Source organism: Rhinichthys klamathensis, unplaced genomic scaffold (assembly GCF_029890125.1).
Source record: "Rhinichthys klamathensis goyatoka isolate OS25496 unplaced genomic scaffold, OSU_Roscu_1.1 h1tg000054l_1, whole genome shotgun sequence".
Lineage (NCBI taxonomy): Eukaryota > Metazoa > Chordata > Actinopteri > Cypriniformes > Leuciscidae > Rhinichthys > Rhinichthys klamathensis.
In genome coordinates, this window is record NW_026606599.1 from 1,551,616 (window position 1) to 1,623,704 (window position 72,089).

At 39.9% G+C, this 72,089-nt stretch overlaps 1 protein-coding gene and 1 gene segment (V, D, J or C); one reads left to right on the plus strand and one right to left on the minus strand.

Annotated features, from left to right (window-relative positions):
* Positions 1–23,999: 23,999 nt before the first annotated feature.
* On the plus strand, positions 24,000–24,528 carry LOC130083299 (probable non-functional immunoglobulin kappa variable 6D-41). The segment is given in 2 exon segments: positions 24,000–24,086; positions 24,203–24,528. Coding segments are annotated over 2 exon segments (372 nt in total).
* A 27,746-nt stretch (positions 24,529–52,274) lies between these two features.
* On the minus strand, positions 52,275–54,034 carry tmed6 (transmembrane p24 trafficking protein 6). Its single transcript, XM_056248318.1, has 4 exons — positions 53,727–54,034; positions 53,521–53,647; positions 53,050–53,225; positions 52,275–52,815 (listed from the first exon to the last, which is right to left on the minus strand). Exons 1-4 carry the CDS (start codon positions 53,937–53,939, stop codon positions 52,585–52,587), a joined length of 747 nt encoding a protein of 248 aa, XP_056104293.1. The 5' UTR covers positions 53,940–54,034; the 3' UTR covers positions 52,275–52,584.
* Positions 54,035–72,089: the final 18,055 nt, after the last annotated feature.

Consider the following 72,089-nt stretch of genomic DNA (forward strand, 5'->3'; position numbering starts at 1 on the left):
TCTTAGTACTGTGATAAAGTTTAGAGAAATTGTCACAAATGAAAATGAAAACTGGTGATGCAGAATTTAAAATAAAAAACTATTGATATGTAAAATATTCAACTGTATCTTGTAGAATACACTCTAATAAATAATTTTTGTAATTAAAATGTGTGCTTGTGTGTGTGTAGTTTTAAATATTGTGTTTCATAATGTTGATTATACAGTATGACCATGATTGACTAGGCATAGGGCTCCTCTTAGGGCTCCACAAGACAAGAGCAAGAGCATGAGTGAACTGCAGCCTTACACTGATTGGTAAACTGCACTGTGTTTTATTAGTTCACTTTCAAAAAAAAAAAAAAAAAAATAATTCTGATAATTTACTCACCCTGATGTCATCAAAGATATCCATGTCTTTCTTTCTTCAGTCGAAAATAAATTAAGGTTTTTGAGGAAACCATTCCAGGATTTTTCTTCACAGAATGGACTTCAATGGTAACCAAATATTCAAATGTTCAAAGAAGGTTCAAATGTCCGTCTCAATGTAGCTTCAAAGTCTCGACACGATCCCAGTCGAAAAATAAGGGTCTTTCTAGTGAAACGATCGGTCATTTTCTAAAAAATAAATAAATATATATATACATTTGAAACTTTTGAAACTTCTTTGAACATTTGAATAGTTGGTTGCCATTGAAGTCCATTCTGTGTAAAAAAAAATGTAAGAAAGAGAGACATGGATATCTTGGATGACATCAGGGTGAGTTTGAAAGTGAGCTAATACTTTAATACTTTAAGATATATGCTGGACATGAATATTAAATTAGCATTATTTTCCTACGTTTTTACATCAAGAAAATCTATATGGCTTTTGTACGTAGGACATACAGTATATGACATATATGATTAAAAATACATTAATATTATGCAATTTATATATGTGGATTTTGCAGCATATATGTCCCTTACAATATTCTGTTGGAACATATAAGAATCACAGGTGTTTTTAGCAAACCTTTTCCATATGGGCTACCTTCCGTCAACACAACGGAACTATTTTCAGACTGTTTTTTATATATATATAATAGACACACATAGAACACAGTGTACTGTATGTGATCCTGCACTTCTATAACAACCCTGCCTAACCTCCCTACAACACAGTTTTCCTGGACCCCCTTACGAAAAATAAGTTTATTCAAGTGTTCTATTAGTATACTTCTTTTCAACTAAAAATAAGAAAGCATACTTTCAGTCTACATTTTATATACTTCTCAAAAATATACGTTATGTACTTCTCAGAAAAATACTTCAAATTACACTTGACTTATTCTGAGAGAAAAGTCCAAGTATATTTGGCCTGTACTTATACTCAATCTTTTGATCGAGATATACTTAAAAGTATAATTAAGTATTCAAAGTATACTTGGCTTGCAGTGGGTTTACTCTTTTGATCGAGTAGCCTAAATATACTTCTTTTTTTTACATAGTTTTTCATATACAGTGTTATGAAACTTATCTGTTTTATATCAATATTTTCAAACATTATATGTTTTTAATTCTGTATCTCTTAATTTTTGTGTAGGCTAGTCCACTGGTAGTGTACATTGGAATTTACTTTAATTCTACTTTACTCTGGAATTTTCCAGCTATCCATGTTTTCACTGTTGTACGGTAGGGGGCGCAGACACATCTTCTAGTACAGAATCTCCGGATCAAAACACAGGAGAAGAAGAAGCTGAAACAAGTGATAGAAGATTGCTCACTAATTGTGATGCATTATTGTAAAATAATGTGATTATTAAACATTAAACTGCGTGTAAATCAAAACTGCTCAATGTTTCCAAATGAAATGAAGCGTAACTCATGAAGAGAAAACGACTGTGAAGCTTTGGGGGTGTTGGACTCGATCTACTCCATCTGTGTTTTGATCATCGTTCTGAATCTGATCAAGGTGTAGTCTTCAACACAAATGTGATTTTCTCAACTTTTTTGTTTAAAATGTTGCCTTTCTTTATGAAACATTCAAGTGTTGATAAAAAAGGATGCATGCAGCTAATTAAATGTTTTTTAAAATTAAAGTAAAAGGTATTTTTTTCCCAAGTTTAAAAAAATAACATTTGAACATATAGTATAGGCCTCCTGCAAGTGCAAAAATATGTATATTATATTATAAGTATAATGTTAAGTTCACTTAAAGAAAACTTGGAGTATACAACTACTAAACTAGTAGTTTACTGAGAGTATACTTCAAAGTGTACTTTCTTAAACTAAAGATTTGCTACAAGTATTAAAATAGTAAACTACTAGTATACCCATAGGTTCACTTGCAGTACAAATGAGAAACGTAATTATGAACTAGTTGTGCACTTAAAGTTTACTACTGTTACACTTATAGTACACTTAAACATATACTTTTATATACTACAAGTGGGCCAATTTAGTCCCAAGCGGTATTAAGATAGTACACTTACAAGTTTACTACTAGTACATATTGACATTAGTATACTTACTACTTAAAGTATACTTAAAAATATACTTGAACATTACTTAAGTATACTTCATAAAATTAACTTGAAGTATACTTCTTTTTCGTAAGGGCCATATTCTTGCAGAAACCACAGGAACACCTGAAGGACAGGTATTAAAACTGTCATTCAACAATATTGCGAACACATAAGAATTGTAAATGTTGTGGTGATTGTAAAGTCGATGAATGCCTGTTATTGTTCATTATCGTGACAGTTGTTACGGCAGGTCAACAACATTTAGAAAATTAGTTTTACCATTCGGACACGTCGAGATGCTCTTGAGGGTGAACTTGACCATTAGCCGCCTCGTCTTGCTCCCTCTCTCGGTTCGCAGGAAGCAGTGGTTCGGATAAATATGTTCTGATTCCGTCAGTAATATTTAGCTGCAGCTGATTGTCCTCGTTCTCGTCGTTGTGTTCGGGCTCCTCAATAAAAAAAATCCTACATGATGATAGGGTGCCTGCTCAGGACCCTGCTGTAATCCTCCACAACTGAGTGCAAACTGGCATTCAGATCTGCCCCCATTTTGTTAGCAACGCCTAACTTCCATCCAAATAATTAACGATGGACAATATCAAGCCCCACCCTACATTTTTTTTTTTCATTTCAGAAGCCGTTTCACTCGTATATACGTCACAATAGGGAATAAAGGACAATCGCAATTTCCCTTTCACTGCGACTTTTAGCAAAACTTTCTTCAAAGGTTAAACAAAACTTTTATTTTGACGGGTTGCCGTGTAGACCTTTGAGTCTCTCTGTGTTTTTATTATATGACGGTAGTTTTTCTCAAATTAAGCTAAAATGCTGCTTTTTAAAAGTTCATGCATTCACGTCCTAGACTGAAAACAAAACATTCTGAGCGTCGTGTGTGTGTGTTAAATGAAACCGTGCGTCTGCGCCATTCATTCACAGAGACACACAGAACATGCATGAGTGTTGGAGAACGTATCTGTGGGGCAAACAATTCAAATTAAGATCAGATCACCAAGCCCTGACTACCCTGTTGACTACTAAGGGCATTGGACGCGCTCGACTGAGAGTAGCTCGATGGTCTGCAAGACTGCTCTGCTTCAATTATCACATGGAATACACACGTGTAGCTGACAACCAGGTAGCAGATTGTCTATCACGTATGCTATTGCCAAATGAAATACACACTGACTTTGATTCCGAACCAGAAACTGCCGTCACCACCCTGCTGTCAGCTGTCCCTGTCCCTGCGTTTGCTGCTGAAAGCTCCTCCTGCCCTGAGCTCACCAAACTTCATCAATATATTGGGAACGGCTGGCCTGCAACATCTAAAACCCTGTCTGATGATGTGCTTCCTTACTTCCCAGTAAGACATGAACTATCTATCCATGACTCTTATGTGCTAAGAGGAACCCACAGACTTATTGTGCCACTTAGCATGCGTTCACGTTTGGTCACTATAGCACATGAAGGCCATCAAGGAATTGTGAGGACCAAACAACGACTTAGAGACTTACATTGGTGGCCTAAGATGGATTTGCATGTACAGTCCACAACTGCAACCTGTCACTGTCCAACTTAACGATAAGATAGCTAGAAGCATGTACCACTGATCCCAGTTCAGTATCCAGCCGGTCCGTGACAGAAACTGGGCATTGATGTGGTAGGTTATTTTAAAATATGCTCTCCTAAAATTATGTCCCTCAATATTTTCTTGCCCTTGCAGTGCAGAGACTCCACACCCGATCATGATTATGCTGAACTGCCCCCGCCACTGGAGGAGCAACTTAAGGAAGCCCACAAGATCATCAACGATCAAGCAGAATTACTGCACGTCTTCAAACCAAGCAGTTTCTCCTTTCAAGATTCCAAGGCGATGATAAGAACATCATGTTTTTCACAGGCTTTCCTGATTACAACACACTGGAAGCAGTGTTTATGGCCCTACAGCCTACTGCAGAAAACATGGTAGGGTGGAGTCAGGCACAGCGAATAATAGCTGTTTTTCTGTTGCTTGTGTTGATTTAACCCCAAATTGAAAATGAAAGTAAAAGTAAACATATCAGTGATCTTTCAAAGCGTGAATAACATCAATAATGAAAAGGGTAAGGTTAGGATTAGTGTAGAGTGTCATGATTCTGCCCTCTTGTCATTTCTTTTCTCTAGTCTTGAGGCAGGATCATGACAGACCCATGTTTTGTGTGCAAGCACATGGTCTTGTGTTTTGAGCCATGTGCTTGTGTTGTCTCGTTATGTTACCCCGCCCCCTTGTTATCCTCGTCTCGTCATTATTGTCTAGTCAGTTTCACCTGTCCTTGTCTAGTCAGCTTCACCTGTCTTTGTCATTAGTGTCTCCCTTTTTAATCCCCTTGTGTTTGCTGTCCTGTGTCGGTACATTGTCAAACATTGTGAGATATTCTCTGTGAGTATTTTGTCTGAAACCTGTTTATTGAGAATTGTGAGTTTGTTTCCTGTCAAGTCAGAGTCTTCGTTTGTCATCGTGTCTTAGTCTACCTCCAGTCCTGTTTTGCCCCATCGTGGGTTTTGTTTTCTGTTTTGTCATCATTAAACCCCTTTTGAGTTATTTGCTGTCTGCGCATGGGTTCGTTCCTCCATCCACATGACAGAATGTACCGACCAAAGAAGAACCCAGCAGACCGTTTGTCCTTCTCTGCCAAGCATCGTCCGGACCCCCTTGAAGAAGTCTGGTTGTCTTCCCCCCTCAACAAGAGAATGTCAGGACGTTCGTTTGAGGGAACCCGTCTGGTCAGGTTTCGTGGGACCCGTGGAGGCCGCAGTAGAGGCGGTGGTCGTGAGGAGTCATCGTCTTCACCTTCTGCTCGACTGCCGGTTATCCCTGAGGGTCTCCGGATAGGGGTCGCGATGTTTGGAAGCCCGGTTGACTCTTCCATGACTCCTAGAGCTCCGTCCACCCCTTTTGATCTTCGTGGAAAACGAGGAAGACGGCTGTCGTGGGAGTCGGCGTCAGAGTCCTCCTCCGCAGAGCCTGCTGTACCTGCGGTGGTTTCCGCTGAACTTCCCCAACCCGTCTCAGCTTCTCGACCTAGGAGAAAGAGGAGGAAGAGGGGAGCCTCCCGTTCTTCGCCCGCTGCAGTCACAGAGCCCGCTGCAGTCACAGAGCCCGCTGCAGTCACAGAGCCCGCTGCAGTCACAGAGCCCGCTGCAGTCACAGAGCCCGCTGCAGTCACAGAGCCCGCTGCAGTCACAGAGCCCGCTGCAGTCACAGAGCCCGCTGCAGTCACAGAGCCCGCTGCAGTCACAGAGCCCGCTGCAGTCACAGAGCCCGCTGCAGACACAGAGCCCGCTGCAGTCACAGAGCTCGCTGCAGACAGCGCTTCTTCCGAGTCAGATTTGAGCGCTTCATCCGAGTCTGTGTTCATGTGTACCGAGTCTGATTCAGTGAGTTCAGTTCCCGCTCCACAGCCGTCTGCTACGTCCCCTGTTCTGTGTCCTGTTCCTTTTCCCGCTGTTTCCCCAGTCAGAAGTCTTGTCTCGCCACCCTCAGCTTCCCCTGTCGTGATTCCCTCTCCGTCGTCCACTGTTCCTCCTGTCCCTAATCAACCCCGGACTGTTTCCTCCAAGACTCCTCATGTGTCCCGATCCAAACCTGCCCGGAATCCTCGTCCCAAGCCCTCATCCCGTGGACCTAAGACCCCCAGCACACCCATCCACCCTGGACCACCCCCCATGAACTCTGTGTTTCCCCCGCCCCCCCTCCCTTGTTTGTTATTTTTATTGATGCATCCCAACCCCATTATTGTATATTCTTGTATGCCGTTGCTTTTATTTGTCATGTTTTGTTGGTTTGTGTCTGTTTCCCAGTCTGTCATGTCTCGTGTTTGATGTCCTCTTTTGGAGCGTCTGGTAGCCGCTCCTTAAGGTGGGGGTTCTGTCATGATTCTGCCCTCTTGTCATTTCTTTTCTCTAGTCTTGAGGCAGGATCATGACAGACCCATGTTTTGTGTGCAAGCACATGGTCTTGTGTTTTGAGCCATGTGCTTGTGTTGTCTCGTTATGTTACCCCGCCCCCTTGTTATCCTCGTCTCGTCATTATTGTCTAGTCAGTTTCACCTGTCCTTGTCTAGTCAGCTTCACCTGTCTTTGTCATTAGTGTCTCCCTTTTTAATCCCCTTGTGTTTGCTGTCCTGTGTCGGTACATTGTCAAACATTGTGAGTTATTCTCTGTGAGTATTTTGTCTGAAACCTGTTTATTGAGAATTGTGAGTTTGTTTCCTGTCAAGTCAGAGTCTTCGTTTGTCATCGTGTCTTAGTCTACCTCCAGTCCTGTTTTTGCCCCATCGTGGGTTTTGTTTTCTGTTTTGTCATCATTAAACCCCTTTTGAGTTATTTGCTGTCTGCGCATGGGTTCGTTCCTCCATCCACATGACAGTAGAGTGAAAAACCTAGTTGTTATTTCGTCTTTAATTTGCGTTTTATGGATGAAAAATAGTTTTTTTTTCTGTGATTTGGGTTGATTTAACCCCATATTTCAGTGATCTTTCATCAGTGATCTTTCAAAGGGTGATTAACATTAAAAATGTTTTTTTGTTGGATGTGTACACATTTTGGATGTGTAATAGTGTAGTCTAACAACAATTGTTGTTAATTCATGTTTAATTTGTCCTTTAGCGACGAAAATTACCCTTTTGATGTGGCCTCAAGGGAAAATACTAAAGGATTGATGTCATCCTATTTTCGATTCAGAACAATGGAGCAGTTTTTAAGGGATGAATCAGTCTATGTTCCCCTTTTTGCCACTGTAGTGGATGATGCTGCAGAGTCTCTCCAATACAGTTATGATTTTGACAGGATTGTGGTCCATCTTGCTGATGTTAGTTGCATAACCGCAGGTATCCATTACTTGTTCGCCGGGAAAGTGGATGGATCGAAAGTCTGTAACCACTGGCACATTTTAAAGAAACACCTGGACCTGAAGAAGTACAGTGCTGACGGGGTCAGTTCTCTGCGGGAAAGTGTGGGGGTTGTTCTGGGCTACGTTGATGGGGGGTACTTTCTAAACCTAACTTGTGTTCCAGCAAATCCAAACAGCGCTCACCCCATGTACAAAAGTGAGATGGTAGTGAAGGCCCATGCCATTGGCCTCATTAATGCCGTTTTCAACAACTTTTCATTGAGACTGAGAAGTGTTTCGCCAGAAGATTTGGAGCGGCTGACTCTTCAGAAGACCAATCTTTCTACCCTGGGCAGGATTAACATCTTGAATGCGGACCAGCAATTCATGCTCCAGCACTTGCAACAATCTGTCCTCGCTGTAAATCAAGATATTGACATGGCAATACTCTTGACAATAAGCAAGTTTGGTCAAAAGGATGATAGGAGATTTGACCTGAGCAAGCTGGTTAGCGAAGATGGTATTTTGAATGTCTCTTACCATGTTGCTTGCAACATTCGTGCACAGGACACATCGGTTGACCTCTTGTGGTCTAGGTCTGGTCTACAGGAGGTGGTAGGACAACGGGGCACTCTCTTCCCCATTTATTCCATGGCTGAAAGTGCAAATTTTCAGTCGAACATCGACCCGGTGCCCCTTGATGTCCGGGATGATCTCGACCAGGTGTTGCGGCACGATAATTGCAAAGTTAATTTTTTGCAACTATATGCAGTGACTCCACACTGCCACCAGGCCACCCCAGCTAAGCGCCCTGTGAGCAGGGTGATCACCACGTGCGATCTACATATTGAGAAGCATCGTCGGATGCTTCTTAAGGACGCCAAAGAATACGTACAACTGGATTTGGCCTGGATTTCCAGAGGTCCTGGATGCCATGTCTTTTTTCGACCAGATGATGCTGGACAATTTGGTCGAGACAGTGCCAATGCTCCTTCCCTTCAAGGACAATGAAGATGGCCTTGGCTTAAAGGAGTAGTTCACTTTTGAAAAAACTTTTGCTGATAATTTACTCACCCCCATGTCATCCAAGATGCCTATGTCTTTCTTTCCTCAGTCGAAAAGAAATTACGGTTTTTGATGAAAACATTCCAGGATTTTTCTCCATATAATGGACTTAAATGGGAACCATACGGTCCAAGGTCCAAAATACAGTTAATAACAGTTTCAGATGCAGCTTAAAATGTCTTTAAACGACACCAGACGGTGAATAAGGGTCTTATCATGCGAAACGATCGCTCATTTAAAAAATAAATAACAACGTTTAAGTTTTATAAGCTCACATGCTCGCCTTTCTCTGTTCTGTGTAACTCTCCTGTTCGAACTCGTTCATCAAAATGAACAAATCTTTTTCCGAGTCAATTCGTTCATTTCGGTCGTTAAATGAATCAAATGACTCGAAAAAAGATTTGTTCATTTTGATGTAATTCTGCTGATGGAACAGCGCGTTCTTGAAAGCCCCACTCAGCTCGCTCTGCTACTCCGGTTATCTCTGTATGTACATTTTAGGCAATAATAAAACGAAATATGTTATAAAACACCACTCTGCTTCTTTTCGATTTAATTTAAATACATTTTAAACATTATAAGCACACAAATGTGGTTCAGGCAACGCATAGCCTATTGATTATATTCACTGCATGTATGTAACGTTATATTTATAACAAAACTAAATATAAAATACAACCCTGCCTCTTTTCGTTTAAATTGAAAAATATTAAACATATTCCAGGCAATATGTGCATTGGTACAAATGTTGCAATAAACAACATTACAGATGGTCTTGTAATAAAATAAAAAATGACAAAACTATCTATTTTTGTTGAATTTCAGTTTTATCAATAATAGCCTTTATAAAAGTATAAGTAAAAGGTACAAAAAGATATACAGTAAAGCTTTAATAACATAAAGCAAACAAATTCAGTCAAATATACAAATTCAGCGCTCAAATATATGAAACTTCACTTAGCCTTCTGCCAAAACTATTGGCCAGGGAACGAATTATGGATTCACGAGACCAAAGATCGCCAGTTAGGTCTATCCAAGACGAATTATATCTCATGTTTAACCACTACAGAGACGTCAGAGTCAGTGGCAAACATCAGAACGACTAGCCGAGGAAAGGCTGTTCCAGGCGGGGTACTTGAGCGCCGAGCACCCGGTGATTGCTTGGAAAGGATCTCAGTCAAATTATCATAAATCTATAAATAAAACACAGATTTGAGCTTTAAAAAATACATTCTCACCTGAAAAACTCTTAAAACTACATTTCGGGACACAATAACAGTAGTATTATATTTCAACTATATACTTCTAATGCCCTTGTAGCAGGCGCAAGTGACGATACTCTGTCAACCAATCAACGTTCTGCAGTGAGTCTAGCTCCACCTTTTAGTACCGTACCGCTGTGCTAGGTACCCCAACGGAAGGGTACCCAAAAAGTGGTACGGTACGGTTTGGCTTTTTGGTACCATTCACAACTTTTGACAGTGGAAACGCAAATAATTGCGTACCGAACCGAACTGTACCGTACCGTACCACTCAGTGGAAACGAGCCATTACAGTCACCTGACGTAGATGAAGCGGTGTGTTCGGACAGAAGACGAGACCGAGTTCTCTATTAAATACATAAAAGACAAAAGAATTACAGGAATATTGGATTCTAAACCTCAAAGAAACGCCACAGTCAAGAGCTGGAAGCAGATCAGAGGGAGAAACACCCAGAAACTCCTCATATGAGCCGCTCACAGTATAAGAGTCTTTCCTTACCATTAATGCTTGGATAACACACACACACACACATATTTCCTAATAATAATGGCCAGTGCAGAGGCCATTTATATACATAAAACTACCAACATCCATCGCCATGATATTTGGAATGATTATCGGGAGAGGAAAAATTACGTTTTAGACGCATTACATCAGTTAATGGAAACGCAGTCATTTCGCAATCGTTTTTTTTTTTTTTTGACATTTAGAAAAAATCGCAAAAGTTTTGCGCAAATCTGTAATGGAAACGCGCCTATTGTTAACATGCTTTTAAAGGTGTAGCACGTGACTGTACGCATAAAGAGAAATTGTTGCGTTTGACAAATATGTGTAAAATGATCTATATTCATGATTCTCCTGACAAACCCTAGTGTCTTATCAGCCTGACAAACATAAGCACAAATATTTCACAATTAATAAATATGTACAATTAATCACTAAATGTTTGAATAACATTATTCTGAGTAAAATCTTCTATGTAGAGAGTTTATGAGTTTGTTCTCAGCACAAGCTGTTGTAAATCCTGCCCACTTCTTTGCATTGTCAGCACATGCTTCAGTGCTCTGAGAGTGTTTATAGTGCTGTGAGTTTAACACTTCATGACTGAGAGCAGAACACAACACACTCTTCATCATCACACAAGACTAAACTACAACTATGAACAACAACATCATCATCTTCATCTGGACCATTGCACTATTTGTTCAAGGTAAAAAATTTAAAGAAATGTTTACATTAAATTATTATAATATTAATAGCAATGAGTTTTACAAATACATTTTTTTAACATAAATTTTTCTAACAGGTTTCAGTGGACAAGTGACTGTGACTCAGACTCCTTCTGTAAAAACGGTTAAAATTGGTGAATCAGTCACGATAAACTGCAAAACAAACACAGTAGTGAGCAATGGCTGTTATGGTTCATATACTTGTATGCACTGGTACTCACAGAAACCTGGAGAAGCTTCTAAACTCCTGATTCATTCTGCAAGCCAAAGATTTTCAAACACTCACTCTAGATTCAGTGGCAGTGGATCCAGAACTGATTTTACTCTGACCATCAGTGGAGTCCAGACTGAAGATACAGGAGATTATTACTGTCAAAGTTATCATGATAGTTATGTGTTCACACAGTGATAAAGAGTCGTACAAAAACCTCTGTCAGTCAGACGTCACAGTGACTGCACTGATACAGCTGAGAGAAACTGCAGCTGCTGATGGAGGATCACAAACTACACAATATCGATGTTTATACTACAGTTCAAAGTTTATAAAGACTTTAAAAGTCTACATTTATCAGTAGTAACTCATTTTAATTTCTCAATTTACATAGTCATTAACTGTTGCATTAGTAGTAACAAAATCATTATATTTATTTATTAGTATTTTTATTTTTGTACACGTGTGTCCGCTACTTTGCCTTGCAGACTCGGCTCCGCCACACAAGCTCTGCAACAAGTGATCAGAAATCAAGAATCAAAAACTGCTCTAATAACTCTGGTTAAAATGACATCATTATGACAACAAATATATGTTTTTTTAATAATTATTTTCTATAGTATACTTACTCAAAACCTTTGATTGCAGCATCTAAGGCTGTGTTATTTATGTGATCAAAAGGCTATAAATCATAGACAAATACAATCTAAAAATTAACTTCAGTTATGTAAATCTTTATGTAAATTAGTAAAATAAGCAATTATGTGTGTAATGTAAAGTGTTGACAAAAGCTTAGGCCAAATGGATTACATTATAGCACACACACAACACACACACGGCTATCTGGTGTGTTTTCATCTGGAAGATGTATTTTTAAGAGTTTCATCTGCCATACTGTACGTCTGTAAAATATTAAAATAAATATTAAACACACATTTAGGAAACGTCTATGTTGCATTTGGTTTCGAGTGAATCCGCACTTTTTTTAAACAAACGTTTATCAGATGTTTGTACACAGTTAAAGCAATACTTTCAAGAAAACGATGTTTAACAAATCTTGAGAAGTATGTGTGTTTAATGAAGCATGACTAGCTATATGAAAATGAAACGTTTTACAGCAACTTAATACATTTATATTTACATTTAGTCATTTAGCTTTTATCCAAAGCGACTTACAACTGAGGACTAAAGCAAGCGAGTCACCATGAAGAGGCAAAAACAACACAAGAATTGCTCAAAATACAAAGTTCAGGCTCTGCTCAGAGTAGCAGCCAGACAAGGGAGGATTAAAGGAAAAAGAAAGAATTATTATTATTTTATTTTTTTATCAGGTTAAGTGCTCACGGAAGAGATGAGTGTTCAGCTGTGTTTTGAATGCTGTCAGGGATTCTGCTTTCCGGATGAGGGTGGGAGATCATTCCACCAGCAGGGAACCGTGAATGAGAATGTTCTGGAGAGTGATTTTGAGGCTCTCTGTGATGGGACCACGAGCCGTCGCTCATTGACCGATCGTAGGCTTCTGGTAGGGACGTAGACTCGTAGGAGTGAGTGGAAGTAGGACGGAGCTGAGCCTGTGGTCGATCTGTAAGCAAGCGTCAATGCCTTGAACTTGATGCGAGCAGCGAGTGGTAGCCAGTGCAGAGAGATGAGCAGAGGAGTGACGTGGGCCCTTTTGGGCTCGTTGAAGACCAGACGAGCTGCAGCGTTCTGGATCATTTGTAGAGGTTTAGTTGCACATGATGGAAGTCCAGCCAGAGGAGCATTGCAGTAATCAAGCCTAGAGATAACCAGGGCCTGGACGAGAAGTTGTGTTGCATGCTCAGTAAGGAAAGGCCTGATCTTCCTGATGTTGTGCAGTGCAAACCTGCATGATCGAGCTGTCTTTGTAATGTGGTCTGTGAAGGTCAGCTGGTCATCAAAGATTACTCCAAGATTTCTGACTGACCTTGATGGGGTGATTGAGGAAGACTCTGGCTGGATAGTGAAGTCGTGCTGTAGAGACGGATTGGCAGGGAGGACGAGAAGCTCAGTCTTTGCCAGGTTGAGCTGCAGGTGATGTTCCTTCATCCATGCCAAGATGTCCGCCAGACAGCTTGAGATCCGTGCAGCTACTGTGGGATCATCTGGTTGTAATGAGAGGTCGAGATGGGTGATATCAGCATAGCAATGGTAAGAGAAACCATGTGCCTGTATGATGGGTCCCAGTGATGTGGTGTAAATGGAGAAGAGGAGCGGTCCAAGCACTGAACCCTGGGGAACCCCTGTGGTCAGTTGATGTGCTTTGGATACCTCACCTCTCCATGCGACCCTGAAGGACCTACCTGTGAGATAGGACTCAAACCAGTGGAGAGGAGTACCTGTGATGCCCAGTGATGAGAGGGTGGACAGAAGGATCTGATGGTTCACAGTGTCGAAGGCAGCAGAAAGATCCAGGAGAATGAGAACTGATGATTTGTAAGCAGCTTTTGCGATCCGCAGGGCTTCTGTGACCGACAGTAATGCAGACTTGGTTGAATGCCCTTTCTTGAAGCCAGATTGGTTTACATCCAGCTGGTTGGGCAGAGACAGGGTGTCCTGGCCTTGTCCTAAGTCTCCTCTAGTTTATATCTGTTTTACAGTTGCTGTCTCGGCCCAGCAATTAGCACAGCAAAAGCAAATAAAAAGAATAGCTGTTTGGAGAGCGCTACACTTAAGTGCTTTAAAATTTAAACTGCAATACTTTTAGTAGGATGAGTCTTTAGGATAATGATTTAAATATTGAGAGTCACTTTGCATTGTCAGCACATGCTTCAGTGCTCTGAGAGTGTTTATAGTGCTGTGAGTTTAACACTTCATGACTGAGAGCAGAACACAACACACTCTTCATCATCACACAAGACTAAACTACAACTGTGAACAACATCATCATCTTCATCTGGACCATTGCACTGTTTATTCAAGGTTTTACAATAATTATTACTTCTCGTAATATGTGAAATGTATATATTTATCATATACTGTATATTATCATATATATCATTTTAATTTTTGTTTGTGTTTTCTTTCAGAGTGTAGAGGACAGATCACTGTAACTCAGAGTCCATCAATATCAGCAGTTCAACCAGGAGAAGAAGTCAGAATAAACTGTAAAACCAGCAGTGATGTGTATGTGTGGAGTGGTCATCATCGTTTAGCCTGGTACTCACAGAAACCTGGAGAAGCTCCTAAACTCCTCATATATAGATATATCTGTGTGTTTCATTTATTAGGTTATCTACTGTCAATAATAGAAAACAAGAATGAACGAATTAATTAAAACAAATTGAATTAATAAATAAATAATATTGACGCACATGCTTTTCTGTCTCATTATTGGAACACCTCTCTCTCCCCCTCTCTCCCCCTCTCTCTATCTCTCACGAGGCCAGTGGAGTGATTACTGATGAACGACTCCTGTGAGACGCAGCGGTCTCGTATCTCTCACGGAGGAGCGGAGGCATAAAAGGAGGAGTGATGACAGTGGAGATCGAGAGAGGAACAGGCCTGAACCTGTGTGTTGTTTTGTTTGTGTTTTATTGTGTTCCAGCAGTCGTCCGTGAGGGGCTGCTGGCTTTTACTTTCATTTTGTATTTGTTTTATTTTTATTAAAAGTGTTGATTGTTCGCCGGTTCCCGCCTCCTTCTTCCCATAACATCTGAACCTTGTTACAACAACATAATAAACAAACGCAAAATACCCATATCTAAAAGACATTACAATTCCTAATCGACTAATTAAAACATATACACCGTTCTATAAAAAACAGACTTTAAGATGTTTTTAATGTGTTTTCTCTCACTCCAGGATTGGAGCCAGACTGAGAAAAACATTTCAGGAAACATTCAGGATCTTTTCAACTTTAAACTCATTGCATTTTTGTAACCCATTCATACGCTGTATGGATATCTATGCGATAGGAGCTACTTCTTCAACTCGCTGAAAATGTAAGCTGATTTTTTTTTTATCTAAAATAATTGGATCAGTAAATTTAGTATGATATTTATTTTATATTATATATTATAAGCATTTCATTTATATACTTTTAAAGAACAATGTTTTTCAACTCTAGTTAGTGTTAAATATTATATTTTGTAAATTATTAAATGTACATTTTATAAGCATTTCATTTATATACTTTTAAAGAACAGAATGTTTTTCAACTTTAGTGTGAAACGTGTCATTATTAGTGTCATACAATGTGCATATGTAAATGTGCTTTATACCTTTAAGGACATTCTGCTACGTCCCTACGCACGTACGGGGGGCGTGCCCCTAAGGGAGGACGCAAGCTGTGGTGGAGAGTTTTAGTTTGTACATGCCTGTATGTTACCTGCACGTGTGTTTAGTAATACAAAGTATTCATTGAAGTCTAAGACTCGTGTGGACATTTGAATTATTTTCAATTAGAAAAACTCTTTTTCTCACTTTCACTGTCCCCACAGCAATCCCCTGCTCTCTGGAATGAAGGGAGATCCGGTGAAGCTGCGTGCCAAAGTTCAAACATAAAACCTTCACAACTTACATTATATCAATGAAGCCCTTATACCCACGAGGGCAGAGACATATTTTTCCTATTATTCAATTACACACTAGGTCAAAGGCGACAAGGTCAGCGAAAGGACAAGGTCACCACTAGGGCACGGGGAGGGGATAGGTCAAAGGTCACCATCCATCATTTTGACACAATGTGAGTCATAATACTACTTCTGTGTACACAAACAATGTTCTCAATGCTCGAGTTCATGTGTAGAGGCCCTGGTGATACTTCAAGCAAATTTTCATGTTGTGTCGAGCCGTCTTAGTGTTTTAAAAATAGCGATTTTGATGCTATCATAGTAGTGCCCCTAGCACTCCCATTCAAAAGGCAATTTGACAGAAAACGAAAATATGGTCAATCTTAAAAGTGGCGTTTCCATCCTAATTATGCTTTTAAACTAAAGTTTGACTCGGGTAGATTCACAAAAAAGACCCTAGGCTGCATTTTGGCGAGAGTTACGCTTTAAGTCGTTTGTCATGGTTGTAAAAAAACAATGGCTATCTGAACATATTTGCCAAACGCAAACCAGTACAGAAGTAATCAATAAATTATCGGGGAGGGTCATGCCTTTTTTCACAATCATTTTGGAGGGTCATAGAAAAATGTAATGCTGGTGAAGGAAGGGTCAAGACTATAGATCTCAAAACTCCTCCGGTGGCCTCTTAAATAAAAAACTAACAGTCCTTAACCACCGACTACTTCCCATCTCGACCGAACAATTATCTACTACTTTAATAACTTTAAAAACTATCACCGTAGCCTTTACGCTAGTGCTAGCATGCTATGTAAACAAATAGAACGGGCGAAGAATAAGGTGAATATGCGCACTGATTCTGCTCAATGCTGGCATCAGTTTTCTCACAGATTTGAGTCATGACCAGCCGCTCAAAGCACTTCATCATTATCGGGGTGAGCGCTACCGGGCAATAGTCATTCCAGCATGACACTAGTAGTCTTAGGCACAGGAATGATGCTAGCAGATTTGAAGCATGATGGTACGACTGGTTTAGAGAGTGAGATACAGAGGCGGACAGAGTACAGAGCTTTGTTACTTGAGTAAAAGTACAGATACCCCTTGCTAAATTTTACTCAAGTACAAGTAAAAGTACTACAGTCAAATGTCTACTTAAGTAAAAGTACTAAAGTACTTGTTTTTAAAAGTACTTGAGTATCAAGAGTACAAGAGTAGATTTTCTAAATATTGCATTAGTAATCTACTGCCACAGTGCTTACATTTATGCACAGAAACGTCCTACATGGAGTTATGAAAAATGTTAATGTTAATACCTTGGAGAATGTAAAAGGAATTGAAAGTAAAATCAAGTCATTTTCATCTTTTTACCATATTGCTTTATTTAATTTAATAAAATATTTGGGGGGTCCCATCTTTAAATGCGGGGACAACACACACACACACACACACACACACACACACACACACACCACATGTAAGGGTGGCGCTGCCAATAAAACACCTAAAAGCTGTCACAAAGAACCTGCAAAAGGAATGATTATGAATATGTAAAATATAGCAAGGAGATATTTTAATTGTTTATTAATAAACACTTGTTAATAAACAAGTGTTTTCTTTGTCGGCTAAGATGAAGTTGACGATGCTGACTCGCGATATTCAGTAGTGAACGCGCCAGAGAGAAATGCACATTTCATACGGATTACATAAGCAGAGAGCAGTCTGTAGTCTGTTTTCTTTCGTTTTGAATTTTTCTGTTTAAAAGTAGACATATCTGTGAGAGGCAAGTAGGCTACCTTATACACTGAGTTTCGGTTCATTTATGAGACGAGATCCAGTTCACGTGCCGGCGCCTCCGTTTCTTATCTATCGTCTGCTATTTACTTCTTATTTATTAAACCCAGGCAATTGGTTGATGAAACATTGATTAAAATTAAGATTCAATTAATGCAAAACGAAATTCAGGTTAAAGAAAGGTTTTGTGTTTTCTGTTTGATGTCTCTGTGAAAGTTTTAAAGCATTTTTATGCCGCTTTCAGAGCGCTCATGTCCGTAATGGAGAACACGTCCATAACATTAATATTTTATGTACTGTGGAGACTGAGCGCCAACCCTTCTTCATTCGCTGGGTAGTAGCCTACTTTGGTTTGTGCAGTGTAATTCACATAATCAGTAAAAATATATTTTGCCTCCTAAAGTTTTTTTTTTAAGAAATCAGAAATCCCTCGTGGCTACGCCACTGCCACATTTGAACCTGACTGTGTTAAACACACCACATACTCAAGAACATCAAACCAAATGCTTGGTTTACATTCATGTGTAATATAAAATCTGACCATGGAGTTGACTTTGGCGGAAAGCTGAAAGTGATTGCTGATAGGCTGTCCCAATCAGTGGCGCCTGCACAATCCAATCACGTTTGAGAGGGAAACAACAAATTGAGGGTTTCCGAGATTTTTCTTTTTTTTTTTTAACTTTTTCTTTTTTTTACTCGGGTACTCACGGTTATGGGTAGAAATGTATTGGAGTAAAGAGTACAATATTTGCCTCTCAAATGTACTTGAGTAAAGTCATGAGTACTCCCCAAAAATGATACTCGAGTAAAGTACAGATCCCTCAAAATTGTACTTAAGTACTGTACTCAAGTAAATGTACTCCGTTACTGTCCGGCTCTGGTGAGATATTAAACATGTCAGTCAGTTCCTCTGAGAGCTGATGTGCAGTCTTTCAGGACCCTGCCTGGGATGTTATCTGGGCCTGCAGCTTTCCGTGGCTTGACTCTCTGTAGGACCTCCTCACGTCTTCTGTGGTCACACTGAGTGTCTCTCCAGCTGGTGTAGTGAGGCTAATGCTAGGAGTGCTGTTACAGGCCTCAAAGAGAGCTTAACAAGTGTGGAGAGCATCAGGAAGAGATGGGTCTCTGGGCATTCAGTGTCTATTTAAAGGCACACTATGTATTTTTTCAACCTTTATAATATATTACCAAAACCCTTGAGATGGTACATCGACTTACAATTGGTTGAATGACACGTCTGCTATAGCCTGACAGTGTCGGTATCGCTTTTACTCGCACTATGTAACTTCGGGTTTCGGGTAGGAACCCGAGCACAAAAAGAACTACAAAATTCGACCGCTTTACGGCATACGTCACTTCCCCCACCACCCACCCCAACTTCCTCAGATTCTGACGTCGAGCTCAACTCGCGTTTGATTGCCGTCTGTATGTTTTGGTCATGGCCGAACCAACAGCTACAAGGAAGAAGGCAAAGGTTTTGTCAGAGGACACTAAAAAAAGAAAAAGGGAGAGTGACAAATTAAAAGCCAGGACGAGGATCAACATTGGTCCAGCGTTCGCTCGCTGACATGAGCTAAAGGAGGAGGAGGGGTGCCCGACCGATGCTGACCTGGCCGTAAGCAAGTTTTGGACTAGTAAGTTAAATATATTGCTTGCACACTATCTCTTTTTTTTTCGAATTTGTTGTCTGCCTGGCCATGTTACGGAATCTATCTGGTCCTCCATTTATCCCTGGCACTCCCTCGTTGTCCTCCGCGTCCTCCTCGTCCTCTCCACGTTTCGGGAGGGGACTCTGAAGATTATTCAAACGGCGAAGAAAATGATGACTGAAAATAGAACATAAACATCGGCACAAAAGTGTATATATAATGTAATATTTACTGCAAAGTCGGGAAATCGTGTAACAAAACTGATAGACCGTAAAACTTCAAATAATAGCCCGGGCTTTTATTTTCCCAAATCGTCGAACTGCACCGGCTTGTATTTGAGACAGGCGTCTATATGAGACCGGCCTTTATAATTTAGTGTTGAGATGTTGTTCATTGAGTGTAAACCTAGAGACCTATCTCTAAAAATCTTCAAATGCTCCACGTGAAACTGCTGTCTTCCGACCTTTTACTATCGTGTCAATTGATTTTGATTAATATGCGCGAGGGAGAGAGAGCAAGACAGCGCTCGTGTTGTTTGAAGACATCGCCGATCAAAATAGGCTTTGGTGGGACACAAATTTGCTTTTTCGGCCACCAAAAAGCGGACGATCTGACGGGTTTTAGAAGGTTAAATGCAACCCGAAACTAAAAAACAGACCCGGCCTCTATTTGACAAGGGGAGCCCAATCCTGCTCCTGCCGATCGTCTGTCCTGCACAGTTCATCTCCAACCCTAATATACTTTAATGTCACATAAACATACTGCTGTTATTTTTAGGCTTCAGCTCATATATGTGTGTATGTGTGTAAAAGGACAAACAAACTGAAGCCTACAAATAACGGCAGTATGTTTATGTGACATTAAAGTATATTAGGGTTGGAGATGAACTGTGCAGGACAGACGATCGGCAGGAGCAGGATTGGGCTCCCCTTGTCTATGATGCGACTTACCTGATCAGGCATTGTTTTCTGTTTACTTTTGTTCAATTTATTTTGTTTATATAATTTATATTATTCATCTTATTTTTATTATTCTTTTCTTCAATAGTGAGTCAATTATCTCTCTCCAACCAACAAGTCAATTACTGTCTGCACTTTATAGACACAGAGGCTTTTGCGACAGTGCTGCGGAGCTTGTGGCCTCTAGGGACGCTAGACGTGAAAGTTACAGGTCGAGTGCCACTAGTGGCCAAAAGCTCTGCGGTGTGCCTTTAACATCAGTTTTTAGATTAGATTTAAATCTATTTAAATGTTGAGCAAGCAATCTCATTGGCTACAGGATCAGCAGAGCAAATGTGATTTATGATTGAATGATTTATGATTGTATTTCCAAACACTAATAACACTATATCATTACAATCAACATCAATCTTGTGTTTATGAAGAGAATGTGTCAGTGTTTTAATATGATCATCATGTTTTAGGTGTAATATATGATCCTGTCAATCAAACTGAACACACTGCATTCAGTCACTTCTGCTGTCTGGACGAGATGCTTTCCATTTGAGCCACAGAAACTTTTACATTCTTGATTTGTGATCATGTTTTTATATGATTTATGGTGCCATGTTAATAAATTAGTTATCTCATAAATTAATGTAATAATCAGTTTGTCATTTTCATGATGTGTACAGTTGGGGAACCACTGATCTAGAGTTTCAGGACTGAACTTGATATTTATAGAAACTTTTACATTCTTACACAATTACTGTCACAACGGCTGATTCTTGATTTATGATCATGTATTATATTTTTAATAACATTTTCATATACAGTATATTTACATCATCGCCTATAAATGTAATGATTATGTAACAATTAGTGTCAGAACGGCTAATTCTTGATCTTGTTTATGATATTTTTATATAATAAAGTTTGTAATCTCCTATAAATGTAATGATCCGTTTGTCTGCGCTGCTTCACTAAAGCAGAAGTGAAACTGTTGTGTTCCAGTCCAGATCATGTAACCAATCAGAGAGTGAGACTGAAAAGCCCATTTGCATTGTCAGGGTGGAGTGATTGTGATCTCTCAGAATAGAGCAGCTCTGTCTCCAGAGACCATGTTCAAACCCCAAGAGCTTTATTTGACATTTACTGCGACATCAACCTTCTGAAAAGCTCCTGCATCTTCATCTGTTAGTTGAATGATGTTGTCAGACACAAAGTGAACTTGTTGAGAAGCTTTATTGAATGTTGCAGCAAACACAGCAGATTGAAAGATCACACACACACACACACACACACACACACACACACACACACACACACACACACACTCTTTCAGTATGGAGTTGTAAAGCACTACAGCTGCAGCACTAGACTCATGTGAATCCTGCCTGACACAGGACACTCAGATACGGCTCATCTTCAGGAGAGAAACATCAGCACTCAGAGCTCTTGTGGAACGAGACCTCATGAGGAGCTCCATCATGTGTTACTCTGCAGACGTACAGCTCTCCCTCTTCCCAGCGTGCTTTGCTGAGGGTCAGGACGCTACTGCGGCTGTAGCGGCCGTCCTGCTGGCTCTCTGCGCTGGTCAGAACCCCCTCGGTGACCTCTGACCCGTCCAGTGTCCAGCTCACCAGCGCCCCCTGTGGAGAGTAAGAGCTGAGCAGGCAGAGCAGTGCGGCTGAGTCTCCAGAGATCTGCAGAGAAGAGGGCGGCAGCAGAGACACTGAGGGCTTCACTGTGGGACCAGCTGCAGGAGACAAACACAACACATTCACAAACACACACACAACACACTGCACTGCACATTCACAGCATTTCAACAGGACTGAAGCAGCAGACATGAGAAATGCAGGACAAATCTCCAGCATCTGATCCTTCATGCCATTCAGCTTCACTACAGTCAATATATATATATATATATATATATATATATATATATATATACAATATACAAACTACACAATCACTATATGCATTTATATCAAACCTCAGAAATCACAATTATAAAATATTTTATCCCAAAATAAAGTTACATTTACTTGGATATTCTAAAACTAAATTTCAAACTGAATAAAAACACTGAATAAACATTTCTAAACATGCCTATATTTTGTATAAATCTTGCTTATATTATAAATCACTGAATTATAAGCACAACATGAGCAAAAGAGATTCAGTATCATTGACTGAACTACAGAAAGTAGCAACATTTACATTCTGATGTCAAATCTCTTTTTACATGTGTGATTTCTACAATAAAAGATGAACTAAATATGAACTCAGTGTAGAAATAAATGAAGGAAAAACAAACCTGTAATAAACTGATTAAACTCATTATGGAAATATGTTTATAAATTCAGAGACACATTATGGACATATGTTAAGAATTTTATCTCGTTTTTTTTTTTTTTTACATTTGTTGAAAGTAATAATGCTATTCTTATAATAATATCATGGTTTTAGATTAAATTATAAAAAAATATTAGTAACACTTTAATGAAAGCCTTTATACATTTTGCATTATAAAGGTATTTTTAATGCATTAATTATATATTGTTTTTCACATTATAATTCATGTATGATCTCATCAATAATTGTAACCACAGTTATAACACATTATAATATTATCTATTCATTGTTACACCTTAAGAAATAATAATACTTAAAAACTCATGACAAACAACCAATTTCAGATGAAACAAAGAATTTGCCAATAGTATAATGCATTTTAATTTTGGTTACAATAATTTGTGAAAAGATATAAAGCATTATAATCTACATTATTGATACTTTTATAATGCATTATACATAAAGTCTTCAAGTAAAGTTTTACCACAATATCTAATAATCATTATTATTAAAAAATGTTGTTCTTGTTTCAACTGTAAAACACTTTCTGAAATCTAAATTGTATTTTTTATTAGGTGATTAAATCGACAGACTTACCGATCACCAGTTTAGTTCCTCCACCGAATGTCCACCACAGTGATACAATCTAATGAAACGCTCGTACAAAAACCTCTATTCCACTCGAGTGAACACACACTCCAGCAGAGAGAGAGAAACAACACTTCAACACACTGATATTAGAAGATCCTCAGCTCTTCTCAACACTCACTCATTCAGATTTGACTAAATGCTTTCTGATATAACACTGTTTAAAGAAATATATGTGATGAGCTGTGACCTCTGAGGTGACCTTTGACCTCTTTGATCATGGATGATGTTGTGGAGTTTCTCATAATGATGCTTCTGTTCTTCATATGCAGATCAATCATCATGATTCACAGAAAAACCTGCAGCTTCACACTTCAATCTTCAGTGAGAATCTGTTCAAATAATGACTTTATTGAATATTATAGCCAAAGTCAATAGAAAGTGTGACAATGAAGATATAAAAGGTGTTTTGCATGTTCTACACAGTCAAGCATGTTTTCATATTCAAGGTGTGTTATAAAAGTATCTGGACTGGTTCTGAATCTCCACACAAGATCATGAAACGTGAACAAGCTCTAATATGTGTCCATCTTTAACAGCCTGTTTCTTCTCCATCTGATGATTTCAGACACACATGAGGCTTCATGATAGATGGAGTGACACCATGAACTCTGATTAGAGATTCACAATCAGTCCTGATACTTTCTGAACACACTCATGATTCATGATCTTACTTTAGTGATGGCGCTTCATCTAGTGGAAGTGTAGCAGTGATGATGGTCACATGACTGAATATGGACACAGAGATGGACGTTCATCTGCACATCCTCAGTGTCTCAGGAGTCACAATAAACATACTAAATAAAGTCATGATTGTGTAACTCTAGTGTATATGAGTTTGTTCTCAGCACAAGCTGTTGTAAATCCTGCCCACTTCTTTGCATTGTCAGCACATGCTTCAGTGCTCTGAGAGTGTTTATAGTGCTGTGAGTTTAACACTTCATGACTGAGAGCAGAACACAACACACTCTTCATCATCACACAAGACTAAACTACAACTATGAACAACATCATCATCTTCATCTGGACCATTGCACTGTTTATTCAAGGTTTGTGTAATACAGTTTTTACAATAAATATTAATTCTCTTAGAATGTAATATATATATATTTATCATATACTGTATATCATCATATATATAATTTAAATTTGTGTTTTCTTTCAGAGTGTAGAGGACAGTATACTGTAACTCAGAGTCCATCAATATCAGCAGTTCAACCAGGAGAAGAAGTCAGAATAAACTGTAAAACCAGCAGTGATGTGCATGGTGGTAGTTATTTACACTGGTACTCACAGAAACCTGGAGAAGCTCCTAAACTCCTCATATATCTGACATCAACCCTTTATACTGGAACTCACTCTAGATTCAGTGGCAGTGGATCTGGCAGTGATTTTACTCTGACCATCAGTGGAGTCCAGACTGAAGATACAGGAGATTATTACTGTCAGAGTTTACACATTCCAAGTCAGTGGGTGTTCACACAGTGATAAAGAGTCGTACAAAAACCTCTGTCAGTCAGACGTCACAGTGACTGCACTGATACAGCTGAGAGAAACTGCAGCTGCTGATGGAAATGAAGTTGCTCTTGTTGTAACAGCATGTTCTGTATGTTAATGAAGTTGAGACATCCCATTGTCTGAGGAGGTTCTCTGTGTCTCACACCCATTCCCATTCTAAAATTGACTACAATTTGCTCATGATGTGATCAACCCAAATGGTGAAGAAACAATATAACTTCACTTCATTCATCTCTATGATAATTAAGCGATTTTGGGGATGAGCTCATTCTAAAATATATTTGGGAGTGGAATCTGGGTCGAGGCAGACTACAATTTCTTACAGTCCCCTCTCTGATGCTTTTGGCCCAAAAGAAGCATCACATCCACTCCCTTCTCACAGATTACACCTCCCTTCCCTGGTGGGCTGGTGCCCAGTGGCGGTGAAGCCCTGGCTTAGGTTGTCCCCCTCTGGCCATCGGAGAATCTTACCCGTCTTTGGGTCGACACCTCATGCACACTGGTTACAGCTCCATCCGATTGGGCAGAATTATCAAAGAGACTCTTCGAAAATTTGGCAATATGATACAAACATTTTCTTGGGTGTGGGTGAGAAGCATTTAAGAACCAGCACAGCCAGTAGGAGTGTCCTAAAGCGATCATTAAGTTATCTGCAATTCAACGTTTAAACATAGAACACATAACATACTGCATTGGAAAATAATAAGATACATACATAAATACACACACAGCTGTTTTAAAGGTTACATTCCAAATTAAACCAGAAAAGGCAATATCTAAGTCTCCATCATGCATTTGTTTGGCAAAATCTTTTTTTTCGAGGCCTTGTTGGGCTCTCACAATGTGTATCAGTGATGTTAGCATATATTTTGGTATTGATAACGCAAAAAAAAAAATCAACAATCAATAGACAATATGTGTTGTCCACAATGGCGGCGCGCACAGTCGCAGCGGCCAGGAGCTCCTACAATGGGCATGGTTTTTTCACTTTTTTGGTGGTACTATGTATTACGTCGCACATTTTGAGTACAGCGGCACTTCAGTACAGCCGCTCTGAACTCTTGAACCTGAGTACTGGAGTACACCACCTGTTAGCCCAAGCACTTCATTCCTCTTGAGATCACCAGACCATCTACCGGGCTCCCCGCAGGAGCAGGCCGACGAAGGAGGGGCTGTGAGCGGCGGCAGAAGAGGGGCAAGCGGGCTGGCGTATGGACTAGGCTGAAGGCTAATCCGTTCAAACCACCGCTTCCTACAATCTTTCTCTCAAACGCCCGGTCGATCCGTAGCAAGATGGATGAGATCCGGTTACATATAGCAGCAAAGAGGACTATTTACAACTGTTGCTGCATGATTTTCACTGAAACCTGGCTGAACAGCACCACTCCGGACGCTGCTATCGAGCTAGCGGGACGCACCACCTACCGAGCCGACAGGACCGCGGACTCTGGTAAGAAGATCGGCGGGGGACTTTATATCTACATTAACAATTCTTGGTGCACAAATGTCACCGTCATGAATAGACTGTGCAGTCCGGAGGTGGAACTTATGCTGCTGAAGTGCAGGCCGTTTCATCTCCCGAGGGAATTCACTGCTGTTTACATCTGTGCTGTTTACATTCCACCGGACGCTAATGCTAAGCTAGCGCTTGCACAGGTTTACAACAGCATAAATAACAGCTTGGTAGCACACCCGGACAGTGTTTTTGTCGCCGCTGGGGATTTTAACCATGCTGACTTAAAAACTGTTCTTCACAAATTTCATCGCAATGTGAAATGTGCTACTAGGGGAGATAAAACGCTAGACCAGGTGTATACTAATGTAGCAGAAGCATACAGGGCCCAGGCCTACCCCCACCTGGGTCTGTCAGACCATCTCTCTCTGCTGCTACACTCACGGTATACACCCAAGATCAAGAGCGCTGGGATTACAACCAAGACCGTGAGAATGTGGCCAGAGGACACCATCCCTATGTTACGGGATTGTTTCCACCACACAGAATGGGATGTTTTCAAGGGGCAGGGCACGGATACTCGTGAGTCATTGGATGAATATACCACCACTGTCCTGACTTACATTAACTGAGTGTGGATAATGTTACGTCTTGGAAACATTTCCGTGTGTATCTTAACAGGAAACCTTGGATTACACACGGAGTTGAACAACTGATCCGAGCTAGGAATAGAGCGCTGGGTTCTAGGGACCATGATTTATACAGCAGAGCCAGGGCTGCATTAAGGAAAGGAATCAATACTGCCAAACAACAACACCGGAGGCGTATTGAAGCCTGTTTTAATAACTCTGCAAACCCCAGGCAGGTATTGGAGGGCCATCACGGATTATAAGAGCAAATCAACATCTCCCTCAGCTGATTCCATCTTGGCTGAGGATTTTAACTTCTTTTATGCCCGTTATGACAGGGACAACACAGATCCTGTGTCGCCCCCCCTACCCTCCACTGATCCTGCCCCAGTCCTGAGCACTCATGAGGTAAGACGGGTCCTCTGCGGCATCAACACCAGGAAGGCAGCCGGACCGGACGGTGTGCTGGGCCGAGTGCTGAGAGACTGTGCTGCGGAGCTAACTGACGTTTTTACAGTCATTTACAATACATCGCTGTCCACTTCATGGGTCCCTGCCTGCTTTAAGGCAGCCACAATAGTCCCAGTCCCCAAGCAGTCAAATGCTACTTATCTAAATGACTACAGACCGGTGGCACTCACCTCCATTCAGGCCAAGTGTCTTGAGAGGCTGGTCTCCACTCACATTAAAAGCGCAATACCATCATCACACGGAATCGGTCGACTGAGGATGCCATCGCCATCGTGCTCCATATGCTATTGGAACATCTCGAGCACAAGAACACCTACGCGAGACTCCTCTTTGTCGACTTCAGCTCGGCCTTTAATACAATCCGGCCGTTTAAACTCCGAACCAAACTGCACCACCTTGGCTTTAACAACTCGCTGTGCAATTGGATTGTGGATTTTTTGACAAATCGAACACAGAGTGTTAGAGTAGGCAAGCACCTGTCCTCCACCCTATCAATCAACACCGGGGCCCCCCAAGGGTGTGTGCTTAGCCCCTTGCTCTACACTCTATTTACACATGACTGCTCTGCTTCTCTTTGTTCCAATCTCATTGTTAAATTTGCCGACGACACAACAGTGCTCGGACTCATTAAAAACAACAATGAGGCGGATTACCGGACTGAAGTGCAACATCTAGCGTCATGGTATGTCAATAATAACCTGTCTTTGAACATCAAAAAGACTAAGGAGATTATTGTGGACTTCCGCAAAAGCAGACCCAATCATTCTCCTCTCTATATTGGCAATGAGGTGGTAGAGAGGGTGCCATATTTCAAATTATTGGGAGTATCTGTGACCGAGGACCTGTCCTGGGGAACCAACATCACCTCAGTGATAGGGAAGGCCCAGCAACGCCTCTACTACCTGAGGCAACTGAGGAGTGCCAGGATTCCAAAACAGCTGATGGTTAACTTCTATAACTGTGCCATCAGCAGTGTTCTGACATATGGCTTCTTAGTGTGGTATTCCAGCTGCACTAAGGCCCATCAGCAGGCACTCCAACGAGTGGTAAATACAGCGGGTAAAATCATTGGGACCACTCTCCCAGAGATTAGTACCATCTATTATACCCTGAAGACTAAAATTTCATCTTTGAATATAATTTCATTATTTAATATTATGTATCTGTATTATTATTCTTTATTTAGTATTCATAATAAGTTGTATTATCTTATGAAGTTTAAAATGCATGAGTAGACTATAGATTGCATGGACACATGTGTTTAAGGAACATATTTTAGACACAAGGAGGGTAGCTGGGAGGATTATGTATTCTGCTTAGAGGTATGTAATGTTCACTTAGCAGAGAGTTCCAATGATGAATATACTTCAAATGTGTACAGTTGGTATGCTCTTTGCAAGAAAATGAATGTTTCAACTGATGCAAATGTACCATTTGTATACCACTAATGTATACACTGAGAAATAGTTTCTTAATGTGGAAAGTGGATTGTACCATGTGCATATACATTTCATTTTAAGCATAAGCAATATGTTTTGTTACCTTACAAGGAAGCTGTAAGACTCTCTGTGATGTATAAAAACTCAATCTTACTGTACTACAGCAGAGAAACATGGAGGCATGACTGGGTGAGAGGAAGGAGAAACACGAAACGCATAGACCTGGCATGAATATAACATCTTCTCAGAGTTTCTCTCCTGACATATAAGAATAAAAATCTTTCTTGGCAAGATAACTGGTGTCTGGTCCCGTGAATTAAATAATAACGGGGAAAAGGCTTAATTCCAAGTCTACAATTTGGCGTCACGAACAACAGGATCGCATCTTCAGGCATTTGTCTCAATCATTCAAGGTAAGACTTTTTCTTTTTCTAAAATAATTCTAAGTCTGCCTGATGATTAGACATTGACTGAAACTGCTTAAAAGAACTGTGTTATTTAAAGTACCAGTTGTGTTGCCAATGAATATATGTCAGACAATTAAATTTGGCTTATTTAAGTTGCTCTGATCAGTAAAACCTCTAAAATATTTGAATGATGCTTGGGTAAAAGTGGATCTTTTTTAGAAAGAAGACCATATAGAATTAGCTATAAGACGGTTAAGCTAGGCAAATTTGCTTGTTTACAACTGCGACGTGGTTGGATTGTGGCGGGACTGTCTAAAAAGATGGCAGAATGAACCCTAAAGCATCCAACACACAGAAGATTCGTTCTCAGAAGGAGACGAGGAAAGTGTAACAAGCAGTGATTTATAGCGGTTTAAAGTGGCGGGTCTGTGCTCTGAGTTAGTGCAGTGCAGTATATAGAAGATACGAAGAAAACCCTAAAACGTTTAAATACGCAGAGGATTGAACCCTTAGAAGAAGGGTATCAATGAAAAAAAAAGAGCTAGAATCGCGGGCATTCTGATTTTGACCATAAAACTGTTCAAATGTTTGAGGATACTGATCTGAGTTGAACTTAAAGAAAAAAGAAAAAACAAAGAAATTAATCTAAGATAAACTAGAGGAAAAAGAAAGAATAAACTTATCTGAGTTAAACTTAAAGGAAAAAGAAAAACAAAGAAATTAATCTGAGATAAACTAGGAAAAAAAGAAAGAAGAAAAAATGTATCTGAGTTGAACTAAGTAAATTAAAAAGAAAAAAGAATAGATAACTAAAATATAAGGGATAACTTGTTTTTAATCTTTCTTTAAAATTTTCTTTTCCCTGAGTTCTTATAGGGCTTAGAGAAGAGAGAGAGAGAGAAGCAGCCCCTCCCTTTGGAATTCACTCTATATACATACACACACACACACACACACATATACGCACACACACATAGCCCTGCTGTTCTGAGCACAGAGACACAGAGTGACAAATTCTTTGAAACATGGGAGAAAGTGTCTGTAACAGCAGAACAATATCTTCTTGGTACCTGGAAAGGAAGAGGAAGAAACAAGCTAAACTTTTGAAAAAAGGTCTGGATATCAATGCATCTATGGATGAGCAGTTAAGCTGGTTCGAGTCCCAAAAAGACAAGATCAAATCAAAAGCATTCCCAATACTGGCGGCTCATTGGATTGTGAAACAAGGTGGAATTTTTTGCGATATGAATGGTGGTCCAGTTCCACTTGCTGAAGCAATGAAGCCTCAAATTGAAGCATATACCAAATTGAACAAAATCATGTCTATTAAATGTTCAGATGAAGCAAATACAACCAGTGAAGATTTATTTGATCCAGATTGGACAAATATAATAACTGAAGCTGAAAGAAAATACTCACAACCACCAGTGAAATCCGCAACAACTGTAACGCCTCCTCCTTACAACCCAATTTATCCAACTTTGCCTGAACAATGTACAAGTTCATCTAAACCTCTGACACAGCCTCAAGCTTCGAGATCAAATGGAGGTCCAGTTGACAAAATGTATATTGCATCTGCACAAGCAGCTCCGGTAATAACAAGATCTAAAACAGTTCAGCCAAACAGAGACATGCTGCGATGTACACCAGCTCGGAATTATGATTCTGACTGGGGCGATGAGACAAAAGATGACGACATGATCACAGTTGATAAGATCGGTCCTGAATTTTCTTCACCTGCGATTAAAAGGGAAGAATCTGAAATGATGACAGAAGAAAGACCATTCACACCAGGAGAACGTCAAGCCATTCTCACAGCCTTGCCTCCTCTGAAGAGACAAGATCCAAACACAGAGTTTTGGCGAGAATTGGACTCATTAGTTGAAGCACATCAAATGACATTAAGAGATATACACACCATTGTGAAAGCTAAAATCCCAAGAGACCGATGGGAACGCTTGCCAGCATCGATAACAACAGCCCAGTGGGTAGACTTGTGGGTCGACGGCCAGGGAAGACACCTGGGTCTTTGGCAAGCATTAGATGAGTTCCGAAAAGTAATCCAAGAAATCTTGGGAAGTGGTAAAATTCCATTCACATCAGTGACATTGATTAAGCAAAAGGATGATGAATCTCCAGATGAATATGCTCTGCGTAAGTGGAATGCTTATGAAAGATGGGCCCTCTGTGCTAAGAAACAACCTGACAGAGATGATGTACAGTTCACTGACACACTTGTCGATGGTTTCAGCACAAAATACCAACATGCCTTATCACTTGGAGTCAATCCAGGTGAAACATTTGACCAAATTATGCAATGGGCTGGCCGCTTAGAGATGGCTATGAGATCAAATAAAGAAGAAGGAAACAAGCCATATCGAAGAGGAGTGGCAACAGCTCAATACAACAAGGACACAAAGAATAGGGTGATTTTCTGCAGCAACTGTGGAAAGCGTGGACACTCCAAAATAGATTGTTGGGCTAAAGGAGGTGGAGCAGAAGGTCAAGGTCCATCATTTAGACAGGTCAGTGCGAAAAACCATGAAGAAACCACTCAAGGGAAGACATGGACTGAAGCACAAGTCCGTCAGCTCATTGAGGGAATTATGCGTCCGCAATAGGAATCAGCGGCCCCCTGTATTAGTAAGAAAAGAGACAATCGCCTTTTCGTCAATGCATTAATAGGGGGCCACCCATGTGACATCCTTGTTGACACAGGAGCAGCCATTTCAATAACAGATCTGAACCTACCTACAACAGATGAAACTATGGAAGTTGAAGGAGTTGGAGGAGGTATCACAAAATTTCGCAAAAGTATTCAAGTTCCACTGCAAATACATGAAGATGAAGTCTTATGGACATCTTTCTGGGTTGGGCCGAATTCACAAGGAAGCCTTATTGGCATGGACATTCTTCCATTGTTGAACATGATCATATTCACTGACAGTCGTCAAATCGCTACAACAGCTGGGATAATACCACACGAAGACCGCACATGTAATTTAAGTTCTGTTGGTACAGCAAAACCAATCATCAGAAATTGGGGAAAAGATGGTGTGTGGGGTCTTCTGTGCAGTTTATATTCAGATGTTTGGGCTAAACACAAATTGGATTGTGGCAAAGCCAACATTGACCCCGTTGTTATTGAGGGACCGATACATGCCCCTCATAAACAATACCCTATCCGACCTGAAGCAAGACAAGCCGTGGAAGAGATAGTGGCAGACTTGGAAGCTGAAGGAATCATCAGACAAACTTCATCTACCACTAATAGTCCTGTCTGGCCTGTCAGGAAATCGGATAACTCATGGAGATTAACCATTGATTACACAAGACTTAACAGTGTAACACCAAAACCGCATCCTATTGTGGCCAATCCTGCCACCATTCTGAATGATATTCCAGGAAATGCAAGAATTTTCACGGTACTAGATGTACTGTCAGCTTTCTGGTCTATACCTATTGATGAAAAATCTCAAGAGAAATTAGCCTTCACAGTAGGCGCAAAACAGTATGTTTGGAACAGACTCCCACAAGGTCTTAATCTTTCCCCTGTTGTATTTCATAGAACTTTGGATCAGTTCTTAATGGAGCAAAAAGCTGAGATTGAGAGTTCAGGAAGTGTTTGCCTCCAATATGTTGATGACTTGTTGATTGCAAGCCCAGATGAAAACAGCCATATATTTGCTCTGAATGTTGTCCTACAAGCCCTTAAGAAAGGAGGATTCAAAGTCAACCCTGACAAAGCACAGCTGGCCAAAACCAAGGTTATCTACTTGGGCCAAGAAATATCTGTCGAGGGAAGGAGAATGACAACAGAGCGTGTAGAGGCATTACGGCAACTCCCAAAACCTCTAACAGTTACAGGAATGCGGAAGGTGATGGGACTTTTCAACTATTGTCGTCAGTATATTCCTGATTTTGCCAGCATCACTAGCCCCCTCATCGACTTGTACAAGGGAGGAAAGCCTGGAGTGGAACAGATAAACTGGACACCGGAAGCTGAGGAAGCGTTTACTTCTATGAAAGAGAAACTGACTTCAGCTCCAGCCTTGGGACTTCCTGATGGACGATTGCCATTTCATTTGTGGACCAGGGTGGGAGACGAGTCCTACTCAGCAGTACTGTGTCAAAAACCAGGTGATCGATACAGGCCAGTTGGATACTTTTCCACAAAGATTCCTGTTACAATGATTGGTCAACCACGATGTATACAAGCCCTCGATGGTGCCACATGGGCAGTGGATGCTGTTGGAAATCTGATAGGAGCACAGACTATCATACTGCACACTCCACACAGCATAGTGACGTTGTTGAACAATACAAACATCAAGACCATAATTGACGCGAGGAGAGCAAAATGGGAAGCAACTTTGTTAAACAAGGATTTGAGAGTGGAAATCATCAGAGACATTTCTCTTAACCCTGCAACAATGATGCTGGAACCACATGAGGGAACACCACACGAGTGTGAAAAACAAGTTGAAGAGGAAAGTCTTGGTCCTGTTAATCCAATCGCTCTTGAAAATCCAGATAAAGAGTTATGGGTCGATGGATCCAGTTATTATGTTGATGGAAAACGACATACTGGGTGGGCTGTAGTGGAAGCTGATGGAACTGTTGTGAAGAAAGGAGCTCTTTCTGGGCAATTTTCAGCACAAGTAGCTGAGCTCATAGCACTTACGGAAGCTTTTGAACTATCGGAAGGAGATCGAGTTAACATCTATACAGATAGTCGTTATGCTTTTGGGGTGGTCCATGACTACCTAGCTCTGTGGAAAAGACGTGGACTTATCACCAGCAGTGGGAGCGAAATACAACATGCTTCCATAATTCGCCGTTTGATTACAGCATGTCACTTACCCAGAGAAGCAGCCGTGATCAAAGTAAAATCACATCAATCTGACAAGTCCAAAGAAAGTCAAGGAAACACGGCAGCAGATGCAGCAGCTAGAGAAGCAGCTCTACTTCCTCTTACTCCTGTTACCTTGGTAAAGGAAAACAGCAAAGATAATCCTGAGCTACATCTTCTGTCATATCAAATGGAGACAGATGAAGAGAAAGAGCAATGGATAAAAGCAGGAGCGAAAGAAGATGATCAAGGTATCTGGAGAATTCCAACAGGACAAGTGGTGATGCCTATCGGAACAAGAAGAGAACTGATGCAGCTGTATCATGGAAAAGTGCATGCTGGAGCAAAAGCAATGAAAGCTCAAATCAGCGAGACTTGGTGGTGGCCACGAATGATGAGAGACATTGATGATTACTGTAGGAGATGCTTGATCTGCATGAAAGCAAATGTGGGAAAATCTGTAAAGGTGCGAATGTCACATGCACCCAGACCAACAGGTCCATGGACACACCTCCAAATTGATTTCACAGGACCTTTATCACCCAGTGGAGGGTATCAATACATACTTGTAATCATGGACAGATTTACTAGATGGGTGGAAGCATTCCCTACAAAAACTTGCACTGCTGAAGCGGCAGCACGAGTAATGGTGGAAGAAGTTTTTCCTCGCTGGGGTCTTCCATATGAACTTGATTCTGACAATGGAACTCATTTCACTGGAAAATTGATGAAGGAAGCAATGAAATTGATGGGAATTAAACAGAAATTCCACATTCCCTATAGGCCAGAAAGCTCGGGCATGGTAGAGAGAATGAATCGATCATTGAAAACCGCACTTACCAAAGCCATTCTGCAAACTGGTCAAGGTTGGCATAAGTTATTACCTGCTATTCTGTGGAACTTGAGAGCAACTCCAAACCGAGTTACAGGACTAACCCCTTTTGAACTAATGACTGGAAGAGCAATGGTTCTACCTCCTGATGCTCCGCCACCTGCGGGAACAGGAGGAGACTCTACTTTGTTCCAAGAAAAGTTACGACGCTATCTCGCAATGCTGGACAAAGCTACTAAAGACAATAACAAGAAAGTGCGAGAAGCTCAACAGCAATGGGATGAAAAACACACCACTACTGACATTCCACACATTCCCGAGTTAGGCAGTTTTGTTATGATCAAACGAATTGCTAGGAAAGGTTTAGAGCCTAGATGGGAAGGACCATACGAGATACTCCTAACTACTGACACAAGTGTTTGTCTTAAAGGGAAGGGTGTAGGAACAGACAGATGGTATCATTGGTCACAAGTTAAACCTTGCTTAGTGAATGAACAAAATGATAATGACGGCTTATGGCCTGATATTGAGCACTGTTCATCCATTAGCTTTAAAGATTGGGAACAAAGAAGTGATGTTTAATTATTTCTCTGCTTCCATTTCAGGAATCAATTCCATTGACATTGATTAGAGATGGTTGCAAGTTATTCTCGATACCCAACGACAATGGTATGCTTATTTTTAATTTTACTTGGCATTTACCAAGGAAGCCAAGCTTTATGGACTCCTCGAGTTCAAGAAATCAATCGGAATGCTACTCTGAAATCTGGCCAACATTTTAATCTACCCTTTATTTCCAAATGGGGATTATGGGATTGGGTGCCACGTAATGATAAAGATCTTGCTAAATATCGTGAGGACATCTTTGGAGGATGTAACTTTTATCATCAATGTTACAAAAGCAGAGTAATTTGGCCTGTGAAAGACGGGGGGTATTCTGGTAGTGCTCAAAGACGAGAAATTTGTTCAAAAGGACAATGTGAAGTTGTGGGGTTAGACCTCATAACGTCTACTAATGTGGAAATTAATTTCATTTTGAATCGTACTCACATGCTTACAATATGGGATTCGTTGGCCCAAGGGTGTATTTATCCCATAGTGTTGCCATGTGAAGGGTTTCTAAGGGATACTTCCTCGGGGACAACAAGATTCAAGGGAAATTATGTACGAGTATGGCATTCAGAAGATGAGAATGAATATTGTGAGACTGAACTAGAAACTGGGGAAATTGGAAGGTGTTTTTATCTTTCTGCGGAAAAGACAAACAAAGCTAAAACATGCCCGAATACAACTATTGCACCAGCTCATGGTATTTTGTTAGCAAAAGAAACCAAAACCTTGATAAATGAAGCCCACATGGTGCGGCAACGCATAAATTATAACTTGAAATCCCTTCTTACTGTTTTTGATCAGTCTTATTGTGGAAATTTCACACAAATAAGGGGTTGGTTGGAAAAAGAAGTTAAATATTATACCTCTGGAGATCCTCTGAGTAGTAAAAATCGTAAACCTCGAAGTATATGGGGAGACATAGCGGGGGTGTTTGGTTCTGTTAATTCAATTAGCAATACCGCTCAAATTAATCAACTAAGTGAGTACACTCAGTGGGTGGGAACAATGAGTGGGAAAGGACTCACTAAGGCCCTTCAAGGTACTCTACATATTATAGCAGCGGGTCAGCATCTTAATAATGCTGCAAAGGAATTGGCAGATGCATTAACAAAATCGTCTGATTTTGAGACGCATCGTGCGGCGTGTTTATTTTTAGCCCAGAATTTAAAGGATCAAATGGTAGAGGATATTCAGGTTATTCGAATGGGTCAAGTTCCTGAACGGATAGCGGAATCTTTGTTAATGGTTTTCGGTAATCAACTTAATTTGACTTCTGCTAAACATGTCCCGTTAGTTAAAATTGGCATTAATGAGAATTCGTTGTCAGGTTCTGGAACATTACCTTTGACTATGATATGGCCTCAATATGGGAAGCGTAATATTATGACAGTTAGGCGATTCCAATCAATGGGTGTTAGACAAGGAAATTCAGTAATTAGATTAGGAAGGAATGGATATTGGGCTGAAGGTGAAATGCCGATGATTTCTACTACAGACTGTTGTGTTGAGGAACATGAGTGGGTAATTTGCTCATGCTCTACAATGTTTAGTCTATCTCTTAATGGTTCTGCAGTTTGGGAAGTAGTTCCTTTAGATCAAGCCACAGGTGCATGGCAGGTGTCAGAAGCACAGTGGTGCATATTACATGATGGGAAAAGTGAAAATATGATATACGGAGGGAAGTTGTGTCCAATTCCTCCTGATCCATTTTGTCTTGAGATTCTCTATCCTCTTCACTTGGGTGGAATTCATGTTCCACATGTGCAATTGTTGCAGTTAGAGCCACAATGGTGGAATAATGATTTAGTAGAAGAAAGGAATTATGAACTCTTTGAAATGGTTAGAAGAGTTAAAAAGAGTGTTAAAGCAGCTCAAGAGGAGGGAATTCAAGCAATGGGTCATGTTATCATAGCAAACGGAATAGCTAAATTGATGTCTGAGAGAAAATTAACACAAATTCCGGGAAATCTATCATGGTCGGAATGGATAGTTTTGACTATGGTAGGTGTTTTGCTGTTTCTATTAACAATACAACTCATCATATGTGTTACTAGAAGGAAGAGTACCAAGCCTGTTAAGTTGAATATTATTAACCAAAAGGATAGAACCGAGAATGGGATATACGGAGTGAAATAGGAGATTTTACACATTCTACACTACGAAACACAACCTCACAAACAATGAACACCCGCTTACTGATTTACAACCCTAAGGGATAGGATCCTTTAACATCAACATTTATTTTTGTTTATTATTTTAGCACGGAACTGAAGGAGTTAATTACTTAACGAGTTCAGGCACGGGCAGAAGATTTATTAGTTTTTCTTTTCTTAGATGATTGGGGTTCATTTTAAATGCTTACACATAGACGTTAAATTACACATAGCATGCGGGGACATAACATGGGTTGGGTTTTTCGTTTTCCTTTCTGTTTCTATTCTTCTATCCTTTGTCTATTTCTTGGTCTGCTATTTCTTCTCCTCACTATCACTTCAATAGGTTGGCCACCTGGGGATGATGGTGTGGAACTGACGGCCGTAGTTCCAGTGGAGGGAGATGAAGACTAAAATTTCATCTTTGAATATAATTTCATTATTTAATATTATGTATCTGTATTATTATTCTTTATTTAGTATTCATAATAAGTTGTATTATCTTATGAAGTTTAAAATGCATGAGTAGACTATAGATTGCATGGACACATGTGTTTAAGGAACATATTTTAGACACAAGGAGGGTAGCTGGGAGGATTATGTATTCTGCTTAGAGGTATGTAATGTTCACTTAGCAGAGAGTTCCAATGATGAATATACTTCAAATGTGTACAGTTGGTATGCTCTTTGCAAGAAAATGAATGTTTCAACTGATGCAAATGTACCATTTGTATACCACTAATGTATACACTGAGAAATAGTTTCTTAATGTGGAAAGTGGATTGTACCATGTGCATATACATTTCATTTTAAGCATAAGCAATATGTTTTGTTACCTTACAAGGAAGCTGTAAGACTCTCTGTGATGTATAAAAACTCAATCTTACTGTACTACAGCAGAGAAACATGGAGGCATGACTGGGTGAGAGGAAGGAGAAACACGAAACGCATAGACCTGGCATGAATATAACATCTTCTCAGAGTTTCTCTCCTGACATATAAGAATAAAAATCTTTCTTGGCAAGATAACTGGTGTCTGGTCCCGTGAATTAAATAATAACGGGGAAAAGGCTTAATTCCAAGTCTACATACCCGCTGTCTGAAGAGAGTGCACAGCATCCTGCGGGACCGGCAGAGGTGGAAAGAGTAATAAAATATTCTACTCAAGTAAAAGTACTACTACTTCAATGAAATTTTACTTAAGTACAAGTAAAAGTACCGGCCTAAAAATCTACTCAAGTAAAAGTAAAAAGTAGCTCATTTAAAATTTACTCAGAGTAAAAGTTACTGCGTTACTTTTTTGACAGCGGGGGTGGGGGACTCTCCCGTGTAGGGTTGTAATGGTATGAGATTTTCACAGTATGATAACGTCTCAGAAAATATCACGGTTTACAGTATTAATCAATTATTAAATAAACTGTATTAAATGATGGGTATTATTATTATTATTATTATTATTATTATTATTATTATCATCAGTTAAAATGAAAACAGGATTTTTTTTTGGTTGAACAAATGCTTTTATTATAACAAACTTGAAACCATTTGTTTGTTTTGTTTATAAAAATTTCAATAAAACATGTCTAATCAATTAAATTCGATAATTGATAATGAATTAGATTAATAACTTATTTTTAACATTAATAATTTATTAAAATGTTTAAGAATAATATTGTCCTATGAAATGTATTTTATTCAGAAAATTAATGTTTCTTTTTATGATTTAATCCAAATATATTATCAAAAACGGTGGTAATCAAATGTAATTTTAAACTTGTGTCCTTTTATTTTTTGGGGAAGCGCTGCAAAAACAGATTTAGCCTACTAAATTAAACCATGGACAAAAAATATATTCCTTTAAATAATGTATTATTATTGTTGTTATTATTATTATTTAGAGAAGTAGGCTGGCTACGCTCTATTGTATGCATATAATAGTAATATATTTCTGTCCTAATTTCTCCTAGTAAAACCGAACTTTTATTTTGACGGGTTGTAGTGAAGACCAAAAGTGTAAAAAAGTGTTTCAAAGTGTATTTGACAATGGTTTTTCTCAAATAAAATTATGAAAATGCTCATTAGGCGTTCTCTCAGAGCAGCTCTTGAAATGTCCATGAATTCATATCCTCAAATTGTTTGTGAGATGCTAAAAACACCATGAATGTCCATGTCACGCGTACTTGAGTATGTAGTAGACAAAGCGGCACAGCTCAGCAGAACAAATAGGGTTATATTTACATGCAGTATTTTTGTGCTTAGCTTAAATATTCACAGACCATGTCGCGATTGGATTTATTGCACAGTTCTGCTTTCTATGTATTCATCCATCCAATTATTTTGCGTGTTTTACGTGACATCTGCGTTATGTAAATTCCATTTTCATGACTAGATTCCGGGGTTCCCTCTGCATTATTTTTTACTCAGTAACGGATATGATTCCAAATGTAGCGAAGTACAATACTTCAAAGAAAATGTACTTAAAACGTACTTAAGTAAAAGTAAAAGTACAGATTTTAAAAAAACTACTTAAAAAAGTAGAAGTACACAAAAACACTACTCAATTACGTAACGCGAGTAAATGTAATTCGTTACTTTCCACCTCTGGGGACCGGCATCACCCGGCCCATCATTTGTTTCACCTGCTGCCCTCAGGGAGAAGGTACAGGTCTATTGGTGCCAGTAAAGCCAGACTGGCTAACAGCCTGTATCCTTACGCAGTGAGGCTGCTTAATGATGCCCTTCCCCCCCCCTCTCCTCCCCCCTCCCTCCCCCGGACAGTAAACCATACCTCATTGTGCAATAACTGTGAACTGGACTTTTGAACTACATTTGTATCCAACTCTGACCATACTCTCTGTTCTGGATGTCTTTTAAGTTGTTTTGTAAAGCCTCTTGCTGCTATCAAGAGTGAATGTCACTGGTTCTGTGTCTTAACACTATATACTTTTGATGTGCCATGTTTACACAGGGGGTATTTATTTATTTTTTATTTATTTTTTTATTAGTGCACTTTAATATACCATGTACGGTTGTTGTATGCTCCGAACACAATTTCGTTGCTGTTCTCTGGATGACAATGACAATAAACGTGAAAATGAAAAATGATGCGATCTGGGAAAACCCTAGCCTGGTAATACCAGACTCTGCTACTTCACTTTGCTTCGTAGACAGAGTCTGGAATGGCATAATAGAGAAGTGTTTTCTCTCTCACTAGGGGGCGCTTGTCTGAAGTTTAAAATCATTGGTTACCCGTAAGCAGTGTTGTGCTAGTTACTAAGAAATAGTAACTAGTTACAGTTACTAGTTACTTCATTCAAAAAGTAACTCAATTACTTTGTTGATTACTTACACCAAAAAGTAATGCGTTACTGTTAAAAGTAACTTTTTAGTTACTTTTTTAAAGAAAGTTCTTAAATGTTCCCATTAATGCCCTTTTATGCGTTATGGTCTATACAAACACAAAACTGACTTAAACAGAAAGTAATTTTTAAACACTATTTTATTTAAGTCAGACCAGCACAAACTGAATATATCAAGGATTTCTGAAATAAATAACAAAACAAGCATTTTTAAAGCTAGTGACTTGTTTGCTTTCTCAACATTGATATTTTCATGCAGCTGACAGTATACGTTTTTACCACTGTGGTTTTTACTGCATGAATTAATATTTGATTTTGAGCAATACAATTGTACCTTGATCATTCTTGTTAATTCATAGTAGGCCTACATTAACTAAGGAGATACAAATACATCTAACAATGAATGATACTTCTACAACATTTATTAACCATATTTAATGCTAAAATTGTAATCTTATTGTAAAGTGACATTTATATGATTCAAGCTTAAAGAAGATGGCCATATTTAAATATCTGCAAAGGCCAGAGCATTAAAATTACATAAATGTAGACCTATATTACAGTCTTTCACTTTATTTGCTTAAATTTTAGAACACTTGATTAGACTTGATGTCGGCTGCATGAACATATCAATGTAAGCAATCAATCACGTCACTAGTTTTTAAAATACAACTTCGCCGGCTAATGAATGCATAAAAGTGACCAGCTGGATATAAACTAATGCAAATAGATGGTAACAATTGCGACATTAAAAACACGTGGGTCAGGTCTGCGTGTGTTTTTGTCACATTGCTTTAATCGCTTGAGGTAAGTTAGCCGTTACTAATGTTATTCCTCTCAGACTCGACGGCAAGCTTCTGTTCTTTCTCTGCTGAATGTGCTGATGCAGCTCTAGTCAAAAAATTAATTACTTTACAATGATATGGCAATGTGTACTTAAGTGTTCTGTATTCATACCGTTTCGCTGTCTGTGTTTTAAATGCGCATCAAGTGCTCAGCGCTCTCCGTGCAGATTGTAATCTCCGTGCTCGCGCTGCCTCATGTGTACGTAAACAACTCAGCCAGTGAGTTTGTTATGTGTCCTCAGGTGTCCTCTCGCTCTGTATAATGCTAGCAGTCTCTTCAGTGCTCTTGTACTGTGTAATGACAGCGCACACTTCTCAGCCGCTCCAGCAACTAATTAATTTAAAAAAGTAACGGACTAACGCGCCATATGGTAACGGTAACGGAGTTAATTTATTTAAAAAGTAATGCGTTACAGTATTAGTTACTGTCAAAAGTAACTGCGTTACTGTAACGCGTTACTAGTAACGCGTTACTGCCCAACACTGCCCGTAAGCCAATCAGATAAGTTTATTTATGACGTATGTTATGCGCTGACACAGCCGCATCGAACCACAGACATCATGCATCGAACTCAAATCTATGATCGAACTTCCACTGTAAACCTGCTGTAAACACTTGATGATGCGAGCGAAATACCGGAGTGAACATGACTGTAAACGACTTTTGCAGATTATGCGAAGTTAATCTACGCATCCCCGGTACAATCAGGGCCTCTAAACTGATATTTGACAGTAGAGAGAAACAAAAAACATTTGCAGCCAACTGTCAAAGTTAGGATTAGTTCTGTTAAACACAGCTCTTTGTTCATCTCGAGTCTGTCGGAAATGCTGCAACTTAATTGCAAGATTACAGCATGTCATGGCAATATTTAAGACCTGGAAAAGAAAGGAGACACTGACCTGTCAAAAGGCTCCCCAGTTTCTCGCTGACGATCGGTAATAGTTGATAAATTAAACTTTTCCCAAAGGGAGTAGGGCCACAACATCACCTCCATTCAAAATGTTTAATACACACTCTTCTTGTTCGGGCTTCCGTTTGCTAATGCCGGGAATATTCTCCACAACAGAGCGAATTGCATCCGCGTCTCCATATCCGCGGTCGTTTTCGATTTCCCTGACCTAATCTTAAACTCGGCGCTTAGCGACTACGTCACGGCTTTCAGCCCGCCCTCTGTTCGTAGATTGGCCCGGCTGTTTTCAGGCCGGAGGAAAACGGATAGATAGGTCGCTATCTCAGACTGAGTACAGAAGCGAAATGAAATTGAGCGGAAGTACGAAGTCTGACGTAGTCAGGCTAGGAAAACCCACCACATGGTGAAATTTGACATATTACAGGTTTTGAGACCATATTAAAGCTGGGTTCAAGCCCTTTCCAAATCTTTTTTTATTTATTTTATCGTTTGTCTGTAACAAAAGTTGTGGTTATCTGAAGTCAGCTGATCGTTATGATTTTCAGAAACGGAATTTTGAGAAAAAACGGTTTAATTAACTGTCACGTCCTGCTAGCGGGACGACTGGCGCTCTTTTTCTATTGCTTTTTTTTTCATATCACGTATTTTTGTAATCATCATAGATTAGGTAACATTCGAAAGCTTACGAACTCAAAATTCATCCTGTGAAAACCGTTTTGAAATTGGACGATTGAGAGGCGTGCGAGGTCTTTCAAGCGAGCCGCTTCAGACTCTGTTGTTCTCTTGTACTCCGCATCACACCACACGATAATGCTGGATAAAAATAAATAAATAAAAACTTGCGTGCCGTTGTAGTTTACACAGGACTGGCGGGACCTTTATTCTGTTATGTGGTTTATTTTGATAGGCGAAACTGTCTTTGTAGTGTTAAGAGAAGGAGAGCTAAATGGGCGATTTAGTTTTTTTGCCCCTTTGCTCCGCCATGCATGTTCTTAAAGAGAAAGACAATGTTTTAAGCTTGCCAGTATAAATCGCTATTTTTCTGCACTAAACTAGTGAATTTTCCCAAGATATATTCAGAGATGATAAACAAGATGTTATAGAATAATAATTTATTGAAAACCCAATTTTGACAAAAAACTGACATTCAATCTATTTTTAGACCTTACTGAAAACGTACCAGCGCGACATCCGACGGGTTTTCCCAGATCGCATCACATATAGTGTGTGTGTGTGTGTGTGTGTGTGTGTGTGTGTCAGTACGTGCTTTTTCATTTTGTCGTGTGTATTGTGTCCATTTTCTCAGTGTGGACATCCTTTATACACTTGTTTCCCCTCTATGTGGAAAGACTGCTGTCCGTAGTCTCTGAAATGGTTTGGTCTCTTCTTGTTTCTCTTCTCATTGTCCATTCTTTTTCACATGGACCATAAGTCCTTCTAGAAGAAGCAGTCACTGGTGTGGTTCGAGTCTGTGTCTCTTCATCAGTTCTATCCATCCCATGGTGGGTCTCAGGGTTTCTAGGTCTTTTAGGCCTGGAGTTCTGGATCTTGCAGGTCTGGAAATCTCTGTATTCTGTTATTTTTCTTGAGAAAATCCCCTGGCTCCGCTGGTTCTACTTCCTTCTCGTCCTTCAAACGACCATGTCATCTTTCTCCTGGAGGTTACACATTTCAGACAAACATCTTGATGCTTGACAAATTTCCACGAAGTCACTGACGTTACTGACCAAATTAGTGACAGTACACCAGCTTCAGTAGTATTCACTTCTGAGCCTACTAAGAGCATATTGCCCATCTGCTAAGGAACCGTCATCACCTGTTGTTCCGACAGAAAATGAAAACCAGACAGGCCACCAATATCCAGTAAGGGAGCGGCGTCCACGTCAGTGTTTCTTAAATTATACTTAGTCAGGGGTTTCCCTTATTGCTCGGGGCAGAATTATCCCCTAAGGGTGAGCAAGGGTTTGAGGTCGGCTACCCTCATTCCCAGGGAATTATTTCTGTTCATATACATAAGGAATTCAACATGAAGGCTGAATGTTCTGAGTACAAAAAAAGGTCTATTTTTATAGAAATGTTAATAAGAGAAATGTAATTTCATTATTCACGACTATAGGTGGCACAGTTTAATTTGTAATCTTTGTGTTATACCTCAAAGAGTAAGAGGGGGGGAAATGTTGTGTATTTTGTTAAAGTTGTGTAATTAAGTATATTTCCCATGATGCACACTGTTACATGTGTTTCCGGATGTTCCGGCGTTATGTCTGTGAATGCATAAGAAGTAAACAGAGCAGTCAAGCCATGTCTGTGTGTGTCATACTTTGCTGAATGCACTTAATATTCCCTCAAAAGATGCAATAGTATTTGTGGAAGTGCCATTGAATTTCACATGATCGTTGATTGTTTATTATCCAATTATGTTTAGGATGAGAAATGTTTAATATCTGTAACAATTTAAGAGAAGGATGGTTCATATTTATGTCTAATTTGCTTAATTTGTCATTGTTTCAGACTACACTCACCCTAAACTGATGAATATGAACAAACCTCATCTCTCCATCAGTCAACTCTTCTGACTCATTTCAGAGAATAAAGTGTCAGACAGTGAAACTCATATTTGCATCATCAGGTGATTGTGTTCCTCTGAGAATCGAGCAGCTCCATCAGCAGATGTTCAGCGTCCTCACAGGAGCTTCATGTTACTGGAATACACCACTGCTCTAGTTTCTGGAGATATACTGGGGTTACAAACCATCAAATACAGTCTAATGTTTCTGTAGAAGACTACAGAGTTACTGACATTCATCTCCTTTTCATACAACATTACAAATAATGTCATTTTGCTGAGAGTCATGAAAATCATCTCCACAGTGTCATTTCCATCACATCTCAAATGTTTTGTTGTGTTTAATAGTATTCTGTCATGGAAATTACATTTTTAATATTTTTGTTTTATCAACTTCTTGGTCTTGCCAAAGGCTAATTCCTGTTAATATTTCATGCATCCTAAATACACAAATAAATTATATTAGCATACTTTTCCACACAGCTTAATCATAAACGGTGCATACATGTTCTGATATTTACTTTGACTTTTCTTTATTTTCTCATATTTCATCTCAAACATCTTCACTGACACTGTTGTGTTCTTGTAATTGTTCGGTGTGATGGAAATATTATATACTTTAATATTCTAATGTCTCTTTCTGGGAAAAGGGTAAAATAATTCAATCTACATAAAAAGTATTTAAAAAGAAGGAAATTGGACCTTGTTATAACAAAAAAGGGGGAAATAAAACAATTGTTCATTAAAAAATTCTGTTTAAGAAACATCCTTCTATGACTGAAATAATTCCTCAAGAGCATGTTATAAATGGAGATGAACAGTCACAGGTTTAGGGAGGCCGATTCAAGATGGCGGCGAGACCAGACGCGTTTTGAATAGACCTGTAACGACTGTTGAAGATTGCTGCTCAAATTAACATTTAGAACTTAATTTTGCTGCTAAAATTTTTTTTCATTGATTGCTCGACTGCAGTGTTATTGCATTTCATAGTTTTTTTCTGCCGGTTTTCGGAAAATAGCGTCTTATTATTCAAGCTAGTCATTGCTAACTCTGCAGCTAGTATAACAGCGCAATGGAAGTGGCGACAATTAAGGAAAAACGGACTGCCCGAGAAATACACTCTTATGCATGCCAGGCCAGTGTTTCTGAGGAGTGTGTCTCATCTCCTAACACGCCTACAAAACCTCAAATAAAAAAGGCAAGAGGCAACGAAGAACAGCCATCGCTTCTGGAACTTCAGGATACCATCATCTCTGCTGTCATAGACAAGATAAACGAACGTGCGGATCAGACAGACAAGGCGGTACACTACAATACAGTCCAGATAGATGGTTTGAAAAAGTCCTTGGACTTTTGTCATAAAGAAGTGGCAGATCTGAAAAAGCAGAATAGCATCTTAAAAGCTTCATGTGAGACACTCCAGAGAAAAGTCAGTGAAATGGAAACTAAAGTAAATGAGAGTGATCGGTACAGCCGACGACAGAACCTACGTTTGCATGGGATCCCAGAGAGAGAGGATGACAACTTGAAGTCTCGTGTGCAAGAGGTTTGCCGTGCGGTGCTGTCGGCTAGTGAAGTTGGAGCAGTGATGGAGGCAATCGACGTTGTCCACAGAATTGGAAGACGCAAAGATGGCAATTCCAATCAGCAACCAAGACCAGTGATCATCCGGTTTGTGTCGAGAACAGCGAGAGACTTAATCTGGAGGGCATCTAAGAAGAGTGAGTTCCTGAGCAGCAAGAAGCTTCGTTTCAAAGAAGACCTGACCGCTGAAGACAGAGCCATTCGCGGCCAGCTCTGGCCAACTGTAGAAGCGGCAAGAAAGAGAGGAGAGAAGGCTTATTTCGTGGGGATCAGAGCATTTGTGAATGGAAACGAAATTAAAGACACTTGAAAAGGAAAGATCCTGTATGCTCTGTTGAAGTGCAACCATATCTTAAGGTAACCCCCCATGTGTAATAAGGGACATTGAGGCAGCTAATGATTACATTAGAGCAGTTATCTCTGCAGTTTTTTTGCAAAGAAGTTCATACAGTTAACGTTATTTGTTCTGAGTTTTTATGTCTGTATCTGTTCTTTCTGTAAATGCCAGAGGTGCTAGAGACCAATTGAAAAGGAAATGTTTATTTTTATTTTTTCAAAACAAAGGTGCTGATTTTTATTTTATACAGGAGACTCATGCTACTAATTCGGATATTACGGACTCTTTCGGACTCTTTTTGGAAGAGTCAATGGGGGAAAAATATATGGTTTTCATTTGGGAGTAACCGGTCAGCAGGGGTCGCTATTTTACAGGGAAACTTCAAAGGGCACATTATTAAACATTTAGCAGATTCAAATGGGAGATGGGTAATACTGGTTGGTGATGTAGATCATTCCCAATTCATTATTATAAACATATATGCGTGTAACAACAAAAAAGACAACAAGTTATTATTTACAACAATAGAAAATAAAATTAACCAGCTGATTACAACTTTTCCTACTGCCAAGATTATATGGGGAGGTGATTTTAATACAGTTATGGATGGAAATCTGGATAGATGGCCTCCAAGAAACAGTTCTTCAGATGAGTTGGAGAATGTATGTCAAAGGATGAGTCTTGTCGATATCTGGAGACACAAAAATCCCAACAAAAGCATATATACTTGGAGTAATAAAGATAGGTCACAGCAGTCCCGTATAGATTTCTGGTTGATCTCTTCGGAGATCGATGACAAGATGGTTTCAGTTCATACAGAACCTACTGTTCTCACAGATCACCAAGCCATTTATATAAAGATAGATTTAATAATACTTAGTTACAGACCAAACAGAGATTATTGGAAATTAAACCAAATGCTATTACAAAATAAACAATTTAAGGATGATGCCGCCGTAATAATTGGAAAATATTGGAGAAAAGCTAATCTTGATGACAACTTTGGAAGCTGCTGGGAGCTAATGAAATTTCAAGTTCGTAAGTTAGCTATAATACAAGGGAAGAAAATAGCCAAAGATAAGAGAGAGGAAGAATCCAGAGTTATCACTAGATTAATAAAGCTATCAGAGAAAGTTAATTTAACTGGATGTGAATTTACAGAACTAACTTCTTTACAACTTAAATTGGACAAGATGTACGAAGACAAAGCTAAAGGGGCTTTTGTCAGATCTAGGAGGAAATGGCTTGAAAAAGGGGAAAAATGCACTAAATATTTCTTTAATCTAGAAAAAAGAAACTTTGAAGTATCATCCCTAAGTAAATTGAAAATCAATGATGTTGTCTGTGATGATAAGATGCAGATTTCAAAATACGTTGCTGATTTTTATCAAGGATTGTACTCTACTGATGTCGAAAATGCAAAAAACATGGATCTCTTCCTAAAAAGTAAACAAAATTATATTGATGTCATTGACGATGGCTTTAAATTAGTTTGTGACAGAGAGATTTGTTTATCAGAAGTGCAAAAATGTATTGCCTCTCTAAAAGAAAATAAATCGCCAGGGAATGATGGGCTGATAAGTGAATTCTACAAGGTTTTTGACCAATTGTTAGCTCCTTTTTTAGTTAAAGTTTATATAGAAGCCATTAAGAAAAGGGAACTCCCACCAACTATGCGACAAGGACTTATTAAACTGATTCCCAAACCAAACAAAGATAAATTAAATATTGAAAATTGGAGACCGATTAGTTTATTGAACAATGATGCTAAAATATTTGCACTAATTTTTGCTAAAAGATTAAAATCAGGGTTAGATGATATAATTGATGAAGAACAATCAGGCTTTATGCCAGGCCGGAATATAGGTAATAATATACGTTTGATTTTGGATATGATTGATTACAATGAATATATAGTAGATGATAGTTTTGTACTATTTGTCGATTTTTATAAAGCATTTGACACAGTTAGTCATCAATTTATGTTAAAAACGATCAAATGCTTTGGTTTTGGAGAACAGTTTTTAAAGGCTATTCAAACTCTATACAGAGGATGTAATAGCTCAGTTAAACTTGCGCATGGCACAACTCCTAGATTTGAGGTTGGTCGTGGAATACGACAAGGATGTCCCCTTAGCCCTTTTCTTTTTCTCCTTGTTACACAAATTATGGCTAGACATATTAAAAATGCCCAGTTCCAAGGTATATTGACATTAGGTACAGAATTCAAAATTTCACAGTTAGCGGATGACACGGCATTATTTCTCCGTAATAAGCACGAGGTTATCAAAGCAATTGATTCTATCACAAAATTCTCAGAAGTCTCGGGTTTAAGAATGAATCTATATAAATCCGCCTTGTTATCACTAAAGGAATGTGACTTATCAGAAATAAGTGGGATTCCTGTTAAAAATACAATAACATACTTGGGGGTTATCATTGATAAAAATGAAAAAAGGCGTTGCAATCTCAATTTTGACCCCATAGTAGAGAAAATAAGGAAAAGATTTAATATATGGTTGATGAGGGATTTGTCACTGAACGGCAGAGTTTTATTGTCTAAGGCAGAAGGGATATCACGTGCCGTCTATCTATCTTTATCCATGGGAATGCCAGCTAGTGTATATAAAAAACTTGATAAGATCTTATTTAATTTCATTTGGAGGAATAGATCCCATTATTTACGTAAAGATATTTTATGTAACTTAAGGAAAGATGGTGGTCTTGAAGTGTTGACCTTTGAAACCTTAAGTAATTCCTTTTTGGTGAGATGGTTAAGTAATTTAATTAAGGAAGCAGAGACCATTTGGAACACCTTTCCCAAATACATTTTTGATTCACTGGGAGGTTTAAACTTCTTGTTGAAATGTGACTTTAAAATTGAGAAGTTACCTGTGAAGTTGGCCAACTTTCACAAGCATGCCCTGTTAGCCTGGAAAATGGTCTACAAACACAATTTTTCTCCCACGAAATGTTATATTTGGAACAACAGGAATATTCAATATAAAAATAAATCTATATATTACCAAAGATGGGTTGATAACAACATTCTATTAGTTGAACAACTCATGAACACAGAAGGTCAGTTACTAACATACGACGAGTTTCTTTCAAAAGCAAAATTTCCTGTCTCCCCTAGGGAGTATGCTATCGTTTTTGATGCTGTGCCAAGAAATATCATTCAGTTTTTAAAATATAACTCAACTGTTGTAAGTGGCAGTTATTTGACTACACAAGAAATTTTCCTTGGCGACATTGACATCACTACCAAAAAATGTCCAAACAAATACATTAGGAATCTAATGCACACTAAAACACTTCCTGCAGCACGATCCTTTTGGGCTTCTCAGTTTGAAGAAATCAAATGGGAAAGAATGTGGTTAATTGGGGACAAGTTCCTCTTAAATAATAAAATAAAGGAGGTGTCTTATAAAATTGTACATAGAATATACCCAGCAAAGAAAACTTTAGAGAGATTTAAAATTGATATTGAATATTCCTGTACCTTTTGTGGTAATTATGATGAAACAATTTGTCATCTGTTTTATGATTGTGCATACAGTAAGATATTTTGGAGAGATGTTGAAAACTATATAAGACGTAAAACTGGACAAACTTTAACATTGAGGGGAAAAGATGTGTTTATTTACTTTGAAGATGGTGGAACAGATAAGGATTTTTCTTTTTTTGTCCAATTGTTTTTAGTCTTAGGAAAATTCCATATTCATAAGAAGAAATGGGCAGAGTCCAAACCAAATTTTGAACACCTTTTAGCAGAGCTAAAACAATATCACACCACTGTAAGAGGTCTTAAAAATAGAAAGGCTATTAAGACCGATCTTGTACTCTCTAAATATGTTTAATTTGCATCCTTTTATATAATTTGGTCTTGTTTTATTTTTTATTTTTATTTTATGGTTATTGTTTGTCTTGTATGTCTGTTTTAGTAGTGTATTTTGTGTATCAACCCTGGCATAAACAGATGTTGTTGTATTATATTGTTAATACTGAATAAAAATAAAAAAATAAAAAAAAAATAAAAAAAAAAATCACAGGTTTAGTGTTTGTTAACAGCGGGGTTTGTCGCCCTCTGCTGGATTGGAGATGAACAGTCACAGGTTTAGTGTTTGTTAACAGCGGGGTTTGTCGCCCTCTGCTGGATTGGAGATGAACAGTCACAGGTTTAGTGTTTGTTAACAGCGGGGTTTGTCGCCCTCTGCTGGTTTGGAGATGAACAGTCGCAGGTTTAGTGTTTGTTAACAGTGGGGTTTGTCGCCCTCTGCTGGATTGGAGATGAACAGTCACAGGTTTAGTGTTTGTTAACAGTGGGGTTTGTCGCCCTCTGCTGGTTTGGAGATGAACAGTCGCAGGTTTAGTGTTTGTTAACAGCGGGGTTTGTCGCCCTCTGCTGGATTGGAGATGAACAGTCACAGGTTTAGTGTTTGTTAACAGCGGGGTTTGTCGCCCTCTGCTGGTTTGGAGATGAACAGTCACAGGTTTAGTGTTTGTTAACAGCGGGGTTTGTCGCCCTCTGCTGGTTTGGAGATGAACAGTCGCAGGTTTAGTGTTTGTTAACAGCAGGGTTTGTCGCCCTCTGCTGGTTTGGAGATGAACAGTCGCAGGTTTAGTGTTTGTTAACAGTGGGGTTTGTCGCCCTCTGCTGGATTGGAGATGAACAGTCACAGGTTTAGTGTTTGTTAACAGCGGGGTTTGTCGCCCTCTGCTGGTTTGGAGATGAACAGTCACAGGTTTAGTGTTTGTTAACAGCGGGGTTTGTCGCCCTCTGCTGGATTGGAGATGAACAGTCACAGGTTTAGTGTTTGTTAACAGCGGGGTTTGTCGCCCTCTGCTGGTTTGGAGATGAACAGTCGCAGGTTTAGTGTTTGTTAACTGTGGGGTTTGTTGCCCTCTGCTGGATTGGAGATGAACAGTCGCATGTTTAGTGTTTGTTAACTGTGGGGTTTGTCGCCCTCTGCTGGTTTGGAGATGAACAGTCGCATGTTTAGTGTTTGTTAACAGCGGGGTTTGTCGCCCTCTGCTGGATTGGAGATGAACAGTCACAGGTTTAGTGTTTGTTAACAGCGGGGTTTGTCGCCCTCTGCTGGTTTGGAGATGAACAGTCGCAGGTTTAGTGTTTGTTAACTGTGGGGTTTGTCGCCCTCTGCTGGATTGGAGATGAACAGTCGCATGTTTAGTGTTTGTTAACAGCGGGGTTTGTCGCCCTCTGCTGGTTTGGAGATGAACAGTTGCATGTTTAGTGTTTGTTAACAGCGGGGTTTGTCGCCCTCTGCTGGTTTGGAGATGAACAGTCGCAGGTTTAGTGTTTGTTAACAGTGGGCTTTGTCACCCTCTGCTGGTTTGGAGATGAACAGTCGCAGGTTTAGTGTTTGTTAACAGCGGGGTTTGTCGCCCTCTGCTGGTTTGGAGATGAACAGTCGCAGGTTTAGTGTTTGTTAACAGCGGGGTTTGTCGCCCTCTGCTGGTTTGGAGATGAACAGTCGCAGGTTTAGTGTTTGTTAACAGTGGGCTTTGTCACCCTCTGCTGGTTTGGAGATGAACAGTCGCAGGTTTAGTGTTTGTTAACAGCGGGGTTTGTCGCCCTCTGCTGGTTTGCTGTTGAAGAGCCTCTTGAGGAAGCGGAGCTGCAGGAATCCAGCGGTGATGATGACGAGACTCTGAACAGCAGACCAGCTGTTCACATAAGTGGAGTTGGACTGAAGCAGGTAGAAATCAGCTCCTCGTCTCATTCGCTCGTAGTTGTAGTGACGCCACATGTGGAAGACAAACTTCTGCAGTCTGACGCTGCTCTCCTGTATGCAGTGCAAACCGTTTTTCAGTTGAGTGTGGAAAAATATATATGTGAAATACAAGAAATATATTTTTTGTGTCAAAAAATAACAAAATCTATTTTTCACATTGTTTTTTTTTCAAGAAATTGAAAAACATACTGTATGTATATATATATATATATATATATATATATATACGCAAATCACTTTACAGTAAGGATGTGTTTGTTGCCACTAAATGCAGTTGTTTATTACCTCAATGAAGGACAATGTACTGTTTATTTGTTTCATATCCTCTTCTTTCTTTTTCTTCTCTTCTTCCTTTTGTTTCTCAGTGGTCTCTTGTCCCTCATAATACACACCAAAGTTCAGGAAAATCTGCATGCTTCCAAAGCGATTGTGGAAATTGCTGAAGCACATCTGATAAAAACCTGCACGAAAACACATGATTATTGATTTATTCCACTTTTTATATTTTTTATGTGTGAAAGCGTGACTTTTATTATGGTACTTTGATGTTAATTAATTTAGTATAATACTTTATGGAGGGAAAAACTATACACATTTGGAACAACATGAATAAAAAAATTCTCTGTGAATTATTTTGCGTCTGGCATTCTCTGCATGGTCCGCATGAAATCCACTTTGGATTGTAAAAACAGATGATTTCTCTGTTCATAACACAGGCAGCAGATTAACTAAAACCACTATGAAGTTGAGACTCACCAGTCTCCTCAACACTGAAGCCAATCTGACCACTTGCATCGTCAACTTTGCCGACTATTAAGCCGCTCGGCGCATTAACAATCACAGACAGATGTGTATCAAGGGCCACACCAGTCACCAGCTGGACCTGAACACACACATGCTGAGCTGTAACATTCGAAGGATTCAAGTACATACTAATATTCAAATGCAGAACAATGTCTTACCATGAAGTGTAAGTAGAAGCGCTCTCCATAGTGAGCAAAGTGCCAGAAGCACTGGAGGTCTCCGGCGCGCAGCATGATGGCAAAGTCATACTGATCCGCTCCCCAGAAAAGCTCCTGATCTGAAAGCTCTGGACGAGGCTCTTTCAATGATCCACTGTTACTCAACCCAAACAATAACAGAAGCCAAACAAGATAAATGCCATTCTGTAACATTTCAGATTTTAAATATGACTGGCAATAAGCTAAATGAAACCGGAGACCTATTCAGTTTCAGTGCACTGAAGTTTCTGAGGATGATTAACTTTGAGTCTGACGTGTTCAGCCCTTCACAGGTGGGAAAATCCGAGCTAGGCCACAGGTGCTCTGTAGATCATCTCTGGAGTGCCTTCAAGAGACTAGAAACAGATGATTTTACAAAACAATTTTGATTCCCAATACCTATTGTACTTAAACTTAATAACATTTTTTTTTTAGCTATTTCACTGTGCTGTAACTATGTAAAATAGCAAACATGTATATACAATAATTATTACTTCAATACAATAATAAATTATTGTATATAAATATATAAATTGTTATTGTTATTACACAATCAATTTGACAATATAGCTGCTTTATATTTAATATACAGTTATGAATTGTTTTTTTAATGGTAAAACATGTCAGTAAAGATTAACATATTATATAAGGATAACATGAAAGATAGAATCCAAAACGCTTGACACAGATATCATATATAAAGTATTTTATATACACAGAAGAAAACCAGATGAAATCATAGCATACTCCACACACATTAAATAAAAACAGGAACTGACAAGCAACAGAACTTTGACAAAAATGTTTTATTTGTTGAACATAAAGTACATTTTTACCCTTAAATAGGTTTGGGAGTTTTTTGTATTTCCTAGTTCGGGGAACAGACACAGTCTCTATATGATGATATCTAGTCTAGGTGAAAGAGTCTCTATGTGATGGGATTTATCTGACTTCTGTGATGTGAGACAGCTAGCAGACGGTCAGTTTAGCCAGTCTCTCTGCTTCTGTCAAAGTGTCTGGTTGTGTTTCCCTGGGTTGTCACTAGAGGTCCTCGTTCTCACAGTGTCTTTCACGTTTGACTTCATTTCCCAGCATTCTGTCTGTCAATCATCAGTTCATTGCACTCAGCTGTTTCCCGTCACCTTGTTAGTTCTGTGTATATATTCCCTGTCTGTGTTAGTGTTCTTTACGGAGTCCTTGTTTATGTCTGACACTTCTTGGCCTGTGCCTACCTGTTCCTTGTTGCGTCTTGGATTGATTATATGGTATTTGACCCTTGCCTGGACTGGTTTATGATTTACGGATTACCCAATAAATAACATCAAACTGCAATTGGATCAGCTGTCTCTCTCCAGTGTGTGTCGTGACAGCTTCCTGATCCTGACCTGAGCCCCAGAATCAGATAGTCAAGGATCAACCCTGAGACTATGTGCCATATTACTAGAGAGAAGAGCGACATCCCAGGAGGGATGGATACCATCTCTTTTCAACAGGTCAGGTCTGCCCCAAAAACTTTTCCAATTGTCTATGAACCCTATATTATTCTGCGGACACCACTTAGTAGACTATCCTCACTTAATGTAAACCCCTATAAGTTCGTAGTACTCAAAACTCTAGCAGAAACTTATTACATAATAACTTTTGAGGTAAGTAATTTTTTTTTTTTAAGTTACAATCTAATCAAACTTAAACATTTAAATTTTATATTTAATTTTTTTTAAGTGCACCGTGCTTAAAAATATTGTTCAACGCTTGCACATTTTTTGTTTCTCCATTTTTAATTATTTTGATCCAATTGTACTTAATTAAATATAAATCTACTAACTCAAAAAATATGCTTGTGTATAACCCACAAGCTAATGAAATGTACAAGTTAAAACTACAAAAAAAAAAAAAAAAAAACTTCATCTGTACATTTTTCTTTTTTCTTTTATTCAGTCTAAAAAATTGTTTTATACAAACATGTCAGACCATCAACAGCAGTCATTTTTTTTAAAACTCTGTTCTAGCTCAGAAGTGTCTAACCATGTGCCATGATGCGCTAACTGACTCAAGTCACATACTAGTTTCACCCTCTACCCAATAGCTGTAAGTGTGTTAACCAGTGAAATTACCTGGTGAAGTATTTAGTTGGAATGAAAAGCTACATAGACACAGCACAATTAAACACCTCTGCTCTAGCTACAAATACAAGTAACATCTTGTTAAACTCATTTTGTGTGTGTGTGTGTGTGTGTGTGTGTGTGTGTGTGTGTGTGTGTGTGTGGAAGATAATCAAGAACTGACCATCTTAAAGTGCTTAATATAAAAAGTATGGCCTGATTTCTTAAAACAGCATTAGTAACAGCCATGACCATCAAAGTGCAAATGGAATTAAACAAATTTTTTAAAAAATAAATGTATCAAAACATCAAATCTATCCTGTTTGTAAAAACCTACAAAAACAAAATATAAAAAAGGCACATCTCACATCATTTTAGGATTCAGAGCACCAAGTTGGTGTACAACCGATAAGTATAAACAACAGTAACTACGTTAGATTTGGTGGGCAAGACATAATCTGCCAAATTTAAACAGTTTCAAATGCTTTGACTAACATGGTGTTCAACAACATACTATAAAGTTACCAATCTGGGAAACCCACAAACACATCAACATGTAAACAGTATTACATGTGTAAATACATGTGTATTTTCTCGTAAACACAACTCTTAAGCTAGCCTACTCTTTCATTAACAGGTCATTTTTGAGACTCAGTAGGCTGGGTTTAAGTGTTTACCATCATCAAGACCCATTAGGATTTTCTGGATGAACGTAAAAGTGTGACTGAGTTTCTTGGGATAGTCCAAATGCAATGCATACATCAAACCAAACAACAATGCAAATGCATCAGCCAAGTTAGGGATATCACTCATCACAACATCGTCTTCCACAACAATAGAAATGCTTGCAGGACTGAAATGAACTGGATCTGCAGTGTCCTCTGTGACTGCTGTGACAAGAGCAACAGGAGTGTCAGTGATGCCTGGCTCATCTGACTCCTCAGTTAGTTAGACACAACTGTTAGGTTAACTTGAAGAAACACAACAACTGCATGTACACTCACTGGCCACTTCATCAGGTGCACGTGTGTAACCCAATTCAATCCAATACAACAGCTCTCCTTTATTTTTATACATTTTCAGTTGTTGTTGACATTGTCAGAAAGGTGATAATTCTACTTTATATTTATTACTGAGGTTGTAATACGTGGTGGTGGCATAGTGGGGTCAGTGCCGGCCCGAGCCTCTTGGGGGCCCTAAGCAGAATTTGATTTGGGGGCCCCCCTCCCACCACGCAGAATCACATATGCTAGAAGATTATTGACACAAATGTCACGCTATAATGTTAAAGCGAATATTATAAACGAATACAGTGAGGTTATGTATTAATACAAAATAAATAAATAAACGATACTTAAAATACTTCACTCTTTTATTAAAACTTCTAAATACAAACTGTCACAAAACATATTAAATAAATTATTTGCAAATGTGCATTAAATGTGCAATCTTTTAAATAAAACCAAAATAGACAACCATTAATATAATCAAAAATAGTATGTTACAAAAAAAGATACTTAAAGGTACAATATGGCGACCTTCATAGAAGGGGATTCCCGCGCCTATGTAGATATAAATGCCTCATTCTAAGGTAATAAAAACATTACGGTTTATTAAGTAAGTTCTTTATACACCACTGAACACATAGTTATGGATGTCATATTGCATTTCTGTTAATAAATACTCAATGTTACACACTGCACCTTTAATGAAAGCAAACATAAGAACAGCAAGGGTTCAACAATGACAATTGTACAACAATGACCTCAAAATCGTTCCTTCCTAGCTTTTCTGGAGGCAAAGTCACTGATGACATCATTGTATGGTATTGCTTGGCCAACTTTGTTATTAATACTAATGACTGCAAGTCCACTTAGTCTTTCCTGGGCCATTGATGATCTCAAGTATGTTTTTATCAATTTGAGCTTGGAAAAGCTCCTCTCTGCTGAGGCAACTGTCTCTATCCTGAGAGCTACCCAAAGATTTGGGTAAAGCTCACACATCTCATTTTGAGAGAGGTATGTGAGAAGCTCAAAGGCAGTCATCATAGTTTTGGGAAGTTCCGGAAGACTCTCTATCTCTAATGCTAATGCGCTACCATCAATACCAGCCTCCTCTCCACAAGAGAGTTTTTCCCCAAGAAGCTCACATTGTTCCCTCCGGACCTTTTGATCTAGCTCCCTAAAATTGAGCAGCACTCCAAAGTTGTCTTTAACCTCACTTAGAGACTTAAATCTATCCTCCAATGACTGAATGCTACAGTCCAATACAGCATTAAAAAATGACACTTCCAGCCTCTTCATAGCATCCACTATCGGCTCATCTGCACCCTCATAGGCAAAGTGCCTTTTTGTAGAACGCAATCGCTTCTCTTTCAGCACTGCTTCTGTGTTCATCCGCTCACAAATTTATTTCGCAGATGTCTGTGCATCACAGAAGCCTGTTTTTCTGTAACTGATAAGTTCGCCTTTGTTCTTTTTTACAAGGTTAACCGCTACATCAAGCTGCATGTTGGTTGACTGTAGAAGCTTGCTCGTGATGTTAATTTTAGACAAAATGTCACACCAGACAACACAACAAATCTGAAACCTAAATGAACCTATCTCTTCCGCAAGGGAGTTGGCTTCAACAGCCACTACAGGGTCAGTCGCTTTACTTCTCACTTCTAGCAGGGCTTCCCTCACCTTCTCTGACTGGTAGCGCAAAGCTTCAATACTTTTTATCCGGCTTTCCCAGCGTGTCTCACTCCAGGACTTGAGGGTGATGTCAACAAACTTCCGTAAGATGGCCCACCTTTGAGTGGACCCAGCGAACAAATTGTACACCTTCTCCACATTTCCAAAAAAACAAGAAGCATCCGTTGATGCTTTAGCCGCATCTGAGACTGTCAGATTTAGTGTATGAGAACTGCAAGGCACATAAAAAGCTCTTGGATTCTTAACTAATAGCCTAGCCTGCACACCTTTGTTTTTTCCCTTCATATTAGCCCCATTGTCATAGGACTGCCCCCGACAACCCTGAAAAGGGATGTTCAATTCCTCAAGCCTGTTAAGGATTAGATTGGACAAACCCAGGCCAGTGGATTCTGGAGCTATCAGAAATCCTAAAAAGTGCTCTTTTATTTCTGGTGTTTTGCCCAGAGTGACTGTGCGCACCACAACAGACATTTGTTCATGGTGACTAACATCAGGTGTACAGTCTAAAATTATTGAATAATATTTGCAGTCCTTGATTTCTGCCACCATTACCTCAATTATTTTGTCACTGACACACTCTATCAGCTCATTCTGGATAGTCTTACCCAGGTACGTGTTGTGCTGCATTCCACTATCAATTCGTCTGATGTGGTCTTTTAACACCGGGTCGAATTTCGCCATCAGTTCCACCTCTTTAAGGAAGTTTCCATTGTTGGCCTGATGCAAAGTATCGACAGACCCCCTGAGTGCAAGATTCCTCTCTGCCAAAGACTGAATAATACTAATCAAACGGATGAGAACATCTCTCCAACGATTTCTTTCTGCCTCCAAAAGGGCCATTTCTGTTGCATCAATAGTCTTCTGCTTAGAAAGACGGAAGGCAAAGTCTTTCCACTTCACCATATTATTGCAATGATCTTGACTATTCTCATGCTGTTTTAGCAAAGCACCTACATTTACCCAATCACGCTGTCCCTCTGTTGACAGTTTTGTGGACTTACTCGAGAATAATTTGCAACAGAAGCAGTAAACTGCATCATTTTTCTTTGAATAAATTAGCCAGCTTCGCTTGATTTTTTTCCCCATTAACTAATTGTCTGTATGTGTAGTGGTAGTGAAAGCTTCGTCCATCTGATTTCTTGGGGAAGGTAAAGGTGTCACTTATTGGCACTGGCCCTCTTCTTACCAGATCAGTCCTTTCTGAGTCTGACAGGAATGCTGACCATTCAACTGGGTCAATTGGAGGACCTGTTGATCTATCTTGATAGCTGGAGCTTGTTGAGGGAGTGGATGGGAAATCTATAGCAGTGGGTGCAGATGTAGAAGGACCTGTAGGGACATTAGATAAAAAAAAAATAGAATAATAAAATAACATAACAGAATATTTTATAGTAAAGCCAACACAAAACAAAAACTTTTAGATTAACTGACCTGTTATGCCGGCTGAGGTTGAAACCGATGTATCAGTGAATGTAAGTGCTTGTAACTGCTCCTCGCCTTCAGTCGCTTGTAACTGCTCCTCGCCTTCAGTCGCTTGTAACTGCTCCTCGCTTTCAGTCGCTTGTAACCGCTCCTCGCTTTCAGTCGCTTGTAACCGCTCCTCGCTTTCAGTCGCTTGTAACTGCTCCTCGCCTTCAGTCGCTTGTAACTGCTCCTCGCCTTCAGTCGCTTGTAACCGCTCCTCGCTTTCAGTCGCTTGTAACCGCTCCTCGCTTTCAGTCGCTTGTAACCGCTCCTCGCTTTCAGTCGCTTGTAACCGCTCCTCGCCTTCAGACGCTTGTAACCGCTCCTCGCTTTCAGTCGCTTGTAACCGCTCCTCGCCTTCAGACGCTTGTAACCGCTCCTCGCTTTCAGTCGCTTGTAACCGCTCCTCGCTTTCAGACGCTTGTAACCGCTCCTCGCTTTCAGTCGCTTGTAACCGCTCCTCGCTTTCAGTCGCTTGTAACCGCTCCTCGCTTTCAGTCGCTTGTAACCGCTCCTCGCTTTCAGTCGCTTGTAACCGCTCCTCGCTTTCAGTCGCTTGTAACCGCTCCTCGCTTTCAGTCGCTTGTAACCGCTCCTCGCTTTCAGTCGCTTGTAACCGCTCCTCGCCTTCAGACGCTTGTAACCGCTCCTCGCTTTCAGTCGCTTGTAACCGCTCCTCGCTTTCAGTCGCTTGTAACCGCTCCTCGCTTTCAGTCGCTTGTAACCGCTCCTCGCTTTCAGTCGCTTGTAACCGCTCCTCGCTTTCAGTCGCTTGTAACCGCTCCTCGCTTTCAGTCGCTTGTAACCGCTCCTCGCTTTCAGTCGCTTGTAACCGCTCCTCGCTTTCAGTCGCTTGTAACCGCTCCTCGCTTTCAGTCGCTTGTAACCGCTCCTCGCTTTCAGTCGCTTGTAACCGCTCCTCGCTTTCAGTCGCTTGTAACCGCTCCTCGCTTTCAGTCGCTTGTAACCGCTCCTCGCTTTCAGTCGCTTGTAACCGCTCCTCGCTTTCAGTCGCTTGTAACCGCTCCTCGCTTTCAGTCGCTTGTGCAGTGGATGAACCTGCAATAATAAAATAAACAAACAAACAAACAAACAAACAAACAAACAAATAAATAAAAAGCTAAATGTGTCATGTCATATTAACAGGCTATGTAACCATTTGCCATCAAGAAAACCCTCACCTGCTGTATCATCAGCTGTGGAGGCAGTGGCACTCGATGAAACATTAGGGGCAGGTAGAGTTGGTTGTGCTCCAAAGTACTTCAACAGTGTTCCTGAAAAAAACAAAAAAACAATGCATAAGTGCATAGTTGATTGAGCAGAATGAGTTTATTTTGCCATCATTACTTGCACAACAAGCAATTCCACACCACACCTAACAATTCATATTCTATTGGCAAATGAGGCATAATTGCAGTATGGTGAAAACTTAACATGGTGATCTACTGCAGCCTATAAATATGAATATAGCACTGCTACATCACTCACCACCATATTAATAAAATTGAAGTCTATTTTCATCACAGAAGTCTCCCCACCCAACATGGTTTTTGTATATTTTCTCATAAAGATCAATATCATCTCTCACCAAAGATCTTAGAGCAGAGAGCGCACATGCTTTGCCTATGAAGCTAGTACATTCACTTCAACACAAACAGCAATGCTAGCTAAGCTGGCATCGCTGTTTTCTCCAAATTAAACCGATATCTATCAATATGTGAAATACACCTACCTAGATAAATGTATATAATATTAATAATGGGAGATATTTCACTGTTGATGGCGGGGATATAGCTCTGGTGATGGATGGCTGATAAATATCATGACATGAGTCATGACTAGCTAGCTGCTACCTCAAGTGACATGAGCACAATTTGTGCTGCTGCACAAAACATACTGTAAATAATCATGCAAACATACCTTTATCTCGCTCTTTTTTTCTCCTCCTCGGTCCTTTTCTTTTTTCTTTTTTCGGCACCAGAGGGATCCGTCCTTTTTTGTGACATGGCTTAGGCTTATTTATTATCGTGACGTGTGCGCGCCCGCGCGAATTGTCAATGCAGGCACGTGACGCGAGCCGTGACAGCCGTCGCGAGGTGTCTAGTGTATGCGCATGACTCAAACGCTGGCAGACACAGCAGCAGTTGTCGACAAATCAGAATTTTCTTGTCTTGAATTATTAATTAATTCATATTCATTCATTCATTTATATCACTTGTTTAAGTTGTTTAATTGTTTAAAAAAAAACACAAAAAAAACGATCCCAAGCAGCCGCTTAGTTCGCTTATGCCTCGGGCCGGCCCTGAGTGGGGTGAGTTATATTCCACAGGTGTACCTAATGAAAACGCCAGTGAGTGTATATTACTCAACAGGTAACTAAGTACAGTATATAGTAGGTATATCTCAATTAACTATTCTACAGGCCAACAACCCACAGGTAGGTATACAGATAAGTATTTTACAGCTGTTTATTCTACAGCCCATCATCAAATAAGTAAGTGTAGGAGCAGGTATTTTACATTTTAATATCATACAGGTTGTTATTTAATAGGTAAATGTACCCAGGTATGTATTTTGCAGCTGAGTATTAAACATGCTATTAATATAGCGTATTACACAGAAGCGGGTGCTGTATTGTGATATGTAATGTACAGCATCTCATAAAAGGTATTTTTAAGTAATTTTTACAGAGAGAGAGTGAGTGTGTGTGTGTGTGCTATTTCATGAGAGGTTAAGCCAAAAGGTCAATCAAATGATTAGCCTTCTCCAGGTCTGGGTAAAGTTAGGCCAGGGCTTTGTGAGAGATTAAGGTTTGGGATTACATGAGGTTAGGGCTTTTCCATATATGTATACATACTGTATATCCATGTGCACACTAAGTACAGTCCATTTACCATTACAATGATACCTACACACAAGGTTTACTATAAGGGGTAATCAGATATAGTTAAGTTCCTGCTAGATATACTAATAGTTCTGTGATTTATACTGAATACTTAAATTTTAAAGTCTTGAAGATCTGTGGGTCCTCCTCAACCAGGTATAGGGGACGAAGGGCTACAGTACGCTTCATATTGACATTGCGCTCTTCCTGGAAGAACAAGCAAAAATGAATATAACAGATTTCATTCTTCTTTCAGTATGGATTTGCTGACCAAATTTCAAGGCATTTGGCACAGTGTTAGACAGACAATGCCACCCTGAGGCCCTGCTGTCCAGTGGGACCTGCAGCTCAAAGTTCATCTTTAACTCACCTGGAGATCATAAATCTTTAAGATGTCACGCAGCGCCTCTGATGACTCTTTATATTTCTTTATAGCCCCTCTTTATATTTTCAAATCTCCTGGCTAATGTTTGTTGTCTTGGCTGTCTTGGGCCTCGATGGACGATTAGCACTGAAGAATTTACACCGTTTTGCGGGGGTTGACTCTGGAGCCTCGGTACCCTCATTTGTGACTTGCTCATCATCGGTCAACTGCTCTTCTCGTACTTGCACTCTTTGTGGCACAAGATGAGCAATGTAGTCCTCTGCCTTTCTGACAAGATTCTTTACTTCGTTGTCATCATTTTCCAGAAGGGTTTCAGCTACACAAGTATCCACAAAGCAGGAAGTGGTGAGAAGTTGTCAGCCGTTATGTCAAGAAACACACTAAAGCGCCTATCCATGCTGGACAGCCTCTTCTGAGCCAGAGTAGCTGCATCTTTGTAGGTTCGCCCATGTGCAAGCGAGAACTCCCGACAGGTGGTTTTTGAGATCCAGGAGTGCTGGCACAACAAGGGAAAGTGATTGAGTGTCACTTTCAAGTGACTTAGTGTGCTCCGCAAATGGCAGAAGAAGGTCTCTCGGCATCCCGATCTTCTGCCACTCACTGGGCTGCAGGCTGTCCCAGCCCATGGACTCTGCCACAGCTGTGAGGTGCTCCTTGACTTCAAGACAGCGCAAAATCATAGCAAAGCAACTTGACCACCTAGTGGGACATTATTTTACCAGAACCAGAGCACACCGCTCTGTGGCGACAGATGACTTCCTAAATGTATTCACCAAGTGCCTCACTTTCTCCAAAAGCCTTCGGATTGGGAGTTCCTTCTGGACCATACTCACTACAAGCTGTACGGTGTGAACCACGCATGGGGTCCTCTCGATGGCTCCGTAGGCGTATCTACATGAAAAAAAAGGTACATATTTAACCATTTTAGCCCTTATATTATTGAACCAAATTAAATAGTTCTATTAGTTAACCTCCTAGGAACTTATTTAGTCTTTATGTATATGAAATTAAATTATGACCAGTTTCATAAATGCTGAATGAATTACCAGCATCATTTTTTTATCTTTTAACTTTCTATGGAATCATTTTTTTCTTTATAAAACAATAAATGACCAGTTACATAAATGTCGAATGAATTAAATTGTATATAGTATTTGTTATGCTTCTTACTGTCCCCTTGTGTTTTTACTCTTTATGTAAAGTGTTTGTTGTGTACTTTGAGAGCAAATACTAACCGGAGTCAAATTCCTTGTTTGTATATGCAAACCTGGCCAATAAAGCTGACTCTGTATAAAACTATGCAATTAATTCAGAATCAAAGACTTACATTACCTGTCATCCTCCCATTCCTGATGCTCATAGTCATCATTGGCATCGTCGTGCTCCGCCTCTGAGTCCTCTTCAGAAGTTGTGGAAACTTCTGCATGTGTGTGGAATGAAGCCACCATATTGCTGCCATTGGCAGTAATCGGTGTGAGGACCTTCTCTCTGCGACTGCCCCATTCTTCCATGGACTCCTCTACAAGTGTACTAATCGACTCTGCGGTATGAGGGCGAACCATCTCCTTCAGGTTCAGGAGTTTGTGTTCAGCCTTGTTGTCCTCAGTGTGGATGTAACAGGCGCTGATTCCCAGGAAGGATGCTGTGAGCCCCTTTTTAGTCCAAATATCCAGCCCTGTAGTTATTCTGCGTGCTGTGGCCAGGTTTTGTTTAATCTTTTCTTTCTCTTCTTTGTACATTTTGCCAATCAAGTTTAAAATTTGATGTCTTTTTGGCACTTTGAACTTTTTGTCCATTTTTGCCATCATGGCGATGAACTCCTCATCTTCGACAATCCGTGCTGGGAGTCCTGTACGGCCTATCCTTCTTTGGTACATTGCTCTGACGAGTTGTTGTTGTACCTCTTTGTGGCAAAGAAATCCTGAGCACTAGTTGGCTTGTCCATCTTCTTGTGTAGGACTTGCTTCACTGGTGCTATTTCTGGAATCTAGCATAGGAATTGATACAATGTCAGGACAGATGCAGCCTCTGGAAAATCTTACTGTTGTAAATATTAAGAAGCATAAATCCTTGCCATGATTTTGACCATAGTAAATCAACCTCTTGAGTGAGTGACTTGACTGTTCGTAAAAGAAAAAAAAGTCTACATAATCAAAACAGAAGTAGTCTAAGCAGTAGTCTCGTCAGACATGTTAATGACAATATCATTTGTTTAAATGTATGTATTGGTCTAAAATAAGTAGGATTGCAATAAAAAATGATTGCATAAAGCCTGCCAATGAGTGGGCTTCAAGATTATCAGACACAACACATAAAACAGTGCCACGGACTGACTGACCAAGGCACTCAATGAATACGCCACCTTCTTCAAGAATGCGAAGGTCTCGTAGCAAAGGACCAAGTACTCCTTGATAGCCACACCTCTTAAGATCAGGTACCTTGCATAGTGCTGCTAGCTGAATCACATGCAGTGCTGATGGGTATTTAACTGGCAAATCAGCAACCACCCAGTACACTGAACAGAGTTTATGGATTTTCCTTGAAGTACCTAGTGGATTTGCAATTTCAAGGTCATCAATGTACAAAATCAGTGACAGTGACAGCTCTGAAGAAGACAACAAATTATTGTTTTTGGAAACATGAGCCATCTTGATGTAATGGCCTTTTTCTGAGCTCTTGGTTTCCTTGATTCTGTCAAGGATGTCAGTATGTTCTCTGGATCATCTGGAGCATAGGGACATAAACCTCTGTGCATCCAGGGTCTAATACATACTGCACTGGCATTACCACAGGGTAGTTTTTCTCAATTTTTTTTTTTTCTTTGTTTAGTTGAGGACAACTCCTCACCTTTATCTGTGGCACTGACAAAAATATTTGTGTCCATAACAGCATTCAACAAATCATTCACGATTGATTCAGTAGGAGAGACATGATGCCTCTGTGTAGTATCTCTTGTATAGTATCTTTGACAAGAGGTTGAGACAGGGAAAATATCTGAGTCAGATGATCAACTATTTCCTGAGATGCCATGTCAGAAACATGAAGAACAGTTTGCATCTTCAAGAACAAGGAGGACAAATTATGGTGTAACTGGGCCCTTAACTGGCTGGTATCACCAACTGACAGACTCAGGAAAAGCAGATGTGCCTGCATGGTGATACTCAGCAGGATCCTCGTCCTCAAGGACAGCAGTGTTTATGACTGGTGCACTATTATTCTCTGTTGATACAATGTCATCACAAAAGTTAAAACTGCCTTCATGTGTCCTACTTTAGTGTGCATTAAATGATGAATAGACATTTGTGCGTCCAGTTGCAGTCCTTAAATGGGCATAGTACATTCTCATGTTTTTTTTTAATGTTCCCTTAAATGACTGAACAGTGTCACCTCTGAGAAAGGCTGTTTGAAGTCACACAATGGACAGTTAAAAAGTGTATGTCTTACTTGTGCTCTTTCACCTGCACCAGTTCTGCATGTGTCTTTGTGGACACGTGATAAATGAATTTTCAATGCATTAAATGACGGAAATGTACAAATACAAGAGTTGTGGAGACATGGCAAAGGGCTAACTCTTGAATAATGACTATACTGTAAACCAGGGATAGGCTCTGCAGGACAGCGGCACTCCAGGATCGACGTTGCCTATCCCTGCTGTAAACGGTAGTGCCTAAATAAATGAGCCCGGGTGTCTGAGGTGACAGCACACAACGTGCACTTCGACTCCATTGAATCATTTGACCACTAAAATTCCTTATGCTTCAGACTCACTACTTATAAACTTAACATAGTTAATATTCCTGCATGTGAAATGTGTGATTACCACAGAAAGGTCAGACTTGTTCAATATTTGGAGTAAATTGGTCCTGTGGGCACAGATAAAACAATCAATATGAAACCAGTCAAATTATGCATTCAACCTCTTTACAAATTAATGATACAAAATATGATGTTTCATTTTTAAGAGACTTTTGATTGATTTACTCATGGACAGAAAAAGCAAAAATAATTGGCAAAGACTGGGTTTTATAGATACTATTACAACTCACTTTGCAAAAAAACGATCAAAGTCTTCAGTGTCTATGCATTCACTGCTGAATGCTTAAAATAACTGATCTAGACCAGGGCTGACCCCCCAACCAGTGATGCACTTTATGACCAAGAGTGCAAATAACAATGTTATCAGATCGGCTCATAAAAATGCGTGCGGCACCTTGAAGCTGCACACTTGCAAATTATATATTATAAATAGCCTCGTCAAACAGTCAAATATCACATGTAATATGATATTCTTACAATGTTACAACAAGCAAAGTGTTTTGGTTTACTTTCAAGTTGTTTCCTGCTTGATACCACGTCGCTCGCGAGGGTAGCCATCTTGGATAGATTTTTCAGGTAACGTCATTTAGGGCCGCACGTCATGACGTCATATCACGTGATCAACAGTAGGGCTGAACGATTAATTGCATTTGCGATAATATCGCGATATGATGAAACGCGATTTTGTAACCGCAAAAGCTGTGATTACACTGGTCACGTGACGCGCGAGAGAAAAGCAGTCCGCAAGATAAAGCATCAACTTGGCACGCTACGCATATAGGTCTGGCATACAGGAAAGAACCGTTTATTTTTAATGTATGTGATATTGTGTTATTTATTCTCTCTCCAACAATTCTGGATCGATTCAGAGAATCGAGTCTGAGCTTAGTTTTTAAACACAGATGCGTTTTGACGCTGCGCGTGCTTTAGAAACAACCGTATTCTGCTTGCTTCTAATTTCTCTCTCTTTAACACACACACACACACACACACGAGACCGCTCGAACCTTCCAAAAAATAATATTTTATAAAGTTCGGGGTTTAACCGAATTACAAGGACATTCGCGGGCTTCATTGCACAGGTTTTGCCGCTTTGCTTGATGTTATAACGTTACTCTAGCAGTGCGCGGTCTTGGCCGCCGGAATTTTCCTTACAAATGCTCCACGAAGGCATTATTAATGTCTTTTGGAATGCAGTTGGCTTATATATTAAAAATATGAAAATCACTGAGAAGGTTGCTTTCATTTTAAAATACTTACGCGCGCTTTGTGAAGAGCGCTCGTGCATGCGGCTGTGAGCGATTCATTGGTTTGCATCTCAAAATGCTTTTATGACGCGAAATTAATGTAAACACGGTCAGTTATATCTTAAACCAACAGGACAAACCACATTTACAATTTCAAAAGAGATATGTGCATTAGTGTGAATTCAGCTTATCGTATATAAACTGAGGGGGGAAAATCACTCTAGCTCTTGAATGAAAAACATTCAGACAGCCTACTTTTAAATACTGAAAGTACTCTTTGTTAATTGCTTATGCTTTTTTTGTTCCTCTTTATTTACTAGCTTTTATATTTTGAAGCTATATTAGTTTATATAGCCTATTTAAAATTCTTAACATGTAATTGGTTTAATTAAACGTTTTTTTATATATATATATTTTTAAAGTATGTATTTTTACACATGTAATTAAATACATATTTTAAGTGTTATTAAGATTAATTAATAAGAAAAAAAGTAGATCGGATCATGAGCTGCCTAAAGATTGCCATCCCTACTGTACAATGATTTATTGCTTGTCTTTGTCGACTAATACAGAAGGTAAAGAACTTAAAAAGTAATCGCATATTAAATCGCAATCGCAATATTGGTTAAAAAAAATCGCAATTCGATTATTTTCCATAATCGTTCAGCTCTAATCAACAGTACACTTAAAAATAGTGAGAATAGTCAGAAATGCTGAGACACACAAACATAAAAATACATATTTGTTCATAGACATTAATAGTTTAAATGTGGATTAACTCTAACTGTAGTGACCTCAGTCTTTATAAGCTAGTAGTACTGTTCGGGCTTACAGTCGGGCTGTCTAAGTATTTCATCACTCCGGTGAACAGGAAGGGGGCCAGAGTAAATTACAGTGTCTGACATCTTATTTGCGAGCACACACCTCTTTAACGTTAATTTTAGTGATCTCCGACTGGCGAAGTCAAACATCATTAGTGCACACATGAATAATAATCTTAGAGATTTACAATTAGCATTAGCCGGCGCTCTGGCTCCTGGCAAACATGTGACAATGGTGGCTGGTGTCTCTATTTTCACGTTCAGTGTAATAGAATCGCCAATAACTAGGGCACTTTCAACAGGATTCTCAGTGGGTGTTTCACTGAGTGGGGAGAATCTATTTGGTATTGTAATCGGAACGGAAGAGCAGTGTTTTGTCCCGCAACTACAGCGTCTCACGGTCACCCAGTTGCCCTGCTCGCTGCACGGGCTCTACAGCCGGAAACTGTAATGGCAAGGATGGCAAGCACGGATGGCGGGTTAACAGGCTAGTGAAATACTAGCGTGTTGTGCTAGCAATAACAATTTAGATAAAAGCTAGTGATGTCAAATTATTGTAATATTATACAATATCTAATATGTGGTGATAAGTTATATTTAAAAATATAAACAACAAGGAATGATAGTGAATAGAGATTCAAAACAGGAAGCTATATGGAGCTTACAGACGCTAATAGACGCAAACCACTCAGCAGCAAGGCAGACAGGAGCAATCGATCAGTGGACAGGAGCAATTGGAATACTCAAGAAAAAATAGCTGTAAAGCTATATACCAACGGGTGTTCCGAGTGTGGGTATCCTTCATACGGTGAACAGGCTGAAGAAGCTGTCCGTCGATGGTGTGGCCCAGGCGCGTAGCAGGCACTGGCCCGCCGAGATCAAAATACATTTTTAGTTTATTTTTATTATTCAAATGCATTTAATGAATGAATGAATGAATGAGGCATTTATATAGCGCTTTCATATGTACTACTGTACACCCAAAGCGCTTTACAATCATATCAAGGTTCTCTCCTCAACCAGCACCAGTGTGAGCATCCACTTGGATGATGCGACGGCAGCCACAGTACAACGGCGCCAGTGCGCTCACCACACACCAGCTATAGTTGGAGAGGAGAGAGAGTGATAGAGCCAATTCAGTGGATGGGGATTATTAGGAGGCCATGATTGGCAGGGGCCAATGGGTGGAATGTGGCCAGGACACCGGGGTTACACCCCTACTCTTTGCGAGAAGTGACATGGGATTTTTAAGGACCACAGAGAGTCAGGGCCTCGGTTTAACGTCTCATCCGAAGGACGGTGCTCTTTGACAGTATAGTGTCCCTGTCACTATACTGGGGCGTTAGGACCCACACAGACCACAGGGTGAGCGCCCCCTGCTGGCCTCACTAACACCTCTTCCAGCAGCAACCTGGTTTTCTCAGGAGGAAATATATTAATATATTTAATATATATAAATATATTTAAGAAAATATATTAATATAAACCTGATTTATTGTTGACTGGTGTGTGTGTTTAATTTGTTTTCCAAATAAAATGGAACTGTTGAAGCAAGTTGTAGAAAGCCTCCCTCCGGAACGTAATTGGTTGCTATGGTTGCTAGGGGTTCCGACAGGAGGACTCTCTGGGCGGCGGGCTCTGGCGGCCTTTAGCCCGCAAACTTTGCTAGCTGCTTTTTAGCCAATGTATTAACATCGCTACAATAATGGCTAAACAAGTTTCTTTAATGTGTTATTTGAAAAAAAGCAAGAGTTGAGGAAGAAGACACGCCACTGCCTTCATCTACCGAGTCCACCCAGCCCAGTTCTTCAGACTCATTAACCCACAAGAAGGCTAGTCGGGCGGCAGCCGCTTGCTCCCTGGTGGCAGTGCCAGTGCTCTCTCCCAGTCAGCCTGACGCGGGTTTACCAGGCGATCTAACTGCAATTGATGAACCACCTTCACAACCCAATTTGAAGGTATTTCCCTGCACTGTCAAGAATGGAAAATCAAGGAGCTTCTCATTAAAATGGAATGGGAAGTTTTCTTGGTTGGGGTACAGTGTAATTAAGGACACTGTAATGAGATAAAGTCTCATCACGAGATGAGCTCAGGTGGCATTAGATCCGCCCTCACTCTCGTTTCCTCTGAGTTAGTCTGTGAAGGTCCCGAATCAGCATCTCCAGCCTGCGCCACCACTTCTCCGTTTCCAAGCCCTGTCCCTCAAGAAGCTGGGAATTAACCACCACCTTAATTCTTTGCCTTTTCCCCCAAAATTGAATACTAACATGCACTAGCGGGTAGTCCACCACATCCCTGTGCACACACCTCACCTTAATCTTCCGCCCCAGCGGCAGAAGGATGGCTTGGCGGAGAGAGGAGAAAGGTGGAGATGAAGCGACGGTTCCAGCGCTCTTCGCCACGCCCCCTCGTGTCCCAGATCTGTTCTCCTGGAAGAAACTTCCCGGCTCTGGGGTTCGAGAGGGCGCATTGCTACGCGATCTGGGAGCAGGAATAGGGGTTGGAGACAAAGAGGTTAAGGACGCGCTCGTCGACCCTGGGGCACGCCACCAGATGGTCTTCAGCCAGATGGATGGCCTGCCTCATCGACGTCGGGCGGAGGCATTGGACCAACTCAGCTGTTCCACGTGGTAGCCGAGCAATGAACTGTTCAGCACCACCAGATCGACCATTTCCACAGCCGACAGGTTGAAGGATGGCCTGCTTGAGATCGTCGTAGGCCAGGAGGTTCGTTACAGGCAGCTGTTGTGCTGCCACCTGCGCTTCCCCAGACAGCTGGGGATTAGGCGCAATGGCCATTGGGTGCGCACCCAGGGCCGGCCCGTGGCATAGGCGGTATAGGCAAATGCTAAGGGCGCCACCACTCAATAGGGGCGCCAAAATGAGTGAACGAGTGAATTATTTTTTTT

Excerpts from the sequence above, each read along its gene's own strand:
- tmed6 (XM_056248318.1), bottom strand. The coding sequence starts at position 53,939 with ATGTTACAGAATGGCATTTATCTTGTTTGGCTTCTGTTATTGTTTGGG. Across the intron at positions 53,226-53,520 it reads CTTCAGTGTTGAGGAGACTG|GTTTTTATCAGATGTGCTTC; the intron begins GTGAGTCTCAAC and ends GTTTTCGTGCAG. Across the intron at positions 52,816-53,049 it reads GTACATTGTCCTTCATTGAG|GAGAGCAGCGTCAGACTGCA; the intron begins GTAATAAACAAC and ends CACTGCATACAG.